Source organism: Sinohyriopsis cumingii, chromosome 12, assembly GCF_028554795.1.
Source record: "Sinohyriopsis cumingii isolate HCF-2022 chromosome 12, ASM2855479v2, whole genome shotgun sequence".
In the NCBI taxonomy this organism is placed as follows: Eukaryota; Metazoa; Mollusca; class Bivalvia; order Unionida; family Unionidae; genus Sinohyriopsis; species Sinohyriopsis cumingii.
Genome location: NC_142972.1, coordinates 50,772,443 through 50,844,531, shown reverse-complemented (window position 1 = coordinate 50,844,531; position 72,089 = coordinate 50,772,443). Strand labels below are relative to the sequence as shown.

The 72,089-nt window shown below is 36.7% G+C and overlaps 1 protein-coding gene across 3 annotated transcripts; it reads right to left on the bottom strand.

Annotated features, from left to right (window-relative positions):
• Positions 1-30,151: 30,151 nt before the first annotated feature.
• On the bottom strand, positions 30,152-56,742 carry LOC149786430 (uncharacterized). 3 transcript variants are annotated; one of them, XM_089978202.1, is made up of 10 exons: positions 56,711-56,742; positions 52,755-52,845; positions 43,886-43,913; positions 43,004-43,155; positions 41,352-41,509; positions 39,142-39,275; positions 37,596-37,674; positions 37,181-37,419; positions 36,650-36,769; positions 30,152-31,976 (listed from the first exon to the last, which is right to left on the bottom strand). In XM_089978202.1, the coding sequence occupies exons 2-10, from the start codon at positions 52,815-52,817 to the stop codon at positions 31,915-31,917; spliced, it is 1,035 nt and encodes a 344-aa protein (XP_089834328.1). In that variant the 5' UTR covers positions 52,818-52,845; positions 56,711-56,742; the 3' UTR covers positions 30,152-31,914. The 3 variants fall into 3 exon arrangements, with proteins under 3 accessions (XP_089834328.1, XP_089834326.1, XP_089834327.1); XM_089978200.1 differs by lacking the exon at positions 56,711-56,742 and adding an exon at positions 53,166-53,197; XM_089978201.1 differs by lacking the exon at positions 56,711-56,742 and adding an exon at positions 53,166-53,197 and having other exon boundaries at positions 52,755-52,842.
• Positions 56,743-72,089: the final 15,347 nt, after the last annotated feature.

The following is a 72,089-nucleotide window of genomic DNA, read 5'->3' as shown; positions in this document are numbered from 1 at the left end:
CTGCCATAACATAATACAATTACAGCTCGCACAGTGATTATTCTGCTGTTGCTTCCGTGTCATGATAAATTCAACATCGAGGTCAAATTCTCGATTATTTTTTTGTCACTCTGTTTGTAACCGGCCAATTTTTTTCTTATTATATCGACTTGACATTTATCGTTGTCATCAGCCATTGACTCGTCCAAGACATTTCTCCGCAATTGAGATATTTTGACTCTGGACACAGCCAAGTAAACTAAGTTTGACCACTCGATTCGATCATCAACGATCCAAACAACTATATCAGAGATAGTCAGTCCTTGTGATGAATCTATCGTCAATGCGTATCCTAGCGTCCACGGGGATTTATCAGCGCGCAGTGCATCTTCAACAACATTGACATCAACTGTGACAATATCATTTAATACTAAATTCTGTTTTTCGGTCTGTCCTGGTATATCAACGTCAAAATTTTGTAGTCGTGTATCAGAAGGTCTCTAACACAACGGCACTGGCAGCGTCGGGAACTTCCCCCGTTGTAATTGAAATAACTACTTTTGAAGTGTGTCTCTGACTATCTTTCTATTTGGCACTATCAAATCGTTTGGTCTCCACGTTTTCCAAAAGTCGCTCATTGAAGTCTCTGAAATTATTTTACGCATAATTTCACATTGAATTTTATTCGGCTGTAATCTGATTAATGTTTTAAATTCCTTCAACGTTGCATCAAGAGATCTATAATCATCAGACACTTCTTCAACGTAGTCAACAAAATCTTTTATCCACAAATGCGGAGATGGACCAACAAAAGGTGGTGGCTGACCGTGATTGCCGCACATTATCACAGCAGTATATTTTGTTAATAGCCAATCAAGAAATATTTTTAATATATCTAACGACACAGTGCCTATTTCATCCCAAATAATAATCAGTTGAATATATTTCTCTCCCATTCGGTCTGGAGTCCATGCACCACCGCTGTATTTGAAAAAGCTGTGATAAGTACAAGAATTAACTCCTCGTTGTTTCATCTTCCTGGCGAGTTTGTGTGTTGGTGTTAGCACAACTAAATCAGAATTTCGAAATAATTCAATCGCCCGAGTTGTCTTACCAGAACCACCCGATCCGTTCAAATAAATGGTTTTGTGTCTGGTGATTGGATCATTCACAGACTGCGCCAACGACACTTCTGATAATTCTGATTTGCAATAACTGTATTTGATAGCAACATCAGCGGATTCACAATAATAATGTAACATTTCCCTTTTTATTCTCCACGACCTCCATGATTCATCATTGCTTGTAAAACGAGCCAGTAATTCTGAATATCTTTTATCGATATAAAATGAGTCCGTACAATTCTAACTGCAGTGTCGGGAAATCTATTTATCATTGATAGCAAATTTATAGAAACATAAGCCAGCATCGAAGATCTTAAATGTGTGTACTGAGGTGATTCTCCATTAATGTAACTAACAATTGTGCCCAACCGTGTTCCGTCAGACATGTAAGCGTCCTCCCGATTACAAAATATATTTCTCGCAGCGGCATCAGCAATTATAACATCTAATTCAATATCATCCATAATCAATCGTGAGTGATGTCGTTTATGATCATACGCACCACCTTGAGTAAATTTACCGATTATTCTTCTACCGAGATATTTTGCTGTTTTTTCACTATTGCTGAGTTTAATCTTAAGAATATTAGGAGCGTTATTAATAATGGTAGCCTTGGGCGTGTTCGGACATTCTCGTGCATATTCTTCAATGACTTCATCGAGACTGATACGTTCAGGTGTTGGTAACCAAACATCAGTTTCCGATATGATATAATCGCTTCACTGACAGTCAACCACTTTAACATTTTACTGTCAAGCATATATCGTAATAATGCTATTGGTGTCCAGCGCTTCTCCAAGAAGTGTCTACCAAACCAAACATAACAGCATGGATGAAGTCCTTTAGCGAATTCAAACGATGTCACACGAGCAAATCCGGTCAGATCAAAATCGGGTAATGGGCCATTAATAGCAACTCTAGTCATTTCATAAGAAGGATGACCAAATCTTTTAAAATATCCAGCACACTCGCCCATCCCGAGAAAACTTCCCGGATAACACGCAACCATGTCTACAGAAAACATCTCGCTTATATTATACTCGGTGTTCCACAAACCACCGTGCCCGTATTCGATACAACTTAATTGAACATCTTCAAGGAACTCAGCGCGTGTTGGTCTCCATAAATTTCTCTCTGGCAGCGTGGGCAGCAACCGACGGAACTGTAAAACAATTGGTTAATAACTGCTCAGTGTTTTCTGAATATTTCTGTGCGAGTTTTTTCATTTCTTGATGCAGAGATTCTTTACGATATAATTCTCCGTTAGGTCTTACAAATTGATCATACTCACCATCTTCGGAACTTTTAAACAGCCACACTGACACAGGGTCGTTTTTTGCTTATCCGGCTGATAGCATCAAACATTCCACCCCAAATAAACTCTGACGAGTAATATTTTACAACACGATCTCGTGGAAACATTGTTAACGCGTTAGTCCAAGCGTGAGCGTTATGGTCAGTAATTTCAATTGGCGCTCCCTTTGACTTATTCGCTGATTCATATAAGATATTTCCCGTTAACGTTTTTGATATCACTGGAAACTTTAATTTACTTGATAATTCAGCGACATCGTTTATTGACGCTCCTGTATCCTTAATCGATTCAGCCCATTTGTTTATTTTTTCACGTCGCAGATCAGTTAACCCGTTTCCGCGTTTTTCGTTTTTGAAATGTTCCATTACTTGCTCGGCTACACAATTTAGCCTTGACTTTGTCAAGGATGAAAATCTCATTGGGGCAAGTTTGTTGATTTTTGGGTTTTTTTATCGGATAGATTCCATAAATGACCGCTGTCACAGGATACGCTCGAGCGTAATATTGTTTATCAATCCCAGTTAACATTCCTGGTTTGGAATCTTATCAAGGACAAGATCACGTTTGCCACGGATAATCCACGTATCGGAATCTGCTTGCACAATCAATTTTATTCTGAAAAAATATTTCTGATTATCAAAGAGGTAATCGATAATCGTTTTCGCTCGTGCATCTTTCATTACAGCATCAATGACTTCGTCAACGCTGACTTCGTCAGTGTCGCGTAAAATTTTGACTGTAGACCATACGTGAGATGCTCCATCATTACGAAATTCTTTTCTGGCATCCCTGATAATATCAAACAGATCAGTCAGGGCTCGTCTCCGCGAGTCAGAGGTTAGTCTGTCAAGATCGAATCTAGAAGCTTTCCAGGGTTTGATTGCAGATAATCTTTCAAACTCCTCCATATTATATTTAAGACAAACATTTAAATAAGAAATATATATATATATATATATATATATATATATATATATATATATATATATATATATATATATATATATATATATATATATATAATGAATCAATGCAAGTGGTTTAAACTTGGATCTGTAACCTTTTGTAACAAATCCTGCAGGAAAGAATTCTGCGGAGAACATTCCCAAAGCATTAAAAGGGGGAATTTAGGACCAATACCCTGCCTGCGATGAGGTGTTGGGGTCAGGAGTAAAACATAGTTATGTGCAAGTGGCGGGGGAAAAATATACCGTGAACGTAAAAGATATTATAACAAAAAAAAATGATGTGCTAAAACGTGAGCGCGATTATATAACTAAGTTTTCAGACAAATTATAAATTAGACAAATACATTCTTATATAAAATGAATCAAGAATTTGTCCCACACCCTATCATCAAGAATTACGAAGCAAATCGTAAAGGAATAGTCAGAAATTGCAGGTTAAAAAAAAAAAACAGTTGATGTTGTTACTAATGCTGGTTATCTTAGATTTACTGTTGGAAAGAAACATTATATCTGTCATCGTTTCGTGTTCGAGGTATTTAACGGAGTCATCCAAGACGGTCTTGTGATCGATCACATCAACAACAACAAACTCGACAATTCTTTATCCAATCTGAGAATTGTAACACAAAGTCAAAATTGTATGGTAATGCTGGCTGTAGTGATAAAAGAATCAAAGCAATTTTATCCATAAATTTAGATATGAATGAAGAAATAATATTTCAATCGATGAACTCAGCTGACAAGTATTTTGATATTTGCATACCCTCAGTATGAAGAGTCCCGGAAAATACATATAAATCTGCCCCCTCAAAAAAATATAGGCAAAGGATTGTTTTTTATTATTGCTAGGTACTTCACTAAAAGCCTGAAGTTTTTTAAATGTAAATAGCATTATTTAAGGGAGATAACTCCGTTAAGCATATCTCATTCAATTATTTCCCTCCCCTTGTCAAGGTGACTTTCAGAAGATGTCATTACCCTCCGCGGGTAATATATTATCCTGAAAAGTAGGACTAAATTCAAGTATTATTTTGCAACAACTGAAGTCAACAGTTAACTGTAACGATATACACTACAAACGGGTAAACGGTTCTCCGTGTTACCTATAAGATCACAACAGGGAAGTAAAACATCTCCAATTGCCTCCCCTTGACAAAGTCAAGGATTTTATCAAGGATTTTATCAAAGACTATCACACGGGCGGGCTTACATTAAATAATTTTTTTCACAGATAAAATCCTTGTTTTATTAAATTCGTTTGGTTTTCTGGTTCATCTGTATTTTTCTGCGATTATATTTAAGAAAAGAAGTACGAAAAACCGAGTGAGCTATTTTTTAATTTCTAAGGATCAGTCAGTTTAAATGCTACAGCGTCCGTATTATGCACGGGGTTTCGAAACCCAACAAAGTTGCACAACTTCCGCGATATCGTCTCGACGCGGTGACATTTTGCACCTCGCTGGATTGATTTTGGGGAGGGTGTGCAACTTTGTTGAGCGTAGAATATAACCCCGTATCTGTCTGTGCTGTCCTACTGTAAATACTATGAGTTGTGACGTTCTACTGTAAATACATGCAAATACTATGTGTTGTGATGTCCCTTAATTAAGGTTTACTCGCTTGTAAACTTGCTAAGATGTTGTGGCACCTTAGGAGTTTACAAATGTAAATAGTGTAAATACTATGTGTAATAGTGTAAATACTATGTGTTGTTGTCTCTGTAAACTTGTTAAGATGCGGTGGCACCTTAGGAGTTTACAGATGTAAATAGTATTATATATATATCTGTCCTTAAATGTATTCCTCTGAACCCGCTAGCATATCATTTGATAAGCTAGAGGTCCACATGGGGAATGTTTCGTCTTTCTCAAAGACGCCCTCTGGGTGTTCTAGACTGTTGTTTGACAGGTTAGGGGCTCACATGGGGGTTGTGTTTCTGCTCCTGAGTTTGGTAGCCTATCATTTGATAAGCTAGAGACTCAAAGGAGATGTGTCGTCGATGGCGTACAATTTTTTTCTTTTAAATATATAATATTTATATATATATATGTGTGAATTACGAAAATATCAATGATGTGATTGTTGCTATTAAAAATTAGAAGAGCGCGGATTTAATATATCTGATGAAGTAATTCCTGAAAAAATCATGTCTGATTTTGAATCACATCATGAAGCTAAATGTGCAGGGCGTTATATTTTGCCTGCTCAGTACAGATTTGTAAAGAGTATCCAGACGAATTTATATAAATCGCTGGTTACAGTCGAAGAAGCACAAATAAATGAATTTGTTTCGTCGTCTCGTGCAATTGAAAAATTTGGTTGGAATTAGCCCAAGAATATGAAGCAAGGAAGGTGATAAATACTCGTGCAAGACACCTAAAAAATTGCATGTCCCTTGACGAAGTCAAGGAAGTAAATACCTAGAAATGAAGTCAGGTACTTGGAAATGAAATTGAAAGTAGACAAAAGTGATACAGATAATTATATTTTTTTACTTCCTTGATTTCATCAAGGTGACTTTGTCAATCTGGTAATATTTCCCTTAGTCGATGGGATTTAATGCAGGAGTGCGCATAATTTAGAATTCGATCTCGGTCACATACATTTGAAATAATGTGCTTGCGTCTGAGACTATATAACTGTTGCTGTGTTAGTAAGAAATCTTCGTCTCCGTATTCGTCAAAAATGAATTTAACGTTAATTTCTTCTTGGTTAAATGCTTGCTCGAGCGCTTGTTTGTCATACACGAAAACATTTATGTGGTGGTACATATTTAAGATCTAAGGTCTAAATATACGTACATATTCTAAAATTTGAGGTATACTGCAATGCGCGATCACAATATGATCTTTTTTTAGTCTTTTTAGTTGCGTATCAGTTAAAATAAAATCGTCAGTGCCGTATTTATCAACAATTATTTTTTCGGGGTAACTTTTCCAGTTTTGACAGCTTCATCAAGAAATTCTTTGTTATGTGTGAAACATTTTACGCGGCGGTACATTATATATTAATTGGGAAGTCTGCGACTTCTTGGATTTAAACCGTTGTTTGTGAAAAAAAATAATATTTTGTAAAATATATAATTTTTTAATACCTAAGTCATCGTGCACGATTTTTACTAGTAAAGTACCTGATAAAAAGCAAAACAAGTCAGTGTGAAAATTATTTATATAATTTTAAGACTAAAAGTCTTAAGAAAAAATCTCTGAAAATCGAAGACTTCTAGGATAAAAGTCTTTAAGACTGAAAATCCTGAAAATTTTCGATTTTTAGGATTTCACAAATAAATTAATATGTAGTGTTTCATTCTGAAAATCAAGAAGGTGACCAGACTGGTCTGTCAGTTTGAAATTTATTCTGGTCATCCACGGATTATGACATCGTAGATAGACTGGAATGATCGGCTCTTGCACGATTAGAAATCCAGGTGGTGCATCTTTCGGGGTGAATGAATAAAGAACAAATCCTTGCTGGACTTGATTTGATACTGTCGTGTCTGTGCTGTAGCTGCCATCAATTACATCACACACAAGATTGACCGCGACCACATCGGTTATATTTACGATGCCCGGAGATACATGTCGGCCTTGCCCTTCGGGGTCATTGTTATGTCTGAGGATAGTTGCCGGTGGAAGTGATCGTCTGTGCTGTGCGAGCATGTCATCAAAGAAGTCATTGATGAGATCGCTGACTGATTTTTTTAGTTCGTCTGCGTTATACCCAGGAAGTTTAAAATTTGGCAGAGTGGCTTCTGTTAGCGAATATGCAGTTGAAAATTGTTGTTTAAAGCCACCAGTTATCGCCTGAATTAATCGCTGGTTAAAATATTCCATGTCGGATACAAACTGATTTAATATTTCTATGCGTTTGATGACTACGCTGCGTAGCGCTTTATGAAAAAGATGTTCTTGAAAGTGTTGCCGTAGCTGCTGTAGTTGTGTTTTATGTTCTTGATTAATTTCTTTAAAAATATTCTTAATATCAGATAAATCAATAATAATATCTTTAGTTCCTCAGCTAGAAGATCGATATAAACAAAAACCCAACCAATATTGTCTTTAGTGAAGAATCTAAAATCACTACCTAATGTTGCCCTTTTTAGTAGATTTAAGCGTTGTTTGCATGATGGTTCAACTTCGTGATATGACTGTTTGTCAGTGACATAGTCAGACTTTCGCGATAATATTAGCAACACCTGCAATTGTCGTGAATGTTGAAACTGTAATTGTTACCGCGATTGCAGTTGTCACTGGTGTTAGCGTTGATAATAATATTCCAGTAGATGCAACTAACGCGGACACTGAGTATACTATTGTGTCTAGGATAATTACACGTCACTTGTATTTTTTTTTACTTTTATTGTGCATTTGTCAATAGTATTTTTAACTCTGATTGCCATTCGCGTACTTGATCGTATCTATATTGCTGCGCATCTAACGCCATTTATTATTTTACGCAGTAACCAATTGAGGTGTTTCAGCTACAAATTCCAAACACCACCAGTAAGATGTTGCGGTTAATTTCTTAATTCCAGTATAAATGTTTCTTTGGTTCCCTTGTTTAATATGATAGTTACAACCCCGGAATACTTGTCGGTGGAATGTCACCAGGGATACGTTGTAAATATCTCAAATCGCGCAGCACTGAACACAGACAGTCTATACACGCCAGTGACTGTTGCGGTATATTTGATAGTATTATTTTGTTTAGACCATGTTGCAAATCCAGATGATACCGTGTATACTATGTTGGTAATATGCCCGGGAGTAATTCCAGATAGCATTTTAATCAAACTGGTTTTGTTAACGATCTCAGGAATCCCACTTACGATATCCTGCTGTGTTTGTTTAATCGTGTCAATGTTGGTCTTGATATCAGAAAGTTTTATGTCAATGGTGTGCGGAGTACCAAAGAATTCCTCTCCGGTTTCATAAATGTTTCTAAAGTTTCTGCGAAGATTTGCAAACGCGTTTACGTGAACATCATACTCGTCCCGCAACGTGGATAGTTTACCGTCAACGGCGTCAACATAATTTTTCGTCGCGGCATCTTCCGGGGATGTTGGATCTCTTAAAACCACTATTTTGTTTCCTTTCATGCTGAGTTCACCTGTCATTGTGTCGCCGGTCTTTTTTACGCGTTCCCCTGCAGCTTTCTGCATTTCATTTCGCAATTCCGCAATTGATATAAATGAATCTTTGATTTTTCCGCTCTCAGTGAACACAGGGATGTTACACGGAGTAGCTCCAATAACCCTACGAATTATTTCATGCCATTTGATATCGCTGGTTTTTAGTTTTCCGTGTCGGTCTTGAAAAATAACAACCTCATCTGGGTCTATCCCGGTCAGACTTAAATGATTGCCGATTTCATCTTTGGTCGCATATTTTGATAAATCTATATCGGTGCGCTTCACATTTCTGTTGAGAAGAGATCTTCCGTAAATATCAACCATTATTTGATAGGAAACTGTTTAAATTGACCCGCGGTATACTCATGCACGACTTTGTGAGGTGGTTTGATTGATTTTGATATCGCGTGAGAACATTTAATACTTCATGACCACATATCGGAGGATCGGTCTGTGTTTGTGTTGGTAGCGTTGAGTACCAAACTTTCGATGGGATGTCTTTGTATATTTTAGAAATTCAACTGGCGGTGAAAACCCATACGAATCAAAATAGATAATTCCACGTGGACGTATCGCGTAAGCAACCCAGTGAGTTCCTAGACCGTTACTGTTATCAAGATTAATAATTCCAGTTTCTGGATTATTCGGTTGTTGTGGTAACTGATCTCTCATAAAAACGCCTCTGAAATTTTTTATATTTAATTTTTTAACAGCATCGAGTAAATCAACATTTGACATTGTGTAAAACCTAGAACCGTTTTGGGTACCATGAGGGCGGAGTTCCTGGAAGTCTTAACCCGCGTCCTTTTTTTTATCCTTTTCCTGTGGCTTTCTTCAGTGCCATTCCAGCAGCTGTTCCAACAGCTCCTAATGCGGCGGCCTTAGCGACAGCTGGGGGTAGCAGCAGCTATCAGTGCTGGTATCGCGGCGAGAAGAGGAAATATACCACCGGTTTTAATCATGTCTTTGACGGATTTTGGAGCAAAACTAAGTTGAACCCCAGTTTTTGCTTGTTTTGCTTTATTGAAATGATTAATTTGTGTTTTAGTCAAAGATAATTTGTTTGGACCGCCAGTAATTTTTTAGTGTTATCGTTGCCCCACATGTGCTCGCGTTTTTTGATTGTAATTTTTTCGCCTGACCAGAAGTCAGAGTGACATTAACGTGACTTTATGACATTTTATTTAATACGAGATTGATCTAATTGTGTACATGTTTTCTACTGGTGCGTCAACGAATCTCATTCGGCCGCCAGCACCTTCAATTAACATTGCTTTATCGCTGAGTATGACTGCGACTGCTCTGTAGTCGGTTACAGCCGCTTTTTTCACATTAGCTCTGAAATGCACATCAACGACAGACTGTTTAGTTAAATCAAGATGCTCTAGTGAGAAGTAATAGATTGGATAATGTGCCACAAAATTCAATTGTGATATTTGCAAACCAGTATCGATATTTAGATCACGCGCTAGATATTTCGTCAATCGTTGATATGCACGTGCAACATGATTATTATCAAGATCTAACAGTATGTTCTGAGATGGTTCTTGATGCCCGTTTATTCTTAAAGAAATTTCTGAGACACCGAGTTTGTCAAATATCAATGTGACTCCGTGTTTTTGAGTTTGTTCGTGTAACATCTTGAAGAGCAATGAAAATATGTCGCGGCGCGGAAACCCCCTGTTGTGATGCTATATGCCATGTAAATAAACCATTATTATCACTTTGAATACTATCTGTAGTTGTTGTAAGCCACGATAACAACAATTTGCCACCTTGATCCATAAAAGAAAGCAGTCGCTGTTCTTCAGGAATTGCCGGAGTCATTACCGGCATCCACAGTGATAGTTTTTTTATTTTTACTTTACCAGCGTCACCTAGGGGTCGCCATAAAGCATCATTATCGCCATTTTTTTCTAAGAAGCACGACCGTATGTTTTGCTCCGAAAATTACCTTTTTGACATCTCTGCAAAATCCAAAGATATGCGACAGCGGAATGGCGCAAGAAAAATTTCTACGATCCCCGCTCAACATTAATCTACGTGTAGCGAAACCTAAATTAAATTCTGTATTAGCACCATGAACCACCGGCGCCACATCAGCGTCAGCGTTGTTGGCAAAGCTTTTTTGGTCGTCTAATATTGTACTGATCACTGTTAGGATAATCAGAAGTGTCCTTGGCAAACATAATTGATGGACCAGCTGATCTTGTATAATCATCAGAATATCTTGCTAGACCAATTATTGTTGTAGCAACATCGACATTATTTTCAATTGACTCATTTGTTTTCCTCAATCATATATATGGCGCTACTAAACAAGGCCATAATTCCGTTATTGACAAAAACGATTTCAACCTCAGGTCCGTATACTGTATCATCTGTTTTTATAATTTCACCTTCTACTTCAATAAATGCTACAGCGGGTAAAAATATATACTTGTATCCTGAACCTGTAATTCAATTCGTCCTTGTTTATTTGGTTCTCGTGGGTCATAAGAATAATACTGATAATCACGCATTGATTCATTTTTAAGAACCGGTTCTTCTATGTCGAATGCTGGGTCGGATTCCCGTTTAAATATTTTATTATAAAAGTTATCGTCTAAAACGAAGATCACTTTCCGCCACCAGACTTGTGTTTATTTGTTCAGCCCCTTGATTTATCAGCGCTGCTAGTTTTTGATTTGCGGCTTCATTTATTACTTTACTAACATTTGCAGTCATGTCTGCGGTGGCTGGTAATTTTACCGGTGGAGGCGAGCCTCTTTGAGGTTTGCTTGTTAATCATGCTAGTCTATCCTTAATTGCCAAGAATGCTTTACCGGCAGCGCTACCAACAGCGCCAGTAGCTTTATATTTAATAACGTCAATAGTTTTCATCGATAATTGTTTTGCGATTGGTATTGCTTTAGGAGCCATCCTCGCGAATAAGCCCCGAACAACATCACCGAATCCATTTCCATAAGTCATCCTGTATACGGGTACTTGTGAATTTACAACTCTGACTATGACTGGTCTACGATGAGAATTGTGTACGATAATTTTATTTAATTACTTATTTATTTAACTAATCGCTGTAGTAGCCACTGACACCGTCCGCGAGTTCATCAATAAGTTCTCGGTATATAGTAGCATCCATGATACCACCTTGAAATTATTGCTGACAGATATCACCTGCTTCATTAATTATTTCTGGTGAGTTATTCCCAGCTCGCTTTCCTCCTATGAGAACTTCTAACCGTGATACGTCATTGATGATATTGTTAGGACAAGTAAGACCACTTCCCAAACCACTGCCAAATGCTCCATCTTCTGTTATTTTCTTAAATAGTCTTAAGGGTGATCTTTCTCCTTTTGCTTTTTTAAGTAGCTCCTCAGACCTTTTAAGTTCCGACATTAACTTTTGCTGCGGTGAAGACGACTGTTGTTGTTCTATCTGTTGTAGAGGTGGAGGAGGTTGATATGGAAATTCCTGCTGGGAGAGTTGTTGTTGTTCTAGTTGTTTCAGCGTTTCTTTATAAAGTCTCTTTACTTCTTCATCAAGACTTCTGTATTCTAAATCATCATCCCTGGCTTGTTTTTTGTTTTTATATATGCGATATATCCATTTAATAAGACTATCATCAGTTACATTTTTAGAACCGGGTTTTAAGATACTAGATTTATTAAATATACTAATTAATATTTTTTCAGGCAATTTTTCTACTTTAGTATTTCTAATATCTTCGATAAAATCCTCCCTAAATTTTGCAATCAGTCCAATATTTTCCTTTACTGGTTTAGATGCAAGTTCAGTACGAATTTATCCAATACCTTCAAGTATTTCTTCGCCGACGGACGGAGGTTGAGCTGCAGCTATGTCAGTTGGAAGGTCTCGTAAAAGATTTTTTGTTGTTTTAGTTCTCACTGCTATTTTTTCAGTCTGCTCAGCGGTCTGTTTTAATATTGGAAGAATACCTTCCTTTGTTTCGTCCTTAGGATCTCCAATAAAGCTCTTTCAGTAACCGCCGCAGCTTTTTCAGTAGCTGTTGTAACGGGTTTAAATAATTGTTCTACGTCTGTTGCATATTCAACTTATGCTTGTTGCTGCGCTTGTAATTTTTGTCTTACAGAATTTCACACGGGAAGATATTTCTTTATTGCTTCTAGTCGCTGTCTGGCTAATCTAGCGGAATGTGCTTCTCCAATGTTGGCCATTATTGTTAACTTAATGTTTTAATTTATGACAGACACGCAAATGTTTTTTTTCGTACATCGATACAAACCTTGATTTTCGAAAAGGGACGCAGGAAGCAGCTGGGAGGGCGCGCCTCCAAATTGTCCCCGACAATCGCGCATTTTTCCTTCGACGCGACAAAGAAAAAAAAGCATACTGGGGATAATGGGTAAACAAAGTTGTTTTTACGCTACATGCGCACTTTTTTAACGATTTTTTGTAGGAAGGCTTAATTTGACGAAATATGAGTGAATCAATTAGAGGCTGTTCGCCCTCCCTGCTGCTACTCACATATTCATAATTAATTGCTCATGCAAGTCATCCCTTATTAAACATTGTATTTATATCATCGTCAAAGGTGTTCTGTTGTGAATCCAGAAATCCCACCCGGTTATCTTGTTGCAAATGATGTCAGAAGTGGGATCATTTCGGATTTAACAGAACACTAATATTGTTTCATTATATTTGTATGCTCTTTTGTGTTTCAGACGCTCTTGACAAGACAGTGAGGTTGAGTAGACACATAACATTACTTTATTTTTTGTATAAATTTCATGTTTTTGTTGCCTTTCGAGAAGGAAAAAACGGTTTGTTGTAATAATTGCCCATTTTGCATAATACTGCACTTTAAGTTGATCACACCAAACCTTTGAATTGTGATCAATGAAAGAACTTGTAGAACTGGGGAAACAGTTCGGCTTTTGAGAGGGAGAAGATAAAATTATAGAAGGGGAAGATATAATTAGAACAGTAGACCTTGAGGGAGAAGATATAATTAGAAACAGGCCGAAAAGAAACAGATAGAATGGGAAAGGGAAGCAGAGAGGGAGAATATAGAATTAGAGAAGGGGAAGATATAATTGCTTAAAGAAATAGAAGATCAGAAGTTAGAAAGGGAAAAACAAAGTTAGAAACTTTTGAGCTGGAAGACAGAAATAGGCAGAGGGAGTACCAAAGAAATTCTGAGCTATTGCAAACTAAGGAGGGGGAACATGATGTTAAACAGAGGTCCAAAAGTGCTCCCATTTGAAGACGATAAAGATAACATGTACAGTTATCTAAACAGGTTCGAAAAGTACGCCGCGGTACAAAAATGTAAGAAAGAAGATTGGTCGCTTCATCTTAGAGCGTTGTTGAAAGCTAAAGCTTTAGACATGTATTCGCGTTTATCTGGGGCCGATTCGCCGAATTATCTTGCGTTGAAAGATACACTTCTGAAGAAATACGAACTAACCGAGCAAGGGTTTCGCAAAAAGTTTAAGTAAGGCAAACCAGAGAGAGGCGAGACATTCACCCAGTTCGTCAGTAGGACGTGCAATTACTTGCAGCGATGCGTGGAATGTGGTAAAGTCGTTAAGACATTTGAGGGTCTTATCGATTTCTTGCTTCGACACCAACTACTGGCAATTTGTGGCAAGGAGTTATATATGTTCTTGAGGGAAAAGTCCTTCACGAATATATATGACATGGCCACAAAGGTGGATTTATTCGCTAAAGCACCGGGAGGTTCACAGAACGTCATCACGCTAGACAACAAAGGTGGGAATCAGTTCAAGGACCAGAAAACCCGGGAACCTCGCAAACCTGGTAGGGATAACCAGGGAAAGCATAAAGACATGCAATGTTTCACTTGCAGGGAGTGGGGTCATATCTCACTCAATTGTCCTAAGCGGAAGGGACCAGTCCAGAGAGTTGCTGTGGCCATTGAAGACAGAAGGTATGTAGATAGAAAACTCAATATTTCCCAGCAAGCTAAGAAGGAAGTGGTGTACGAGACAGTGGTGCGTGCAGAAATCGGTCGCGATGCGATCAAATCAATCGGCACTTGTATTTTCCCCGAGGCACATGTACCGACGGTAAATGGCACTGTCAACGGACAAGAAGTGACTGGTTTACGAGACACAGGGTGCACTACTGTAGTCGTGAAACGGAGCCTAGTCCGCGATGATCAATTGATTCGGTTCAAATCGCCTTGTTTGCTACTTGACAAGACAATTGACAACTTTCCTGTCGCAAGGATAGTTATCGAAACACCTTTCTTGACCGGAACCGTGGAACCGTTGTGCATAGCCGACCCGATCTATGAACTTACGATTGGCAATGTACCATGATCTAGACTCCCGACCGTGTCAGACTTCCGATTCCCGATCATCTAAGCAGTGCAAACTAGGGTTCCGGTAAAGGAAGATAACAAACCTTTACGTAAATTAAAAGTACCGGAAGCCATTACTGATATCTCCCGCGAAGAATTTCAGAATGAGCAAGAACGTGTCGCGTCTCAACGTGCAACCGCGGCGAAAGCATTATCGGGAACCGTGAGGAAGCATAAGAACGGGGGGTGGGTGGTCCTCTAGATTTCTACATCGCAATTGTTTCATGTATAGAGAGTGTACTACGCCTGATGGTAGGAAGTTCTTTCAGCTAGATATTCCCCAGAAATCCAGGTCACATGTACTCAAGGTGGCGCACGAGTCGAGTATGGCAGGTCATTTTAGTATGAATAAAACAACGGTTAAGGTATTACGGGAATGTTATTGGCCCAAGGTTAAACTGACTTAGAAAGATCTAGACAAATAATTGATAAAGGGGTCTCGAATGTAGTATGCGTAGATGTGATAAAGGATATGTCGTGTGACGAATCAGAATTCATCTCCAGTACAGAAATGCCCCTTGAATAGCCAATTGACGTAGGGAAAGAAAGTATTGACCATATCAATGTATCCCGGATTTATCAGTGGGTCAACGTACACAGATCTTGGAGGTTTTGTCCCAATACCATGACGTGTTTATGGACAAACCGGGCCGTACTGGATTGATTCAACACGAGATCAAGTTCAATACCTCTGAGCCGATCAGGATTAAATGATATCCGATTATCCTTTAATGTGTGGGAGACAATCAAAGAAGAAGTGGGGAAAATGTTAGACGAGGAAGTGATCGAACCTTCCATTTCCCCGTACTCGTCCCCCGTTGTGTTAGTCAGAAAGAAAGACGTGACGAACCGTTTTTGCATAGACTTTCGGCAACTGAACAAAATCACCGTGTTCGACGCAGAACCAATGCCAGACATGGAAAGTATATTTTCAATGTTGGCAGGTCATTAACGCATTTCCAAATTACACCTTACCAAGGGATATTGGCAGATACCAAATGATAAAAATATCCGCGAGTTAACGATATTCGCGACTCCCAAAGTATTATCAATTTAAAGTTATGCCTTTCGGTTTAGTCAAGCCGGTGCGTGGTGCGTTCGTCTCATGCTGCAACTTTTAAACGGTATGGTAAACGTCCAGTTTCGTAGATGATATCTTTGTTTACACACATACATGGGATGAGCATGTTAAGGTATTACAGGATATGTTCGATAGACTTCACACTGCAAATCTTACAGCTAAGCCCACCAAATGTAGTGTAGGGTATTTTAGCCTAGAGTGTTTGGGACATCTCGCAAGTTCACTTGGTTAGTTGAAACCTCACCCATATACAATAGGAGCAATCAGAGATGCACCTAGACCAGAAACTAAAAAACAAGGAAGATCGTTTGACTGGGTTTTACAGGAAATTGGTCCCCAATTTTGCGGCTATCGCCAGCCCGTTAACAGACTTGACTAGGAAAAGGGCAACTGAATAAAATTCCATGGGGTGTATGCCGAGAAAAGCATTTAATGATTTAAAACAGAAACTTGTAAGTGCACCAATCTTGAAGTTGCCAGAATTGAACAAAACTTTTATACTGATGCGATCAATACGGGTCTTGGGGTTGTTTTGCTACAGGAGTAAGAGGGGATGAAATTGCCCATTGCTTATGCAAGTAGGAAATTGCTCCCTAGGGAGCAAAACTACTCCATGATTGAGAAGGAGTGCCTAGCCTTAGTATGGGGGATAGGAAAATTCCATACGTACCTTTTCCGGAGGGAGTTTACCTTGCAAACGGACCATCCACCGCTCTTATACTTGCAGAAAGCAATGGTTGCCAATGCAAGATTGATATGTTGGGCGTTTTCATTGCACCCGTATAGTTTCCGGATCGAGGCGATTCGAGGATCGGAAAATGTGGATGCTGATTTTAAGTATGTTGTAATTAGAAGATCATTTTCGTTCAGTATTCAAAATTGGAAGTTTTAACAATTGTTTACATTCCGTGATTTTTCTAAAAGTGTTCCCGCTTTTTTAGGGGGCAGGTATTGTCACGGAATTAAATTCTTTTATTTATTGAATACATGTACTCGGGTTTCGTTTGTTGCGTACAACGATACCCGAGGGTGATTTATATTTATGTCTATCGTGTCGTATTTCGAAATAGTGAGCTCGATTCATCCCATGCCGCACGTGGGACGTACTCTCAATGAAACGAACCGTATGAATACAATGCACAGACTATGCATGTGTATAAATACCTCACCGGACGTAAATTTCTTTACAACAAGGATAAGTCTTGTCAGCCGACAGTCTGCTTCAAGGACTTGCACATCTTCAGCTGTAGAGGTATGTAAGTTTATTAATTTATAGTCTAGGTTATAACTACTGTATTAACACATTTATTTTTGTATGTTTGTTATAAGAACTGTTCAATATAGTAGGATTCTTATCGAGCAGGGTTAGGTTTATTTTTGAACCTGTCATTTTGTAATTATTGTGCTGATAATGTGATCTATATAACTTACCGTGTATAACGTCATGGTATTGGATACATTTTCAGCTGTCTAATGTCCGGTGTTTATGGAGTTTCTAATGTCCGGTGTGTCCAGAGTGTCTAATGTCCGGGGTGTATGGAGTGTCTAATGTTCGGAGCGTTCCGAGTGTTTCGAAGGCTTCCGAGTGTCCAGCGTCTGTAGCAGCTGTGAAGCTGAACTGTAGCAGCAGTGGAGCTGAAACAAAATGTGCTGATGACGGAGTGTATGTCCGTACATGTAATATGTAAGCCATGGGCTAATTTTGGGGTTTGTAAAACCCAGTGTATCTTTCTGGACTGTAAACCATAATTGCTTTATCTGAGTGAATGCATTTTACTACACGAGTAAAATTTTACATCGTTTACTACCTGAGTAAACTATATTCATCGTTTCATTGTCAAATCGTTGTGAGCCATTCACCTCTTGTCTTTGTATTTGCTAAATTAATGTATTGTATTTTTCATCATTAAGTCTGTGCGTTCTTATGCTAATTAAATCCAATATTTGGATTATATATACAGGCACATATTCATAATTAATTGCTCATTCCATTCATCCCTTATTAAACATTGTATTTAAATCATCATCAAAAGTGTTCTATTGTAAGTCCAAAAATCCCACCCGGTTATCTTGTTACAGTGTCTTAGTTTTATTGTTTGTGAAGTGACTAGTGGCCAGGTACAGATAAACTCGTCAGATCATCTCGCCGTGCGAATAACAACTGAAACCAATTTGAAGCTAAGACGGTGGAAAATATCGGTTAGCCAATGAAGTCATTTACAATGTGTAACACATTGTTTGTTTGTAAATTCAGGGCAAGGAGTACAGCGCCCAGCCGCAGAATAAAAATATTTTTTTTAAAAACACACGACCGATCTTGTCACTGCGCGAAAATCTACTGAAATCAATTCGAAGCGAACGAGGTAAGAAAATAAGCATAGCCAATGAAATCGTTTATGATGAGTGATGCATTTTTTTTTTCTTAGGCAGTGTGGCAAAATAATGCCAAACGCAAGAGCGTTGTTACCATTGCAGTGCAGACAAACTGGAGGGTAAACTTACAATCCCTTTTTTGCGCATTGTACCATTTCTTCTTGCCACATCAAACATTAAACAACCACACTATTGGTTCGCGTTTTGAAACTGACAAACTTTTTTAATCTCACTCAAACATTTTGACAAGCACACTCACATCAATAGAGACAGAAGTGTTAAAGTACCGGGTGTCAGTTTTTTCCCTTCAAACGAGTGAATTTGGGTTTGTATGAATTAAAGAAGCTAAAGTTCAGTGAAGCTCAAGGATGACGACTCAAGCTGCCTTTCCAAAGATGTTGCATACATTTAGATAAGAAGAAATATGACCTCTCAGTTGCAAAGATTTAAAGCAATCATGATTAGAACGAACACAAAGACAGCAAACTGTAATAATAAAGGTTTTTTCCTTCACATGCGCGTAACTTAGAGTTTCAATCCCTTTCAAGACAAACATGGTACCTTTTGTAGAGCTTGAAGGAAAACAAAATGAACTTAAGCACTTTGTTGCTGCAATAGAAAATATCTGGAGCAGACTAAACATAAATACCGTTACAACATTAAAAAATCTTACATCTTCTATAACAAAGAAATACATATATAAAAAATAGAATGAAAGTTAACGATGACTAACCAACAAAACCGAATTGAACAAAGGCAATGACGTGTAGAAATGCCTCTCACTTTGGGAAGGTATGCGAAAGTAATCTGCCATGCACCATCAACTTGAAAATAGAAACTATAAACAAAGAAACCTGAATTCAAAATTAAATTTTTTTCAAAATTATTTATACATACCTAAGCACTAATAAAGAGTTGAAGAGGGAAAATATACATAAAAGCTTTGGTAATTCTGAAAAAGTGAGGGGATATTCCTAAAGTTCTTAACTAGCTATACACGCTTAGACTTGTATGTGGGATATCCACAAAAAAATAAGTACAGATTTCTGGGCACGTTGCAAATGTGTGCGTGTTTCGGTAAATGGTGAAAATTGGACATACAATTTTCTCGTGACACTTATAAAGTGATGAGTTTGTGCAAGTGTCAAAAGCCAGACATATAACTTTATTACAGCTTGTAAAGATTTCCACTCTAGAAAATGTGAAGTATCACAAGTCATTATCACAAACGGAAGTGAAAAATATGGGCTGGACAGTTGTTGTTTAGATACAGCCACTAAACTTCACAACTTACTTTCTCTGTCTCATACTTTGGTCTTAGGAAAGGTCACCTTTGTGCAGCAACAGTGGTGACAGCAAGAGGGGACGCCGGCGTTGCTGTCGAAAAAGGGTTATTCTTTTAAAAATGGGTTTAGTATCTTTATTAAAATATCAGATGAAGAAAAACCTGCGTTAAAACAGGGTTGGTAGACATCGAGCTCAGCGACAAAGTAAAAGTGACTGAGAGAAGGAAACATCATTGTCGAGTAGCGTGGTTTTCTGGAGTACGAACGTGTCCTAACGGCTCAATGCCGTGTCTAGCTCTCTTGAGGACACCAAGTGTCTATTTTTTTTCTTGCAACTGTTTTCTTTCGTGGTTTGAATCGAAGGGTCGTCAACATGCATGAGGTGTTTAAGACGCACCGCTGTCGTTGAGTTCTTATGTTTGCCTTTCACTTGCCTTGTGAAATATACCAGGTCGTGATGACAACAAGAGGTAGAGAGGTTATATTTGGAGAGAACGAACTAGGTTAAATCATTTCTGAATCAGCAATCGAGATGAAATGAATGCACGATTTCAGTGAGAGAAGACGAACATAAGAGGCAGCGAGGTGACGTATTGCCCCAAACACGACAAGAAGTGTTCGCTCAAATTGAAGACATAAGCGAAACTGAACCAAACCCTTCCAGGTCTGTGACCAGACAGAGAGAGCCTACTCCAAAATAAAGTTCACCAGTATCACCCGAAAAGTATTACCACATTCGAGAAAACGAATTGCGCTCCTCTAGAAATTTTAGAACGATGGCTTACACTTACACGGTGAAGTTTAAAGATTTTAAGTCCGACGTACCGCTGGAGAAAGCAGAAAAGTTCATCACCGACGTGTGGGATTCTTGTTAATCACACTGAAACGACAATGTGAAGCCAAAGAAGACTATCGCTTGAGATCTTCCATTCATCGCGACAGTTTGAAGTCATCCGTTTGGATCCCGTTTAGCATCCCAGCAGAATTGACACCTTCCAAAGACATCGACAAGATTCAACACGTGCAACAATCCAATTACAAGTTTTACATCACCGATGGAAACTTGACACTGTTTATGACCCACATGTTTCTTCCCCAAGGGACAGGAGTCAAAAAAGTGTTATTGGTGGACGACCTTCGCAGCACCAAAAAGAGCCTCGTCCAAATAAACAACTTCAAGACCAGACGTGTTTAGCTCGTGCCATCGTCGCAGGACGAACTTATGCCGACAAGAACGACACGGTAGAATGGAAAAGAGCCTGGAAAACTAATCAACAATCGGACCGAGACAAACAACGAAGTGAAGCAGAACTCATGTTACAGCAAGCACGGCTATCCAAAGACACACCCTGTGGCATTCCTAAAATGCAAAAATTGCAAGATGTCCTAGCTCCACGCTACACCTTGAAAGTGCAACCACAAGAAGTGCGTGGACCTCTGTTGTTTCGATGCAACTATTTCAAGGACGGAAAATACATTCACGTCTATCATCACAATGAACATTTCGATACCATTACCAGTGTCACTGGATTCCTGGGATACATATATTACTGTGAGAAATGTGACTAGGGCTATAACAATGGAGAGAAACACAAGGATTGTGGATCGAAATGCAAAGGATGTTTGGCCTCTAAACCATGTCTAGACGATGGACAACAAGGAGTGCACTGACCTGCTTGTCAGCACATTTTTGTCAGCCCTACCTGTTACCAACAGCATCTAAAAACGCTAGGTCCACAGCGGAAAAGTACTTGTCAACTCCTGCTATTATGCCTTACTTGTGAACAAGGCATACGTACCAATAGCACCAAGACGCACGTATGTTGAGGAAAGAAACGATGTCACATTTGTCACCAAATCGTGGACTTGGAACATCAATGCTACATTCAAAAATACCATTCCAAACACCAAGAGGAGGAAGATGATCAGAAGAAAGGAAATTTCATCTTTTTTGATTTCGAATGCATGCAAGAGACTGGCTTTCACATTCCTAATTTCTGAGTGGCTCATCGAGAGTGCGAGAAGTTCATCCAAGTGCTTATCTTTAGTCATTGCACTCACTGCAGTAAGATTCCTGGAGGAAGGGAAAAAAAATATTTCGGGGAGCGAACACGCTAGCCGAATTCGCCCAATGGAGCTTAGACACCATCGACGAGACGTGGAGCCAAGTGGACATTGAATGTTACGGAGATTGTCATCGCCATGCCACAGTGATGGCTCACAATTTCTCGGGATATGATGGACAGTTCCTTTTGAGATACTATACGGAACAAGGCACCGAACGTCCTAAAGTGACTTTGAGCGGAGCAAAAATCATTTCCATGCAAGCGGGACAAGTACGGTTTAAGATTCGATGAGCTATTTGGCCATGCCTTTGAGTCGAATGCCTAAAACGTTTGGAATGACAGAAATGGCCAAAGGTTATTTTCCTCACTTTTTCAATATCCAAGCCAATCAGCTCGTTGTTCTACCCCATTTGCCTATGGCTCACGACTACGACCCCGACAACATGCGTACCGAACAATGAAAAGCTTTCGGACCCCTTCCAGTTTCAGGAAGAAATGTTAAAGTATTGTCGTTCCATCGTGGACATTTTACGACGTTGCTGTGGAAAATTTCGAGAACTGTTCACGGAACACGGAGGGATCGATCCTTTGAAAGAAGCCTGCACCATTGCCAAAGCGTGTTCCTTAGTGTACCGTGAATGATTCATGCCCGAAAATACCCTGGCTGTCATCAGTCCTCAAACGACCAACTTGGTCAAACTTCAATACTCGGTCAAAGTCCTACTCTGGCTATATTACCTGTGCGACAAGAAAGACAAATGGATTCTTCACGCCCCCAACGGAGGAGGCGAAAATATCATCGGAACTTATTCGGTGGATGGCAGTGACTTAGAAAACCCCAAGATCGTGTACGAGTTTAACGGTTGCTTTTTTCACAGATGTCCCCTCTGCTACCCTGAACGTGACACCAAAAATCAGTTTTTACAACGGACCATGGAAGACTTGTACGATGCCATTTGTCAGCAATGCTTGAAGTTAGAACAGCAAGGATACCAAGTGGTGGAAATGTGGGAACACGAATACGATCACCGTTTGAAAACCTATCCCGAATTTAAACGCATCGTAGAAAGTTACAAGCTGGTCGACCCACGGAACCCGCGAGACAGTTTGTACGGAGGACGGACGAATGCACCTGTTTGCTGTACCAAGCCAGCGAGGAGAAAGGAGAAGAAATCTAATACTTGGACGTGTGTACACTGTATCCTTACGTGTGCAAATATTGTCGCTTTCATACAGGGCACCTGTATTTGCTGACGGAACACACTGACTTGGACAACATTCGACAATACGAAGGATTGATCAAGTGCAAAGTCTTGCCTCCAACCGATTTTTGCCATGACTGATGTTTCCCTTGGGCCGTACTTGTGCCGAAAGGTGCAACCAAGACCAACCTTGTCAGCACACCCAGGAGGAAGGTGCCTTGACGGGAACGTGGGTCAGCGTGGAATTTTTCAAAGCTCTGGACATGGAATAGAAGTGTACGAAATTTGCGACTTTCCCAAGACACAAAAATACCACAAATGAGACGAGACTCAGAAAGGCATTTTTGCAGACTACGTGGATCTCTTTTTGAAATTGAAACAAGAATCCAGCGGCTATCCTTCCTGTAGCCATTACTCCCGAAGACCAAATGAAATTCAAAGAGAAAGACTGACAGAAGGTAGGCATCACGTTAGAAGACAATGAGAAAAACGAAGGAAGTCGATCGTTTGTCAAAGTGATGTTAAATTGCCTGTGTGGCAAAATGGCACAACGACCGTGTATTGGACAGAACCTTCCCGGTACTTCCAGATGATTCACGAGAAAACAAAATACATGAAACACGTGGACTTCTTTCGATAGGTTTTGATCTTAGTCAATTAACGAAGAAGAACTGGACTTTGTACACGCCAACGAATTTGGAAATGTCATCATTGTGGCTGACCTGACAGGCCATGCTCGCTTAAAATTGTACTAAGCTTTAGAACTGTTAAGTGATCGCATCCTGTACTTTGACACGGACAGTTGCATCTACATCGATCGCCTGTGTCAACGTCACCCTAACATCGAAGGAGACCGTTTATGAGCCTTGACGGGTGAACACCCCGACAACAGTATTCTCAGTTTTGCTAGTGGCGGTCCAAAAAATTGCGGATACGAATACTGGGACCCACAAGGAGAAGTGCACACCGCTTGTAAAGTAAAAGGATTGACTCTCAATTAACTGAACAGTCGCGTGGTGAACTTTGGCGTATTGAAAGAAGCCTTGCAATCTGGAGAGAATGAAAACGTTAAAGTTACCACTCGTGAACCGAACAAGGTTGTACGTTTACCCACTCACCAAATCGTCAGTCGACCCTTGGAAAAGCTGTACCAAATCCTGTACCAGAAGCGAGAGAGACTTCTCGATCACTTCACTTTTCCGTACGGTCACGTCGATATTGGTCATCACATAAAAAGGGATAACGTCCAAGATCGATAGTTCATTGTCACTTCCAACGTCGATCGAAAAAAAATGAATCCTTTCAAACAGCAAGTATCAAGCGTAAGTCTCAAGTCCTACGATAATCTAGGGTGTGATGCTATGCCTCACAATTACATAACCAATGTAATACCACATCTTATTTGTTTATGTACTAACGCCATGACAAACTACGCACGATCAGTGCAACTTTCAGACCACAAGACTTTACCTTATGGACATGCTGATATTCCCTGGTACAAAAAGGGACAAGCGACGAGAAAGATGAATCACTCTATGCAGATGAAAAAAGACAAAAAACAAACATCATTGACCTCTTTCACCACCATACCGTCACAGAATCGTGCGTCCAAGAAGGGAATTGATTCAGTAGACCTCAATTAGTATTTTAGAATCCTAATGACTCAGACAGCGACCTCGAGAAAATTTAGGACGACAACTTACATCTACACGGTGAAATTTAAAGACTTCGCGTCTGACGTTCCAGACGAGGATGTAGCAGGTTTCATTACAGACCTACTTGACTGACTGTTAGAGGAACTCAAATGTCATTGCCAAGTCAATGATCGAGGTCGTTTGAGCCTATCTATGTATCACGACAGTTTGAACTCGCCTGTATGTCTGGGGTTTAGCACGCCTGCAGAACTAACTGATTCCAAACTTTTGAGGGCTATAGAGGCGTGCAGACGATGAGTGAACAATTTGACATCACCGATGGAAAAGAGACCATTCATATGCCATACGTTGTACCTCCAAGAGAAGAAGACTATGACTGCACTTGATCTGCTTACCGATAAGTGTACCTAGCACGATGGACATAACAGCAGATTTACTAATGAACTGGAGTTAGTGATAGGAAACATCTACGCTGGGACACAAATGGTAGCTGACCAGATTTTTAACAACGTGTGCGTCGGATGTAGAGAGAAACATGAATTTTGTCCTATTTGATTGGTTGTTCCTTTCTTTTAGCTTTTTCTTATAAATGAACATAAAATGTAAATAAGATGCACATGAAGTGATTTTAGAAAGGAGTGAACTTTAATTTTAAACAGTAGCTTACTAGAACCAAGAACTAAACAACTTGTAAACAGGTTCGTTTCATGTCCAAATGTTTATGCATCAAATAGATAGTGCTCAGACCAAAGCACAGGCCAGAGAGCCCACGTATATACTTGAATAAATGTTTTGAACCCAAACAATAGACTTTTCTTTTTTAAGTCTCTATTATATCTGTGTGTCTTTCGTAAGAACACTTCTGTCCACTTTTTTGTGTGTTTAGCTGTATATTTGTATGTATGGGACTATCAAGCCTTAGTCCTTACAAATACATTTCACCATATAAAAGATTTTGAGCCTACAAACCTCATGACACCGTCCAATGTTCAATTCCCCTTGACGCTAAACGTGTCCCAGTGTGATCTGAAAAGTCTTGACGCTAAAGTGACCCAGGGGGGTCTTGTAATGCTAATTCCCATTGAAGCTATAAATTTTGACGCCAAAGTGGCCCAGGGGTTTTGGTAATGCTAATTCCATTGACGCTAAAGTGGCCCCATTAACTACTGACAATAGTCATGAACAATTTTATTGGTCGAGCTAAACCTCCTTCACAATTCGAGCAATGAGTGCTTGCGCAAAGGTTCGCAAATGTTATCACCCGTCATAGTCATGTCAGCTGGTGACTAGAACTGCTGTTGAATTTGGTTTCCTGTAACTTCAGTCAATCTAAGAAACACACCAACCGAATCCTTGCCACGATACATCATTGGTAGCTTATTTTGCCCGTCACACATAACTGCTGTAGAACAAAACCTTGATGGGATTTGTTCAGTAACTTGTACTGCTCGTTCGTAAGACTCGTTTGCATCTTTCACTTAAACGTTTAAGATTTTCCAATATCGCTTTGATGACATAAAGGACTTTCATCTTTCGTTGCAGTGGAGTAAATTTAAGAATGTTTTAATATATACAGTCAATATTGTCCTCTGTTCATTTGAATAATCCCACCACAGTAAAGAGGATGGTCAGTGCGCATGTGATAATGTTAAATAGATGCATGCAACAACTACATGGATATTTCAAATCCTCGTACTTGCTGGGCCGGATTCTTTATCCATACATAGTGCCATACCTATTCTGAGCCAGTCATATCTCTCAGCAACAACAAATTATTAAGGGTTCATCCATGTTGACTGTCGTGTCCATGCTGGCAATGTGGGGATAGTGGAAATGGATAAAAACGTTTATCCAAAGTAAAAGCATTAACGGCTGTTTCAGATTCGTTCAATGTGGCCATAATAACGCGCTAATAACCTCAGACATTTATTTGACAATCCTAGTTCGCAATAGCTGTAGCTTGTGATTAGCTCAGCTTCTGAAACTCAATATTTTCTTTCACTGTATCATATTCATTTTTAATTTTGTCTGCTCATAAGCTTTGCCTAGACATTCCGTTTCAGTTCTAAGATTATCCCCGAGCTCATCAATTTGATTAGTATGTTCCACATGTCTCCGAAAACATTTGTAGTATTGTATGAATTTCTTTGATAAATCTGTATGATGCACTCAAACGAAACAACAATTCAATTTTTTCTGCGACATCCTTGCATGCCACATGCTTATCGTTTTAAGAGACCTTTATAAATTCCTTAAAATTAATATTAGCGTCGATCGCCTGTGCAATTTTCGTCAAAAATATCAAGCAGCAAGTCTTCAATATAAAATATATTTTGTCCTAACAACGTATTTTATTCATATTCAACATGTACATACTGAACATTTTCTGTCATCAGTTTCCAGCATACGATATGAAGTGTTAAACTTGGTACAAAAAAAAGAATAACTGGTGTATACTATTTCCGTACTTTTGGCCCAGTGATAATGTACACAATGAGAGTAAAGTAAAATATATTTTCAGCATTACTTTTACCCGACAAGAAACCCCAATCAATTAAAATTATAATTGAAAGTGCATGACTTATTTTCACTGCAAGTCATCCTCGAGTACAGAAAAACAGATCCTTATCAGAAGGTACTAGACTATACTCTTAGAAAAAAAATCTTTCTTTTTGCACGCATTGAACATGACAAGATGGCTCGTAAAAGAGACTAATACAGACTCTTATCCTTGTAAGTCAATTCTACCTAGTTCAGTAAAATTAACTAACCCACTTTTACTTAGATCAAAGGGCAAATGCATTGAGCAAGATAAATTCTACTGAACCGAAATTCAGTTTATCTCGTACAAGACAGTCACATTTGTGATAACTATACTGTAAACAGTGACAATAATGACTTTGTGGTCATACAAAGAGCACACTGTGACATAAGCCGCATGACTAAATAAAACGGAATAATGTAAGATTTCCTAAGGACATAAATGTATGAACCAAATCATTTTTCAAATGTCACGTTAATTCGGAAGGATTAAAGTAATAAAAATCCATAAAAACAGACAGTACAAAGATAGGCCAAACCGCACACAAATTTACATCAATATGTTCGATGGGCTGCAAATTATATTATATTGGAAGCGGACGTACGTCACTAAGATTATTAGCCCGGAAGTAACTTCATATATATATGCTGATGGTGTGAAATAGATGCATGTAACAACTATATGGATATTTCTTATGTTCGTACTTGCTGGCCACGATTCATATCTTTCAGCAAAAAACAAATCATTTGGGGTTCATCCATGTTGCACTTTTAATTACTTTTTTTTTCTATATATGTACTCATACAAAACCATCTAATACATATACAGATTTAACAAAATACTCATCTGTGATGTCAAAATTCATTCATTCCTTCCGAGGCTCTTTAAAAAAAATACGCTGAACATAGCATTGTCATCCTTACTCTAGCTATATTACGAAGGAGAATTTAGCTAATAACTAATTATGATCATAATGATGAAAACGACAATGATGATGATAATGATCATCGTCATCATGGCCATTATGATAATTTCACCAAAATATTGTTGATTGTAAGAAACAATTATGTGTATACACGATTGGTAAAAACACGCTTTAGCATGCTTAAAACTTTATTATCAGTTATATTGGTTCGTTTCACGATCATTTGGATTTATTTAATGCGACTTAAGCAATTTAGTTTCAATAAATATGTTCATCATATGTCCACAATCGATATTACGTCTTATTTGTAAGATACTAGTATGATAATGTAACTGTTTTTAAGGTAAACAAATCATTCGTCTTAATTATCTAGTTCCAGTATTTAATATTTGTCTCTTTCTAATGTCTGTAAGCCCAAGAGTTATTTTTTTGTTTAAAAATAATTTAAGATTTTATTTGCTTTACATAACATTTCATAAATGTGTCGAGGTCAATGAATTCTATATATGTAGATATCTGGATGACCATTATATTTTGGTCAGTACATTCGGCCGTATGACTGAATTCAATGTCGTATTAAAGCCGTTGCGCAGAAGCAGATGCAATTTCATTTAAGTTGTTAATTACTAATGTCATATGCAGTAAAACTGTATGGCTGGAGAGAGTATTTTATAGTCACAACAGTTTTATTTGCAATCAAACTTTAATTAATATTTCTAACATCCTTGACTCGAGACATGTAGCAGCATATGAATCTACATACACGCAATTCGCTAACTCTATCATTGGTCGTCTTTTTTACAAACCTATCAATCGGCTTACGTCGGGGCAGACATTGGATACCAACAATTGTTACTTCATAGAAATGCCTCAAACAGTAGAGTTTCAATTACCCCAAGCATTCGACTTTACCTTCAATGGACAAGCAATCAAGAACCCCGCGTTATATATCTCAGAGTGCTATTGGCTATGACTATGGTATGAATACAATAGCTGTATAACTCTTGAGTCGTTGGATTGGTCATGTAGAACCCTGCAATATCTTGGCTTTTAGTCACATGTGACTTTGTGTGTTACATATCTTTGTTAGGCGTGAAGTAGCAATTATCTTCCCTCCTTATCTATATCTGATCTGAGATAGAGTAACTGTATGGATAGAGGAGTGAGTATCCAAGACAAGGAGCTTAAATTCAGTCACTACTCTTATCTACTCGTCAGACGAGAATGCATATGATACTTTTGAGATACTTTTAAACTGTATATATAACTGGGTATCTCAATACAAACCGTTTCCGATATGAATTTATGGAATTACACAATTTTTATTGATTGAATCGTTTACATATAAAGTATTGTACAAACAACCCATGATACGTTTTGATGTGCTTATTCTTACGGAGTTGTCTGACGGTTTTTGTAGATATAGAAGGGAGCGACCTGTAAATTTCGTTCATGCAAATAACATTTTTAAAAAGATATTTGCAATCGTTTGCACTGATATGTTTTGGGTTTTTGTCTATCTTGTAATACCTTTTACCACTTCGTGCAGCCTCATTTATATCAATTTTCACGTAGAGTTGATAATACAGCCTCTTAGTTTTTCAGTGGTTACCGCTCTCTGCATACTGTGCTTTTTAACTCTCTGTAATCTTCTGATGCCAAACAGCATGCCATTTTTGAGAATAATAGTTATCCATATATGTATGTTCTCTGAGGCTCATGCGAGTATGCAAGTAGCTATGTTAATTTATTTTTAAGTTGTTGTCTTAAGTATGTGTCACATTCACCATTCTCTGCTTAATGTTTGATGTGTATGTATATTGATTTATATAATACTACCGACGCTCTATATCTGGATATTTGGTTGACTGTTTATTAGAGTAAAAACATTTAAGACCTAATGTTATGTGTTGCTATATCAGACGCGAAATACAATTTAGTATGAATTATGTCTCCTGTCATTTACTCTTGATGACCAATCTTCTCTTCTGTTCCTTTCTGGATGTGTTTTATGAATTAACGACAAGAACAGACAACAAATCATCCAGTAATACAAAATCGGTGTAAACATTATGATAGGAAAAGGGTAATGGGGATATTAGTCTTGCATGTGTCATAACAAAGGCAAAGCAATACATTGCAACGTTTATTATAACGCTCTCTCAAAAAGTAGGTATGTCGGCTTATATTTCACATCACTGAGTGAACACCGCGTACGGATGAAACACGTCAAATATACTTGCATTTGTAGTCTCGTCTTTTGAAAGAGAGTCTTTTCTTTTACTTTTCCCTCTATAGAAGATACGCCAGTAGGGTATTAGAAAGACATGGTTTCTAACATCCTACTGGCGTATATTCTAAAAATTACCTATTTGCTTTATATTGTTTGCAGTGAAGCAAATCTTGGCCTCATGAAGATAATTCAAATACACACAAACATATTCATAGTGGACTTGTGATGTTTTGCCTTTGCACGTTTTAATCTTTTTTAAAAATTATCTAAATGTGAAGAATATCTCTATTAGCATTGCCTCATATTTAGCAACTGTTGCTGCATTAGGAAAAAATCACAAATTTCATATCAATTAGGACTATATGCAAAATAACATCATGCTAATACAGTTTTTAGTTACTATTGTTTCCTATGATATATTGAATGATCAGCGAATACAACGAGGACTACCAGCATTTCCTTGCTGAAGAACCATCTGTTGACAAAGGGATGTTTCCAACATTATACAACTAACTTAGCTAACAAACATAATAACTTTTAGTTTACCAGATGGAAACTATTATTAATTACGTGAAAATTCCTCCTTTTATTGGTTTTCGTTTCGACGGATTTAAAACCTACGAAGTCTAGCACAGAGATGATTCCAAGAAAATGCAAACTTTGTTCAAAGATATTTGTACACATAAATATGAATTATATATTTTATAATATCTCAAGCAAACCACAGAATTAATCGATGTACATGGGCTTTTAAAAACAAAATTAATCAGAACATGTATTAAAAAGGTCGTGGTAATGCAGACAAAAACACGATTGTAATTAAGAGATGATTATTGATTTTCAAAAGATTTAATTTCCAGAATATATAACTATCTTAATTCAAGTAATTTGACTAAATATCTCAATCGCTTTCTACGTGTCTGAGTTTGAACGCATTTCTCTCTACATCGACGTAAATAGTGTAATGTATGATGAACAAGTGGACATTGTTTTTATATAATTTCTCGTTATTGGATCGCAGCAGAAGTCAATGTTTAAGATTAAAAATATTAGCACGGAGTTCATAATGTTAAGGGCCAGGTGCCATTCAGATTCTGAAAGTATATATTACACATTATATAATCATTTTTACCAAGATATTTTATATCTTTTGTATCTCCCCTTTTCAATTTTCACTCAGTGTGACCTCCGTCGACGTTTTGTAATGCATGATTGTTTGCCATTATTTATGTGAGTTTTCTTTGCATTGTACATACAATAATGTGCTAAATGATAAAGTAGGACAAATAATAATAAAAAATATATTATAATCAAGAGAATTACTAATTTAAACTTCTTACACATTGTGCACAATAAAGTGAGAAGCAGGCACTGATTTATAACTCTCATTTGGGTAATTTACAAATCCGACCTTCTTATCACATTCCATAAAATATTCAAACAGAATTAAACGGTTATAAATTATACCCCTGGTTAAGATACTTAAAAAAAGGATTTGTAGAGTCTATACTCGTAATGAAATGTCAATATATTGTTTCTTTACAAACAAATGCTTAAAGCGTTACCATTCATACTATTGTATTAAGCAGGTCGTTATGGAACTATGCACACTAAAAAAAAACATCAACAGCAGGTCTCCGTGCATTTGCACCTCTCTCCTCCTCTACATAAGGGTTCGAACAGCCCACTTCGCAAGGAAAGCCAGAGGCAACCAGAACACTTGTCCTACAAATCAAAATTGAAAATCATGCATCGATAAAAGGGAAGTATATACCTAAACTACGAAGTAATGTGTGAATTAACTCTTAAAGTGTTTTGCAAATTATCGGTACAATACCGACAAAGTAATGTTTAAATAGCATATTGATTGAGATATCAAGGAGCGTTGGCAGCAGCTAGTGTTGCTGTACAAAACATTATTGCAATAGTAGTAGACGTTGAATCATCAACGGTGGTAATAAGTACTCTATTACCAACCACCCTTTCAAAGAATATTTTAGGGTATTCTGGACCCCATTTTTAAGTTCACTTTTGTCAGAGCTTATGTGGGTTGCCTCATGATGCGATGCACTTTGTATTTGTGTGATACATAGCTATTATGATTATGACATTTCGGCTCGGTAGTGTCCGTGTCCGATTGTGTAATACAGTCGTTGGAGTAATGGTTATGTTCAGAGGGGCATATTCCGTTTTTGTTGACGACCATTGTAGATATTTTGTGCTTTTGTGATTGGAAAGTGCTCATGGAGTAGCAATTCATGTTTCCGTGTAGTGCTTGTGTGTAATGCTGGTGTGTTCTTTTTTCGGAGTTGACAGTTGTTTTTACTCCTTTGGATTATTTTTGGGATGGTACCACCGCTGGGAGTCATGCAGTACATTATAGCTTGAGTCCTGATGAATTCCGTAATGGGTACTCCGTTACTTTCATCTTTGATCTTTCCGAGCACTTTATTATTGTCGTCGCAATTGAAGGGACTGTTTCGTGGATAATCGCAGTTCTCAATGCTGATTTAGGTCCACGTTGGCGTCGTCCGTGTGAATCTCGTACACGAGCGAGTCTGTATCGGTCATAAGCAGCGTAGCTTTGTTTCCGTATTGGACTTTGATGAAGTAATAGTGAAAAAAGGCATGAGCATTCAGGAGAGATCGACAACAGCCGCGTAGTCGTAGGTGAGTTTGGCTAGCTCGAGAATGGCTTTTCTGGATTCGATCGTGACAAGTTCTTCGTCCAATCGTTTCACGTGGAGAAATGTATTATTCGTCACGAGATTATCTCGTTGTCGAACTTAATTAACGATTTCGACTCTCTTGCGGTGTGTAATGTTTCCCATGGTTTTTCCGAACACGCTATTGCTCATGAGTTTGAAGAAGTCTTTGTCGAATACCTTGGTGGGGAGAGCGCGTTGTGTTGTGTTAAAGTCGATGTAGGGTGTCAACCATGGTGATTGATGAAACTTGAGAGCAAGGCGAACGTTTTCAAGAATGAGTACATGCTGGAGAGCTTGTTCGAGCATTCGATAGTATAATTTGTATCCGGTTTTTTTTGGCGAGATTGGTTATCAGCTTTTTCAGTTTGGCGTATTCAAGTCCGAACTGGCTCGTCGGCTTTAGTTGCTCCTGCGTCAGCATCGTTTTGGTGACAACAATGTGTTCTGCGATTAGTGGACAATCGTTGTGGACATCGCAGAGATGTTGTGGATACCCAAGATCGACTTAGAGATCGTTTGCATCGAGGTAAAGGATATATACATGTGGATTTGCTGGGTCATATTTTTCATGTATTTGTTGTTGGAGACGTCATGTATTTTGTTGAAGATGGAGATTCCGTCTCGTACCATCCGCTCGGTGAGCATGAAGATGTCTGGATTGGTGAAGAGTTCAAAGGTCACTCTGGATTCATTGAGGAAGACGCCCCAGGAGACTTGCGACGCAGAGAAATATCAGAGTGGATCGAGGTCCATGCACGTGTGTCTGAAATTGTCAAACGCGTCCTAGAGCAGGAGCAAATCTGTTTTGAGACAGACATCGTGATAATTGTAGACAGTTTAACAATCAAACGCGTTTCATATCTTGTTCCTGACAGCTGTAAGTAGGAATAAAAGGTGTCTTTGGATGGCAGCAAAGTCTCTTCGAATCGTGAAGGGGCATCGATGATTAAGGAGAAACTCCTTTTTGTTTGAGCAAATCAGATTTCGCGCCAGACCATGTTTCGAGGTGTATGACATTATAACCGTTTTTAGAGACTTCTTTCAGCGATGACGCCATGAACTGGAACGAATCGATGAATCGGAAAGTTCTAGTTGATAACGGCATGTACATTTCAAAGTTGTTGGGGACGCATTTTATTTGAGTTCCCACTTCGGCGAGAAGTTGTTTGACGGGCGGATAATTTAGTGCTACTACATATAAATGTCCATCGTACCCTCCTACATTATAAGCTATCACCGGTAGGACGTCCGGATCTTTGAAGCGTAGATTACAGTTAGCATAAGCACTCATCGATAACGTCCGATCACGTGACAATGGTCTCTAACGTTTTTATCATACGGCTTAAAGTACTCCTCATATATGTTATATAGCTGCGCTGATTTGTAATGTAGCAGTTGTTGTGACGTAAGTGAAATAATCGTGGATATATTGTTACAAAGGAATTGATACAATTCCATTCATACTATGTGTCCAAAGAACCACGGGACGCAATCCTCGCCGCGATGCTAACGATACAGTGAGGACAACCTTTGATCGACTGAACAGCAAGCTATGTTCCTCTTGGGAAAAATAATGGTCTGGATCAGGTGCAGATCCTTGCAATTTTTCAATGGTGGCTTCAGAGTCAAAGTTGATATGAATGAAACGCCTGCGAGAATTTTGTGCAGCTCATACACGTTAATGGAGAGTTCATCATTGAGCGCTTACAGTTTTGGGATTTCCTTGAAAGGTGATTCCGATGATGTGGAGGGTATTCAATTACGGCTTGTAGTTGGAGACGCAATCGACATGGTAATCAGCGGGATATTAAACGGAAACTATCCCCTACAGGAGACAGAGGTAATCGTTGTTTTTGAAGTTGTTGCATGATTTGGTAGCGATGATATGCTTGGGAAGGGTGCAAGTTTACTTCCACACAACGGCGTAAACTTGGAAGTTTGGAACGAGACAGAATTGATCCATGCCACGATCCATGCCGATACTGACTCTTGATAATCTTCGATGCGACGTTGGATAAACAACCATTAGACGTCAACGATGGGACTGAAAGCGTCACTGCAATACACCTTCAACGATTTGGATTTCTTCCACTCGTCGGCGCTCGTTTTATACGTAACTCGCACAAAATGAGCATAGAGAGATACTCCGAGTTTGATGGCCGTGTGTGTGTTCGTAGTTCTTCATCCACGGTAGGTTTTAGAATACCTTGCAGAAGTTTTTTATCGACTCCTTGCTGAAGTAAGTGCGGTGATCGTAAATAAATCCGTTGTCGGTGCCTTCGTACGCTTTCTCGGTTTGTCGTGGTGGCTGCAGTGCAGTGGTCAACTTTGTTGTGGACAACTTTGTTGTACCCCACGTTGTCATTGAATGGTTTCCTTATCGATTTTGGGTAGCTTTTTCGCAATGTCAGCTTATGACCTCATGCGGGAGTCAAAGGAATTTTGACGTTTTAGTAGTTTTTTCGGTCACCGCTTTGTACTTGTCTCGCAGTTACTTCATGTACCAGTGTTTTGTAATAAGTTATCGTCCTTACATCAATTTGTACTCGCTCATGAGCTTACGACGTGTATCACTTCATGGCTCCTCTAACTCGTTCGATCAAGTCATGCAGAGAGACATTCGATTTTGGCAAAGTTACATGTACACCATGGAGCGACCGAGCAATGTTCAAAAGACGACGAGCAATATCCTGTCGCAGGATAAAATCTTCCCCTGTTTTTGCCTTTACTTTACGTGAAAATTTATAATCCATTAATATTAAGCAAGTCTTTAGTCTCTCCTTGGACTGATATGATGTATATATATTTCTTTAATTCTTGTTATTTTTGCCTGGCAAGGGACAAATGTATTGATCTCATATATATATATATATATATATATATATATATATATATATATATATATATATATATATATATATATATCCACGTGTGCTGTTTCTTGAATCGTTTGTTATGTTTGGCTGGTAAGAGACACATTTTATATCATATATATATTCCGTGCAGTGGAAATGTTCCTTAGCCCGAAATAATTAGCCAATGACTAGGAGCTAACGTTACGGTGTGTAGTGTTAGTGAGTTGCCATAATGCCATGGTTCACTAGTAGTGAATTCAGGTCAAAACCGAATGAGTGTCCCTGGAATAATACATCGCATCTCGAGGCAACCCACAGCAGCTCCAACAAAAGTGAGCTTATAAAAGTAATCCAGAACATCCTAAAGTGATCCACAACCACCATTTTGTCCTATGAAGAAATGCAGTTGTACAAAACCCCTATATCACAGTAGTATAAATCAATATGGGCTCTCTCCAGGCCAATTTAAAAAAAAAACTGGTGATAAAGTGGTCCATAATCCTCAGTTTCTCATTCTACTAGAAGGTCCCAATATAAATTATTAATTTCGAAATAAGTCCTAGGTACAGAATGACAAAGATAATTCAGTTCACTAATACTATCTTCAAGATAATGATGGGCCCTTATAAGAACATCTAATTTTATTTAATTTTAAATAAAATGTTTGGAGACGAAGGTTACTTGTGTATTCATGATTATGTGTGCATCTTTACTTACAATCAATAATCGTTCCAGATATATAGAAACTGCTTCACTTTTCAGGCCGTTTTACCCTGTGTCAATATTTTACTTTCATTAAATATTTTATTAATTTTGTATTGAAACATGTACATACTTCTGACTGCACCAGATGTCTTCACAATATCATTGTTATCCCCAAATTGATCGACCACCCTAAAAGTAGTGCGGAACGTTTGAATTTGTGGCAAACCGAGGGTGTCTCTCCTTCGCCTCCCTGAAACAGGATCCATGGCAAACGTTAGAAAATGACAATTGTTAAACAATTGGACTTTAAATAACTGGATAATCGTTAATCGGTACTGCATATTTACAAATTTCGTACTTAATATTTACATGTAAACGGTAGGAAAAATATATATTTTATCATATTTCATCAGGTTTAGAAATTGTATAGCTTACACATTGCTATCATTGTCTAGTGTCCCCATTTGAAACTTATACATTTCAACTCGAAAGTTTGCTTATCTGAAGATCTCATAAAAGGACCCGATGTCACCTAAGGAGACAAACTAGTAACGCCTCATCAATATGTTTGCAGCATGAGTTGCAAATATGTTTCTAACATTAACTGTGCAATGAACGATATATGAAGTTTCGTCACAGTTGGGTGGTTGAATTGTCTTACCACTTGTAGACGGTGTTGTAGAAATTGGAGGCTTACTTGTTAAAGAGCACGTATTGTCGTCCTTTTGACACACGGTTATGATACACATTATCTCCACATCGTGGCTGTTGGCAAAGTGAAATGCATATAAGATTGCTTCAATGCTGTGTTTACTTTGTGACGCTGATGAAACATGTGGGCTCACAGTTGTAATCGGGACACTGCTGAAATTCGAGATTATGTACATCTCCACTGATAATCTGTATTTGAAAGAAAAATATATCGAATAAGCTTACGTTTTGTTCGGAAAGGCGGATACCTTTACACACGAAAAAAACAGTTTACATCTTTTGTATCAACCGAACGAAGTTTAATCACACAGAATTTAAAACGTTGAAATATGTTTTACAAAGCCTGATGCGATTCTTCCACTTACCCATTACGTATAAGGGTCTTGTTATGCTTGTGTGAGCCATCACTGGCAATGCAAGTTTCTGCGCGAAACTCAAATTCATCTGAAAATATTATAATGGCATAATTCATTTCATAATAACAACATAATAGTTAGAATGGGTCGTAGTGTTAAAGCATTATCAGCATTTAATGGTGCGTTTTCAGTTAACGGACTTGATAAGATATGCAGTAACAAATACATAGAGGAACGATGGATGAATAGATTGAGATGGTAATATAATTTACAATGTTCATTGTGGAATGAAATATATGCGGATGATGAGCACATTGGAATATATGTTTGTCTCCACATATATAGTATATCCCTTGCCACCCTACAATAGGTACAGGGCCACCTTTATATAAACCGTTATTAAATAAAATACGAATTATTTATGAGTGTATTAACCGAATGTAGTAATATCCAGTGCACTTAAAGAATATCATTATATGAAGACTTGGTGTAACTTCGTATGTATCAGAAACCTGGTGAGTCGGCCGTCAATCAACTCTTATATCATGGACAATTTGGCTTATCCATACTTGTATTTTCCATAAAAATCAGTATTGGTTTTAGAAAACTAGAAAATAAAAGTATCCTAATTCATGTTGGACAAAACTAAGAATATGCAAATTAAGTACAAGATAAAAATGGTTGTTATCAAGATAAACAACAATTGAAATATCTAATGTAAAGTCTAAAAAATCTTAAAAGAGAATATGCTTTTTTACGGACATATTGGCCAATCAGATTTCCCAACAATGTATGAATGTTTGCTTTATGGCATTTTGACGTTAGGGTTTGAGTCTGTCACCGGTGGAATATGGTCTCAGCAGTATACGGGTTTTAATTAACAACTTTAAAACTTTCACTTTAAGTTTTCTTTTATGTATTGATACATATTTAATATTTATTTGAGAATCTGTATGATTTTTTTTTAACCAAGGAGAAGATCTATGATTGTTCAGTAGTAGGTATTCAAGTTAGTAGGCACAGCTCTCTATCTTTCTGAGGATGTATTTGAGACACAGTGCCAATAATTAATCTCCAGTGCACGATTATGCGTTTTTCATACACCACTAGTGAATGATACATGATTGATCTGACTTTTTGTTAGAGCAGACACTGGGCTCAAACCAGTTATGTATGATTTTTATTATTTGTCAATGCTGCCATAGTACTGACATCTTTTGGTTACTATTACTTTTGAACGAATGTGGCGATCTTTAGTTTTTTCTTTTTTTGCCAGTGCATGCACAAGATAACGTATACGTAATTAAGGCATGATTCAAATATAACTTTTTGTATCATTATAATAAAATTAAATTTAAGAAAGAACAGTTTCCATTTTCAAGTCGAGCAAAATATGAAGAGCTGAACTTTATTTTATGCTAATTTGAGAAATTGGGGTTCAAAAAAATATTTATTTTCTTTCTGAACGATAATGAATTAGCGGTGGAATGTCCATAAACGACATTTGTAACATATCGAAATTCATATATTTAAATTAAAAGTTCAATATACTTACCGTTTCCAGATAGTACAAGATATAGCTTGGATCCTACAATGACATCATTTCTTAAGGGAGAGAGATTGCTGCCTATGATTTCCATGGTCAAGTACAAAGGTGATTCGGAAAACATTGTGTAAGTTTTGTCAGTGCTAAAAGAAAAGCGGTTAATACCAGATCAGATCATCGTGAGAGATTTTTTAAAATATAATTATTGACCAGGTTATTTATCTAAAAATATAGTGAATTCCCCACAAAATTAATCAAGTGATAGTGAGCGTCTCGCAAGAAGCACAGTTTATCTGCATAGGCATGTACACATGTGAATCTAAATTAAATAAATTTTTGATAATGCTTTTTATTTTCTGTGTGGGTCTATGGGGCAAATTGTGTAATCTATGCAAGGTTAACCGAAATATATCGATTTGTTAAGTCATTGATATGTACATAATATATCGCTGCATATATGTATGTATGTATGTATGTATGTATGTATGTATCTATGTATGTATGTATGCATGTATGTATGTATGTATGTGTGTATGCGTGTATGTATGTATGTATGTATGTATGTATGTATGTATGTATGTATCCATGCAATGCATGGATGCATGCATGCGTGCATGTGAATGTATGTATATGGCTATGTAAATTCATACACACGTATATTTATGCAAAGGTGAATAAATTGGTGGATGAGCGGGTGTATGATTGAATGATAGTGGGTGGATTGAGGGAAGGGAAAAGGGTCCGTTGTATGCATTCATTGATTTATATTGTTAATTTGTAGATATTGCTATATTTCTGATTCATATGTTTTCCTTTTACCTAAAAGCTGACCTAGTTCCTGAATTTGATTGAAAATCAGGTAAACAACTTTGTTTTTATTATTCACTCGTAATGTGGGATTTATAAGAGTGAAATCGAGGCGACTAGGAGGACGTGATTTTAATGTTTTGAAGCTTCGATCTGTTTCATGAAAGTGATCACGTTATCATCATCCAAGAATTTGTTTAGCGTCTCAGATTATTTTTATGACCTTTGTCTGTAGAGAATCTAGTCAGTCGAGCTTCTAAACACTTGATGTCGAGGTGTTCGTTTTGTTTGTGTCCAGTTAGAGTTACATTTTATTTTTTCTTCAAATTATTTGGATTCTAAAATATTAATTCTTTTTCCCTGGAATATTATTGTTTGTGGATCAACGCAGAACTGCTGACACATCAGTACTACACTGGCTATATCATATGTTGTCGCCTTCCATTTTGGATTTTCGTCGGGACCCGATTTCAAATTCATTAGAACATTGTATTACTAGGACTAAACATTTCTAAATCTTGGACTATTCTTTGATTTTTTGTGTGGATTTGATTCTTAAAACCGAAGTTTTGTTTATTTTTACCTTGTCTTTTTAGGGAAATGAATTATTTGTTAAATTGTATACAGTTTGTTGTCTTCACGCTTTTCTTGTCACTGTTTACTATTGCCTAAACACGTAACAGTAATTATCGTTCGTTTCATTTCCTAATATCAGTTCGTTTTTGTACAAACGCATTTTATTTTTAAAATAAACAATGCTGTTTCTTCCTGCAGTGATTATTTCATAAAATGTTTGCTTGTTGTTAGGTTAGTCGAAACATATTAATTAATTCAGTGATAGCAATTTCTGCATGATGATGAAACTGCCCAATACTCCGTTGGTCACATACTATAGACCAGTCATTAAATCAATTAAATGCGCTTAATATGCTGTAATTCTTTATATACCAAGGAATGGGTAAATTTTGGTGCATTCTTGTTTAATTGACACATTCATTAGTGTTTGATGTAGTTGAGTGACACAAGACGCACGAGGAGCAGAAGACGAAATACATACGCTGAAGATTTGTCCATGTAGGGCAGTGAGAAACTTATCATTATAGTTCACGCAGGTATATCTAACATAATTAAACAAAATTCTAGTGTATTTTGTTTCATTTCTTGTATCTCACTTACCATCAATATTTTTCAGGTAGAGAAATGTAACAAAGCAAATACCGGAAAGATTCGGTGACATCAAAAATCAATTTGGCTCGAGTCGGAAGAGAAGAGAAAATCCCAATTTACATGGTTCATACATCAAAAGGACTAACGAAGCTTATTTCGTTCAAGAAAGGTTTGTCAAAATATTTTGTAAAACTTGTATAAGTAAGTAAATTGATCGCATGTACGTAGAAAACAATACTGCTTGCCTCTCGATAAGGTTGGCTGTTCTGTTAATAATATAAGCTCCTAAAGGGACTTCATTACATTGTAGTTCAAAGAATGAAGCATTTTCTCCCCCTATTATTACATCATCTAGGGACCCAGACTGGATTACATGCATGACGATCACTCTGACCGCCTCTTTCTGAAATAATAATGATAATAATAATAATAATAATAATAATAATAATAATAATAATGATGATGCATAATAATAATGACTACACATTCCACTTGCTATGTCTCGACATCAACGTGATATTTGATGACCACTAAGACAATAGAAATACTTCCTTATTCAAATATATTCATACTACTCTAAATCATTCATTTCACACCAAACAATTCGTTATGCAAGAACAAATTCAGAATATAGCATGATATGATTCATTTGATGAGAAAAGAAATCGTGAAAATATGAATAGTTTAAGGATATTTATCTCGGCTTTGAGAATAAATGTCAATGTTCATGTACTTTTAATATTTTTTCACAGCTATACAATAAAACAAATATCTTCTTATCCACCAATATGATAATCAGGCATAGTTTATAAACGTTTGAAATTTAGCAAGATATTTGTTTTAACAATTAAATGTAGGAATCATTATTGATTTGTTAACAAAGTTTCATGTGGGAATTTCAGAACGTCAGACAATAGTTTACAAAATAAAATCACTGTTTCACCGAGGGATTTTCGGTCCTAATTACTTCACAACGTGATGTTCCATAAACCAGCAAAAAAAACCAATTTTAACTAAGTGCTAGTATGATAAAGAAAGCGGAGGTACAGGCTGTTTAATAGTTCCAGAAAAAATATGACTATTTATATATACTTGGACATAACATCCATGCATTAAATATGCAATATGTTCGATCCAATGCATTTTTTTTTCTTCTCCGTCATTAATCTAACAGCTCAAATGTTTGTAAAAATGGATCATACAAAAAGTGTACCATAGAAATATAAATGGCTTTTATTACGATATTCAAAATTACATTAAGCTAATATCTTTCTTGTAGATTTCGCAGTACTTCACTGTAACGTCAACAACGTATTTGTTTCGTTACCGTTTTGATTTAAATGTCATCAAATGACGTTATTAAATACAAACAAGTGACTTAGAAGAAGAAAGATGAAAAGCCGAATGCTGGCGATTGTTATTGAACTTATGCATATGGGATAATATATCAATGTAAAAGGCAATGGACTATGAGATCTAGAATGTGCATTTTAAACACAGATGAAACGAAAAAATACAGAGGAAAAGATACAGCATTTCCCGAAAGAAAATTCCTGCATAGATTTACGGCGCTATAAGGATGTTCATCAGTTTGTTTGCTGAAAAAGAGATATCTTAGCACTTGATGTACTTTTCTAGAGGACTCAACGTGGACATTAATTTTAACATATCCACTTATAAACCAAACTCATATATGTATAATTGATTTATGCAAAGTTTTCTTAAGTGTGATCGAACTAATGTAACAGAAACTTCTACACAAGAAAATCGGTGAAACATCACATTGTTTTACAACTAATTTGCTGGATCCGAGTTCAAACGTTTGCCTAGCTAATGGTAAAGAGTATGGTATGATTTATCTCGTGCTAAATGATGTATCAGATGTAATGCTACTCACAATATTGCAGCCTTTTATCTCAAAATCTAAGCTGTCTCGCTCATCATGTTTCTCAACAGAACAGGTGATGTTATTTGCCCCATTTGCATATACAGATCCATACATTCCAGGTTTACTCACAAAGATCATCATAGACCCATTTGCTGTGCAATCTGAAAGACAGTTTATGGTAATGCACTTTTAAATTTTCAAAATCACACACTATATTCTGTATCTAAAAATCAGTTTGCATCATATAATATATCATAAAATTATCATTTTACTGCTTATCGTGATTGTTATTCGTCAAATGTGAAAACATTCCGATCAAAATCACACTTTTATATACCAGAGCATATGGTAAAGTACTGTATTATCAAATCTGAAGTGAGTTTTACCTCACATAGTTCAGTTAATAATTCCAATAAGCATAAGTATTACTAAACCAGCGCGTAACAGTTAAATAACAAACTACACAGATAATGCAAATTCGTCTCTCAGTCATCCCACTTATAATATTTTCAGAAGGTCAAATTAATATCATGTAACAATGCCATTTCAACCTTAATAATGTTTTGTTCACTTACATACTGGTACGTTCATTTACACGTTTTTCAACAGGCTAACCATCACCTACGGTAAATCCTCTGGCCCTCTTGTACACGCCATAATAGTAAATATATCCCTTTCGTCTGTCACGAGCTTCTCTATTTGTGATATTATATATGTTGGTGTCCATTGATCAAGATAAATGGATAAATATGATTGGTTTTTAATTTTTATTTAAGCGAATGATTTTCAAACATTATTTCTCTTTCCATGTGTGACTTCCCATCTATATATCTATGCACTTATTACTGCAAAAATAAAGGCATAAACAGACGTATATGAATATTAGCTTACCGAAGCTCAAATCGTCTGATATAGCTCTCTGAAAGAAGATAAACACCAATTAAACACAAGAAACGCAGGTACGAGTACTACTCTGCTTTTGTTTAAAACTTAATCGACTGTCATATATTTCTGGCATTGTCCTTCGCAAATTGAATAATGAATTGATTGCCACCACTTTAAAACGTTGAATGAAGTAGCACAAATGTACAAATAAAATATAATGCCTTGGTAGTAACTAAATACATGATTAAAATATAGGACAAGACTACACGATTGGCTCTTGCAATTATTTAAAAGAATGGATAGTATAAACTAGCGTAAGTAGTTAAACAACCAAATACAAAATAATTCAATGTTACACGTGATTTAAAAAACCTTTACTACTTATGAAAAATGGAGAAGCATTTAATTAAGAAAAAATATTACATTTTAAGGTTAGTTACAGGTCACTGGCCACACATGTTGTACAAGCGTGTGATAGTATTATGGTCATAAAAAAACGCATTTGTTATGTATGCATACCATACAAATGTTTAAAAAAACTGAAATGAAAAACTTATTCGGCAAGCGCCGTAAATAATAGGTAGTTTCCGTGTGCTAAAAACTGATATGACGTACGTTTGTCCCTTCTATTCAACCCATCCATTCAAGTGTGTACTTCTAAATTGCTGATGCTAAATAGTCTTCCGTTATTTTATTAGATATATAACAACCCCATTATCACGCGTACTGACCGGATTTTGTTGCGTTAAATGCATATTTGATCTGATCCATGTACTTGGGACATAATGAGAAAATCATTTATATGAACAAATTTAAGTGTCACACTTAAATCCTGGGTTAAACTTAATATTTCACATGGTCTGAATGTTACTGTTAGGCTCTTAATAAACGCAACACGAAAAAATTGAAGACAACAAGCTTTGTAAAATTAAATAAATAATTTATTTCCCTACAAACACATGGTAAAAATGGAAACAAAAATAATCGAAGGAAAATTCAAGAATGAAACAGTTAGAAGTCCTAGTATTAAAATATTCAAATGAATCTGAGATCGAGTCACGACGAAAATCCAAAACAGAATGCGACGACGTATACTGTAGTCAGCATACCACTGATGTGACAACAGTTCTTTGCTGAACCACAAAAATCTGGTGTTTAAATGGAATAAAATTTCAATAAATGTCTTTGTCCAAGAATTCTATATGAGCACTTTCATATTCTCCAGGGATAATAACTAATGTCTTAGAATCAAAATAATTTCAAGAATAATTAAAATATTAAACTCCAACTGGTCACAACAGAAAAAAAAACAGCTTGATGTCTAAGTGTCTAAAATCTCAATTGTCTCGTTCATTTTACGAACACGATTATACTGTCTAAGTAAGACGCAAAATAGATACCCGTATGCTGGTCTGAGTTCGAGAGTAAACACTACATTAATTAATAATATTCAGCTTAATACATGAATCAGTCAAGAAAGTTAACAACAACATTTATTTAAAAAGCTTTCGAGTGGTGTTCCGGTTGGTGTTGTTGTAAGAAATCTGACAAGTTTATATGACCACACAGACTTTTAATCATAAGTGATATATTTTTGTTAATAGCGACATTACACAAACAGGATTAATACAAACTGGGGAGGAAGGGTTTATTATAAAACTAGTGGAAACCAGTCTTGAACCTAAGTGTGGAAAACAATTGCGTATTCATCCAATGAAAAGGTGCATAATAAATTGATGCTGGAAATATTGAATCAAAACCGTAAATATGTTTTAATGTTATTTCGTTTGGTAGATAATTTCTTAGTTTTCAAAGATGGATATAAAAGAGTAACAAATAATGAGGATTGTTTCATTACCCATGTTGATATAATTTACAAGAAAAATATTTGCGTTCAACAACTGTATAAAGTAAACATTTCAAAACGAATACATTTTGCTACCAAAAAAGAAAAAGCTTCGCCATATGATCTTTCAGAGATGAGTAATGATTTACAATAACGGTCAACTGTTACTAGAATATTCAGTATTAGGATATTTGGATACGCGCTGAACATATTAAATTAAGGAAAAGGTGTTCAACGATCTTTTTGATGATACAAACCCTCTACTTACTCAAAAATAAATGGGACTACTTAATGATAGGTTTCATACAATTATTAATTACATTTATTTGAACAATGATACATATAAGTCAGCTGCTCCCGGGACTAACATAGAGTTTGTCACAATTGGTTAAGAAAATAATATTTATAACAGAGTTAAAAGCAATGACGACTCATCCTTTCTGTATACAATCGAATCAATTCTAAACGCTTCAGAAAAAAATGAACTCCTGATAACAACAATATTAATTTTTAAACAAGTGCTCCATTTGCTTTTGTAAAGATCCGATGCAAAATAGGATATCAGCAAATTTGACAATGAATTTGAGATCACTGCATATATCTATGAACTTACCGAAATTTACCAAATGACCAAAATGGATATACACTTTGCAATGACGAATACACTTTGCAATGATGACACTTCCACCATAACGTTGCAATGACATAGATAATAAAATATTATTATGATACAAGTGCAGCATATTATCTACAAGGTTTATTTAACAACGCATTGACATGTAACTAATTGAACAACGCAAAATGCCATGAAATAAAGCGGTAACCACGGTGTGGAGATTTTTGTTACACATATTTCTATCGTTTAAATAACTTATTGATTTATTTAAAAGATACATATTAAATAGGTTTTCTGGGTTACAAGTTTTTACGCGACCTCTCCAACAATTTGGGGCGACTTCTCCAACCACCCTGGGGCGACGTCTCCAGAAACGTTGGTGTGTGTGTGTGTGTGTGTGTGTCTCAATGGGCCGAGTTCTCCGTGTACACGAAAGGGTTTATTCAATGGGACATTTATCATTTTTAAGTGTACAAGTCTGCAGAATCCAATTGTATTGTATCTTGGTTAACTATACGACGGTATGTCGCAAATAAAATCATTATTCGAAATTACATTCACTGTCAGTGCGCATGATAATCTTTTTGTTAGCATGTGTAATAAAGTATTATAAAAGCAAGGTATTGCTGTGAATACTGTTTAACCTGCATTGATCAATGCCCGTTGGTATCAATTATGATTATGTATGGCAAACAAACAGACCTGGGTGACGAATACACATAACTGGCAGCGATCAAGAATCTCATTGCTTTAACGTGCCGACAGGATATCAAATAAAAAGACTGTTTTATTACAATACAAGCCAAGCCCAGAAACTGACTTTGGATTCGTTCAAGTTTGCCGTTTTTTTTTTTTTTTTTAAGAATTCGGCCGACATAAGGAAGCCAACTTTGCGTCCTCTGGATTCGTTAAGTGCGCTGATTTCTTTTTTCTTTAGAACGTTGTCCAACATATGAGCCAACATTTATTCATTTTTACCTGAATTAACGGGAATATTGAAAATAAATTGAAACAATGGAACTGTTTTGTAAGCGACACACTCTAGTGCGTCGTGCACGCACATTGGTGTAAGGAGGAACAATAAATTAATTTTCAATAATTTAATTTAAATGTTCCCTATCCATAGTTATAGTGTTTTATTTTTCGACAACAAGAAGAGTGTAATTAGTCTTGTAGGGATTAATATAAGTCATTTCCGGTTGGCATCCTCCATAGTTCGGGAAATTGTAGTTAGGGGAAGTAACAGCGTTGCATATTTCTTTTTCGAGTAATTAAATTATTTTTTCTTCTTTACACTTGATATTTTTTTTTTGAGCGAGCATAACCACTTTTAATTATGCAACGCAGATCTGATGTAAAAGGAAAATGCTAGAACATGGCCGGTGACCTTTATAGTTTTCAGATTGTTACCAGAGGAGGATAGTATACGGCTACAACAAGAATACTATTATACAGAGTAATTATTCTTTGAAAATAAATTCATCAAGTAATTCAAAATAAAAGAAAATTCTAGTTCATATTCAGCATCGAGTACACACAATACTATACCACAAATTTCTTACATTTTCAAATCAATGTCGTGGATCGAATCAAGGTTACTTATAACTTTGAACTCATAATGGGAAACCCCTTCACAACAAAACATAATTGAAGCGAAGTACAAAACTCTTTACCTGACAGAGGTCGTCAGGTAGCCTGCCAGCAATTACGTAAGTCAAGAAAAAAGGAATTGGTTAGAAGCTCTGTATGTATGTTAAAACCCGTGGCTATAGTGCAGTATGTATATTTCATTACTAGTTCGTAATTGTTACGAGAGCCAGCTCTTTTAGGTGTCAAAAGTCACACTTGGACGTTGGAAACTTTGTTCAAGAACAAAGGACCCTTATTGACGTTGTAAATCTCACCACGTTGACAGACGGCAGGAGCACTGTCTGCTAAGTTGAATAGAACATGGTATAATCGATATCCAATCGGAATTGAGACCGGGTGTGGTCACCACTTCTATCCGAATGTAATTGAGTAATTTAGACAGGACACATCAGTAATTGTGAAACATCGTGCTGGAAAGTTAAAGCAATAACTCCGGGAAAGCCACACGTAAATTGGCGAGAAATCTTAGGAAATTCTAAGGAAAGAGAAAGCTTCCTAAAGATCAGTGAGTTATTTGCTAGATTGTTGCAAACTATTACTATTACGTAAAATTATCTTTGTAGTGTTTAATTTGCATGCGTATTTGATAAATGAGCTACGATTATGTAAAGAATTACGCTAACTCGTGGTTAGAATTAATATTGTAATTCGCTATTTGGTTACGTCGTAGAATACTAGTGCATTTATTCATGTGACATTCTAGATTTTGCAACTGTTGAATAGAATTGTAACTTTGGAAAATGGATGCTGTGTTTAAAGTTAGTTATATGGATATTTGAATATTTGTGTACACTAGTGGGAGTGTAATGTACAGAAATGCGTCTGATTGTCGAGCTATTGTTCAGTATAATGAGATTAAGAATATATATACTGATGTGACGCAATTCATTGATGTCTGTATGATAATTACTTGATACCGTGCTTTTATCACGACGTTGTTTAGCATAGACGAACGTATGGGTAGTTCGATGTGAACGAATGTGTGACCGAAAAATATAATAGCCTTTATCTGATGATTGATTGTTGGTTTGGTGTGAGACGAGATGGCTAAGGATTATGCTGACGTCCTTGTGATTTCACAGGGAGCTTTTAGGGGACAGAATTCCGGTGTGGTTTTGTCCCGAGTTTCTAGGAGAGAGACAGAATAGAGACTAGTGAAGAAGGCGATTTCGAATCGAAGGCTACTCGGAGAGCAGAGTCAAGGAGGAGGACGAAAACGAGTCTAGGAGGAGAAACTGGAGAAGGAACAGTCAAAAAGAATGAGCTATGAGTAAAGTGGGAAGGAGAGAAGAATTGGCGGGACAGGAGAGATACAAATGAGTAGAAAATAAGTACAGGTGGAAAAGCGATCTTACAAAGGATGAATAGACTATCACCTGGTCGAGAGGACGAAGAGTGATTGGAAAATTAATATCATTTGATTATTGAAATGTATTAAATTGTTATTCTTTTGAATTTCAGTTTTTGTGTTTTCAATAATTTAATTGTCGGCATTGCTTACTGGGGGCTCGGAGCCTTACCTCTCTCTATCACTAATTTCGCTCCCTACAAAATCAAGCCCGGGGTGGGACATCTATGGTAATTTAAATAATATATTGTCTTACATATATCTGATTTAATTCATATTTAATTCATTTAATTGTTTGTCAGTTTTAAATATTTTATTCTATTATATGCTATTATAATGTACATTTATTCATTGGAGATATTATTTTTCCAGAAAACTAGTTGAACTGAATCATTCTTTTGTAAACACCAGAAACACCAGTGTTGATCTAAACCTTGAGCTTCTTTCAGAATTTGTTGCAACCTTCGTGAAAGAAAGTTCTATTTTTATAAAATGATTGGTTTTCATCAGGGTCATTTTTGGTATTCGTGACATAATCACTATCACCTCACCCCCCCCCCCCAGCCCTTTCGGTTTCGAAATTCCGTTTTCCATTACCGCGCATTTATTAGTTTTAATAGAGATGCGTAGAGAGAGATTTCTCAGTTTTGGGCTTTTTACCCTGAGATCAAGTTATTATATTGTAGCCAGATTTTGAGTTATAATTTTCTTCAGATCAATTGGAATTCAAAAAGATTAATTATTTTTTCTCTGGAAAAATTTTGAGGATTGCTCACACAGAAATTTTGGAAGGACATTGCTTACAAATTAAATTTGGATTTCCAACACCGGACTGTCAATATTTGTATGTCACAAGGAACTGTAGATAACCACGGGACTGACTACAGCATACGTCATCGTCATCTATCTTGGATTTTCCATTAGGATTCGAACTTGAAATTATTAGAAAATTTATCACTCTGACTTTTGCAATTTAATTCGTGGATTACTCTAGGATTGGCCCCGTGTGGCCGAGTGGTTTAAAGCGCTGTTGGTTACGGATCACTGCCATCTCACCTCTGTTTGCGTGGGTTCGAGTCTCGGATTCAGCCAATGTGGGTATGTGAGCAAGCTTGCCAGTAGCTTCTCGTGGGTCGGTGGTTCTTTTCGGGGTTTTCCCGGGTTCTTCCTACGCCATTAATACTGTCCGCCATGTATGGCCTATCGTGTGCTGAAAAATGGCGTTAAGCCATACAACAACAACAACAACAACTACTACTCTAGGATTATATTTAGATTTTATTCTTGAAAGCGATAGTTCTTCTCGTTTTTTTTCATTTTTCCAGACTTTTTCCAGAGAAATAAATTATTTGTTAAATTTTAAAAAGCTTGTTGATTCACTATTTCTGTGTTATTGTTTATTCGAGCCTAAACACGTAACAATTGGGAGGACTCCTCCCCAACCCTATCGAATGCCACAGATAGGTCTAAATAAAATTTGCTTAGAAGACAGTGTTCACAGCCGAAGAAAACATGTTATGTGTTATCCCTTTATAACTGTATTCAATTTAATGCCTTATAAAAAATATGCGACTTTATCATATGCATTTTGTTTTCTGGGGATACGTTATTTTCTTCTGATGTATTAGTAGAAACAGTGCGCCTCGGAATGATATTGTGATTATGTTAATATTGAACATGTTGGCACATTTTATTAAGAATAAACGCCTAAAAAGGTTTCTTAATATAGGACTGAACATTGTCTTATCGGAGAAGACAAACCCTTTGTAATATGAATTAAAATTGCAAACAAAATTCTATTTATTGCCAGTACTGTTTAACAACAAATGGATCGCATTAATGCAAGCGACAAAACTCAAAAAGGTGATAATAATCTTATGTCACGTGTTTAGGCTCGGATAAACAATAACACAAGAAAGCATGAAAACAACGAGCATTGATAACAATATAATAATTTATTCTCCTGGAATAATTCGGTACAAATTAACAAACTATGAACTTACGGTTTCAAGAATCAAATCCAAACTAGTCCACTAATAATCCACGAACAAAATCTTTGAAGTCATAAAAACAAAATGTTCTAATGATTTCAAGTTCGAATCTCGACGAAGAATACAAGATGGAAGACGATGACGTATGCTGTAATCTGTGATATTGAAGTCTCCAGTTCCTTGTATAAACAAGAAGTATCACTCAGGTTTTGGATAGATGAATACATTTTTCCAAAAGCTGTCCTTATTCAACAATTTCAAATATATTTTCCAGAAAAATGAACAGATTTAATCCTTTTGAATGCAAGTAATTTCGAATACCTCCAATCCAAGTAATCTGAATTAACTCCAAACAGCACAACATTCAACTTCCAGTGTAAGAGAAAGCCCAGTTGCAACTGAGAATAACTCACCAAAACAAAGGTTTAATCGTCTTCTAATACGTAAAAAGGGGGTCACGTGATCATTTTCTGGAAGCTCCTAGAAATTAGTAACTTATTAAAGATCACGTACATCCAGTGTAGCCCTTGACAAACACCAATCATTGTATTCTAAGAAATATTTTTTAAAAGTTTACATCTTAAACACTTAGTCCCATCATGACCTTGACAATAACCAATCATTTAAAGGTGAAAATAGAACTTATTTACGCGGTTGCTACTAATTGTGAATCAAGGTCAGGATCTAGATCAACACCGGGTGTTTATAAAACGAACAGTCAAGGTCAAACTATTTTCTGAAAAAAAATATAATTTCCAGTGAATACATTTACATTACAATAGCACAGAATGAAAAATAAATCTTGAGCTGACAATTAAATTGAAATAAATATATATTAAATCAGGTATAATTAAATCAAAAATACATAACACTAACGATTAGCATTTGGCACGTTTAAGTTATATTAAATAGTGATTGGTTTTCGAAATATACTTTATAATGCAAGTCAAGCAGTCATGATCTGATTTTTATCAAGAAAGCAACAACAACAGCAACAAAAAAACATAAAGTAAACAAATTTAAAAAAGCAAATATCACCAACAAAAAGCACCCTCAATAAAAACCCAATCTTGCGCATTTAATACATTTATAAAAAATATATATATTCCATACTTGTAGACTAAAGGTATTACGTGCAGTACATTTCAAAACGGATGTTTAAACTATTCAGAAGCATATACTTGGCGTTAGAATAGAATCGACAAAATCAGCCTGAGGAGGAATAAAACTATGTGTCTAAATGCATATAAATATTATAGCAATTATGACAGAAACCACATTATCACCTGCTGGAAATGATCATTTTACACGACCTCTATACGCAATAATAAGGCTAGGAAGATGCATACAATATGCGAGCATAGCTAGCAGCGTTCAATGCTTTTCGAAATGTTGAAGATGTGTTATAAGTATGATGATTTTACCTTTCCTGATGCTTGGTATATCAAAGACAAGGCCAATGTAACCACATGAATGAAGTGTGCCATGTTGCGTCCCCACTTAGTCGCTCGTCTTCTTAAAATAGTAATTATTTAATTTAGGAATTCAACGTCGATACTTTAAATTGCTTGTTATATAGAAACAAAACTATCTATATTCCATCCATAAATAAAACTGCTGGAAAAAGAAAATATAATATATTTTCGAGAAAATACAACATTACATCCAATTGACCAAAACTGAATTATACATAGAAGTTATTTTGGTTGTTATAGAGTGCAGCTATTCAAAACGATACGTTATGTTTCATTACATTTCGCGTACGACAGAACAGGACCGAAGTATTAACACCACCATGCTCTAATCAGTTATATGTACAAATAATTTTAACTCACTGAAAGGGTCTCCAAGTCGTCAATGCAATCTTCTGAAATGAAATGCTACGTGGCTTAATAACTGATTATGTAATACCCCTCAAAAGGTTTGACTCCGCCCCGTCTCTTTGAATAGGCCAATACAGCCATAAAATCACATGATAACCACCTCTTTTCTATAAATACTACATTTGACGCTGCTTCGTTTAACAGATCTGTACATTATCGATTATTTTAGTGAGACACGGTGCGTAGAACCTCTTGTTCTATCAGATATTTCGCATGCATATCTGAACTCTTTTGAAGGCAATAAAAAGCTAGTACTCGTTAAAAATAGTGTTTAATCCACTTACCGAAATTTCGCGACCATGGTCAAGTAGTCCCCCAGGCAATGAACACTATATCATTTTTGAACTTCTTTACAAGGAAGGTGACCCGTAAAATGGTATAATTTACTTATCAGTCCCTTGTTCGCGATATAACATTTAAACTAGAGATGAAAGGCGACAAAAATCCCCTCCTCTATAGTTGCTTTGCAAGATCACAGCTAAACACTTCAAATTCATTATGAATATGATCCCTTTGTTGGAATAAAATTGACACCACATGAAATATGCCAATCCTCACTCAATCGGTGTAGATAAACATACACTACTGTCATAAACATTAATTGCATAGTCCGCATGATACAATAAACATAATGTTTATGACCCATCAGACTATCTAACTGTTTAGTTTCTTAAACAGTTGTTTAATGCTTAATGGGAAATTTTAATGTTAAGGATGTTTAGGACGTTAGTGCCAAATTACTGATCTGAGAATACCACAGGTTTTCATTGAAATGGGAGTAATATGTAACACTTACATTTTTAAACAACATGAAAAAATAACACATGCAAACCTGTTAAAGTTTATTATTAAAAGGTAAACTACAATGCAAAGTAAATAAGGACTAGCGAATTTAAATGCAAGTTTGAAGATAAAAAGACATAAAAGTTAACAAATTGGGATGATTCCTTGAGCTTGGAACTCACGAACTCTTGTTTGAAAGCGGACACACACAGACAAATGTGGCTGTTGATACAAAAACTCATAGTTAATATTTTTCGAAGTGAAAATAAGAAAGCTTAATAAAATGTCAAACTGTGTCATTACCTAACGGAATACACACTGTTTGTGAAAGAGCAACTGGGAACTGCTCTGCAAGTTTCCTGACGGTCATGATAGATGTGCTACTTAGAGTTCAGAGCTAATCTAAACTGATAGTTGGAGATTATATTCCAGGTATATTAAGTAAGTTTCATTTATCTAAAACAAGTTCAGTGCTTCGTGGCACACTGTGTACGTATTTACCTAAGCTCTGTTAAGTACTGCATTTGTCATCGACAATAGTTACTTATACAAAAATGAGCGTATTAAAAATGATACATATTTTCTGAGGTGTGGGTGGGAGTGAAAAGATCATTTCATCAGAACGAAACTTCGTCACACGATGCGGCTAGCCTTATCAACCAATACACAACGTACGTTTCTTCTTCTTATACGAAAATAATTTCGTACCCAGTGCAATACAGAAAATATAGTATCCATAACTAGTATCGCCGAATATACATACATACATACATACATACATACATACATACATACATACATGTGTAACTGGACCAACTCATTAAATACTGGTTAGAGAGAGGATTTCATGCACATGCAATATAATTGTTGGTGTCCATTTAAACATGACGAAGACATAAGCCAGCTAGATTGACGCCTTTCGTTAGTCTTGTGCTTGATCTTTATAGTTTCGTAGATTTATCATGGGGCAATAGCAATATAGTAAGTAAATATCTAAGAGTGAACAAATAGATATATTTCCGTTAGCCTTGCAAAGATTTCACAAGCGGCCGCCTTAGACCCACGTAGAAAATAAAAGGTATTGTCAAAAAAGTCCCTTAGATTCACATGTGCTTGACACAAAATATACATGGGTTCACACGATTATCTACATTTTACACCTCGATGTAATCACGAGATTCTCAAGAATACAACACCACACAGTCCGTATTTTAACATAAGAGTTTTAGTTTGCTATGCGCTTTTCTTTCTCTTCTTAGTAAAATACGCTGCATTGTATGGAATCGGAATAAAGCGCGTTAATATAAGATAAAATTAAACCATTATCAATGGAATATTTGCTGTCGCATGCAATCAGCAAACTAAAATAAGCATGACGATTACACAGTAATGATTGAAAATATTGCAAAATTGTTGAATTTGAGTACCTAACAAATACAATACTATGTAAGCCGTTGAAACCAATACAGTGGAAGAGGTTTTATCTGGATTTTTGAGGGAAAGTTCGTTGCTAACACGTGTCGCTCTCATAAATGTTGCAAGTAAAGTTTCAGCAAATAAAATTATGTGTATTTCTAGCTTTACGACATGCAGGTAGATGTTTTAACATAGAACGCAATATGAAGCTCCAAATGAATCTCCAATAACATAAAGAATACTGAATATATAATTCAAGAACGGATTGTTTGCAAACTTACTTTGTAAGGCAAGTGTAGTCGTCTTCAATAGCTTTACTTCGCCTTAAGACATCTGTTTTCTCTATTATATTCTTTAATTTGTGAAATGTGGTTGTTTGCCGGAATAATTATCTTTCATGTTTTGATACACGAAGATCCATACTATGCTTCTTCAATTCGACTAAAACCATGACAATCATTGCGGTCACTTTTCCTCAGATTCCAATTTTTATTTCACCATTTTATGTAAAACACTATTGACTTTAGTCGTCAAATGGAATAACATGGACATGATTCACGTTGTTTCTAGCCTGATACAGTACGTACATGGTAAGAAGACATTGCGTAGACAAAGTCGTCGATGAAAGGAAGCCTGCAAGGTTAGTTTGTTTAAACTTTACTGACCCTCTATATGTCAGTTTATCACCATACCAGCGTATTGTTATGTTAAACGTCTTTTTATTAATCAATGATAATGTTTTAGGACGTACATAATTATAAGTGAAAGTAAAATCCTATATCTAGCCTTTGCTATGCAGGCGAAACAAATGTGATGAAACATGGACATAATCAAATAAATGCTTTTTACTTTTGGATCTATGAAAGGAAAGAAACTAAGTCTCCCATATATCTTCATGAACCTCCTAGACCTCCCCGACGCGGCTAGGTTTTAACATATATTGGCTAATGCAGAATTCATACCTTTGCACACAGCTTAAAATATCCATTTCGAAAACTACCAAAGATGATGCGTGCAGTATGTAGGAGAACAAAGATAACTTGCATGTAAAAGAAAGTTGTAAAAAAGAGCACTCTGCTTCAAATGCATGTTAGTGAATAATTTACGTAAAATCTGTGTTGAATATCAAAATATGAAGGATATATTTAGTTTACTCAGACATTCCTCTGCGCACCACAAGAACTGAAATATTTACACATAAGGAAAGCAAGGAAGAAAACATGGAAAGAATAACCAAGAGGGACAAATCAGTGCTGATCACTGAGATGCTATCGTTGTATATTACTAAATTAACTTACCTTCGTCAGACACTTCTCTCTATGTCTAAATAAGACCTTCTCACTACTACAAATGACCAATATAATGATAATATATCACTGAATGCTTAATCTTCAAAAATTTCAGGGACTACCTGAAATAAAACAAGGTCATTATCTTATTGCATAAACTAAATTCCATTTCAGAAATGTTATCAGCAATTAACAATCTGAAACCTGGAATCTACCAGAACAGGTTGAACTTGTTAGTATATTGCACTAGAAGAACTACAACACAATTATTTCCGTTAGCCCGATTCCAAGTATACAGAAGATTCTAATTTTTTTGTTTTTTAGATTTTGAACTTGTACTGATCAGTCTCAGTTGTGGTCTGTATTATTTCCTTTAATCTATTTTTGTATTTTACAAGACGTTGTGTAGAGCTTCAAACGGTATTCCATTCTCAATAAGGTCTGAAACATATAATTAGCAAGACACACGGGACTTTAAACTACTTAATAGCACCATTACACCCTGTCTGGATGAGTTTTAGTCGGTAAGTTTTGAACACTTTATTTTCGCATTGAAAGGTATTAGTATAAGTGATATTTCTTTGGGCATCATCTCTGTCTGACCAGTACAAATCTGCGATCAGTTTCATGTCCATGTTCACAATATAGCATAAGTACACGGCCATTCGCCTTGACGACCTAAACTAATTCATCACACTATTCTTCGAAGAGATGTGGTATATCATTACACTCATGGTTCGACAAACCCATTGACTTTGGCCTAAAACAACTGAGTTTGAAAAAGATCCGAGTACAGAGATGAAACAGTAACGTGGTCTCCAAAAGAATGTCTTGGTGCGCAGTTAATAAGTTGGACAGCATTTGCACCACTGTAGTCCGTATCAATAGGCACCATTGTTTCGGACAGGGGAAGGTTGTTATCCATCATTGCAAATCCATTGCTAATTCTATTATGATCATTCATTTAAGCTGTCGTCTGGTTTCTGTTAGAGAAACGTATATTAATCGTTAAAAGGCACGGCGAAATCTGCGTGTTTGACTCAGTCAACATCAAGACGAACTTAAATGATCTTATAGGACAAATGAAAGCTTATAATTGACGAGCATAAAAATACGCCGTTCTCAGTACGTCTATCTCAAAAATCGCATACGGCCTAACGCACAAAATACGTTCACTTCTGTACTAATCAACCAAGTTAAGAGAAACAAGCTGCCAGAGGAAGACTTGAAGCTCGCAAGGACGTCATAAAACATCTCGTTGGAAATTCGTTAAAGTCTGTGTGAGGTTAGTTAAAATGACAACAACGACACAACCGTTGGAGTAAAAGCTTTCTGAATCGTGGCCTATCCACAGCGAGTGGGTTTGCAGTAATGGGTGTACAAAAATGAAGTGCTAAATAAGTCTGTTGTTTTCGCTTACTTTTTTAACACGTTTGAACATGGTACCTGACCCAGGCACCGCGTTCCTAATGGATGTGGCCTGCAATCTCTCAACAGAAAGTTGTAAACTAACACTAATATGTTCGCTTCGGCGAGCTGGCTTTCATTAGAATATACAATATGAACAATAATTATGATTGCCACTTGAACGTCTCCAAAAGGCACGAAGACATAAATAAGAAAGCATCCGGTGCAGAATTTAGCACTGTCATACTACAATCCCTCTAAAATGGCATTATAAACCAACTAAATATATAAAGATTTCACAATCTGTCCAGGGCTCAAGGTGTCTGAAAGGGTATTTCGCTTCTACTTCCAACTGAAAAGACTAATACATGTGTACGTGGATGATGTAACCATTAGAATCAAACTATTGTTGCATTGTATATCTTGCTATTTGGTCATTTAATACTCAACAGTGTCGGACATGTTAAATGAGATCACTAGATCTACATTCAAATTTGCACAAGGTTTCATATATAAAGCAATTGAAGATCATATACAACTAGCGCTATCTGTACCATTCTAGTTTATACCCAGTGGTTTTTATGCATGTATAAATCTTGAAGAAAACTATTTATAAATATAAATTGATCCCTAATATGTACATTAGGAGAATTAAGTACTTATATAAATTGACATATAGTATCTAAGTTATGTAACAAAGTGTAGCAAATGAAACTGACACGATTCTAACCATAGTGATGTACTACTTAACGTTGTCATTGTAACATGTCATTACCATGCATTTCAGTCAACAATGTGCATCACCTATACCAGTATAGTATATTTTGCGTCTGCTTATTCCGTTGTAAATACAATAATAATTATAGGTATTTTCCGTGTTATGAGAAATGCTGCAAAGTCGTCTAATAATAATAATAATAATAATACCAATACTTTGAAACCATTAAGGAAAAGGAATACTGCACAAAAGAAAAACTGGAAGAAACTAACGAGCATGTACAGTAGGTTAAGCAGAAGTCGGTAAAGTGAAAGCCCCTTTCTAATTTTGCAGGATGCAATATTGTTGCATTAATGATTTGGTGATAATTGCGTGGGGGAGGTGATAGGGGACGCATCAGTTTTACACAATTAATGGTATTTCGAGGAACACGACACAGTGTCCTGCTGAAATGAAATGATTGATGAGTTTTGTTTTCACTGGTTTCTAATATGCCTTTGAAATCTAAAGTTAGTCGTAGCAAAATATTTGAATGGTAGAAATCTTGCATATCAGGATATAAATGCTGAATCATCCCTACCTTTGATCACCATTGTAAGAAAAACCCCAACAGGTTCGTTGGTTAAAGTAGAAGTCTCGGGCATTTTTTATAGATAAGCCAGCGTCTCAGGGCAAACTATCCTACACATCCGATATGGTCAGTTGTCTTGAAAGACATAAAGATTTTGACTGTCTTTAATTTTTATCTGATCTGACTACTTCAATAGATGGGGTTATCATTTTCTTTCTTTTTTGTATTTATTTTAATCAACATAAGTTGTCACATCTAACTTGTTTCCCTACTTCACCAGCGGACCTGGTGTATGGGAAATTACCTTTAATTAGTCTGCATCCTGATCTTTGCATGCGTTTCCTTGCTTAGACACAATACACTCTCATATTCACACACATACACGTATATTCACAAATATTTTTAACACAAATAATCACACGCTTCCATTCACAAAGGTGCTTTAAATAGCCTGTTTGTTGATGTGAAAGTAAAGAAAAGGTAAGAAATCATGTGCCCAAAAGGTTGACAATAGGGTCCATTTGTATAGCCACCTCTTCCGCTAATCGCTTTCGCACATTTTTTCAAGCCTTTTATATGATAAAATATTTTTATAATATGTAACTTTTGGAGTATTTTATGGACAACGAGATCTCTATATACCATATTTACAAGCGAATTTAGTACCTTAGTATAATCGTCGAAAATTTATTTCCTAAAAAGATATCTTTCATATAACTCTAAAATTTAGATCGTAAGATTACTTCCATTCAGCAAATAATTTGAACAGTCACAGAAAACTCGCTTTATTTGTTATATTCCCCTTTTATAGAAAGTGTCTTTATCATAACCACATTAATTGATCTTTTTTCAAAACTGGTTTGTGACAAGACTTTTATGTAGAAATCTAAAGATAAAGATATCCAGGTTCGTGTCTGTTGGACAAAGTTGAGCCAAAACAGAAGAATTGGTGCATTTATTCTCACCAATTGCACACAATTTTTATGCACATTTTCAGTGTAAATATATAGCTGGCTTGATAAAGTGTCATGTTTAGAACGGGTTAGCCTTACCTACTGATGAATATATCGTTTTTTTTTCTTGCATTACATTCGTTGTGTTATGTACTGGCTTCGTGTATACCAGTCTGAGCTAATGTCTGTGTTGTCCTCCCAATGATGGAATGGCAAAATGCAAGACATAAAGACATTTATAACATAAAACCATGCAGAAGTCTCCTGACTGGATGGATGAACTTATATCAGACCTTGAATCTACCCCGTCGGCTTAAGTGCTAAAATCGTACGCACCGGATGCGGGGTCGCGGGCTCGAACCCGGGCCGAGTCATACCAAATATTATAAAAAATGGTACTGGCATCTGCCTCGTTAGGCACTCGTCATTAAAAGGTTAGTGTTTAGACTGGTGTCAGGATAATGTAATGTGACTGGATGGCATATAATGCCACATGTCTGCATGATACCCCTATAAACTGCCACTCCAGACAACGTAACGCTATGACTGAACAGTTGTTAAAAATTACGTTAAAAGTCCAAATCACGCACTCACGCACAGACCTTGACTAACTAATTTATCTTGCTCGGAATTCTAATTTGAATGCCTAAATAATTACTCGATGAAAGGTCTTCTATCTCCAGTCACGTATTGTGGTGCTTGTTATTGTTAAATTACTATTACTATTTGTTTATATATATATATATATATATATATATATATATATATATATATATATATATATATATATATATATATATATATATACATACATACATATATGTATAAATATACATATATATATAAAGAGGGTGAGATGGATATGTGATCAACAAATACATATTTGATAATAATTCGCATGTTTAATCAAAGACAATAATATAAATTTACATATCATATCTATAATAATATGTTAAAATTCCACGTATTCCTGCATTACTCTTCAGGGATGTTGTTCTGTTTAGCATAAATCAAATTCATCATTATTATAAATTCTGGCAAACGGTACTTTTTCAAAATTACATGTATTTGTATTATGTAAAATAGCCACACTTGTTCTGAGTTATTATTTCAGTGTCCATGTCAATATTTGTTGACAGATATATTATATAATGGAAATGCTATATCATTAATTGTTTCGGAATATTGACAGAATATGCATCCAATATTTGTTTGCTTCCGTGTTTTAAATTATTTATATCTCGTCTTTAAATACAACTCAAATGCCTAACTCACATTTCTCTTGAATTGCTTTACATAAAAGTAATAAAACTTTCAAGTAAACAACACTAAATTACTATATCAATCAAATCAAGCAATTCATGTTATTGGGACAGAATCATTCATCGTTACCCCTTGGAAAGTGTATTTAGATCAGCACTTTTACGACCCAAAACAGGTATTGAGAGTCACGGAATAAAGTCACGCTTTCAATATGATATTAGAAAAAATATACCTGTTGATCTATCTACACACACACACATATACACAAACACACACACGCATATACATATATATATATATACGCTGTCCATGTGTATATTTAAAAATGTAACATTTGTAAGCACATTTTCATTGTAAATATAATGCCCGAAAACAATTGGCAGAACAATTATATTTGGTTTTTGCATTTCCATATTTCTTTAGTATCTTATCGTTTACTCGTACCAAGAAATTTAATCTCTAAGTTATCCTAAATAGGGTCATTAAACTTTATTTTTCTATTGGTTGGGGTGCTCTTAATATGTTGCAATTTTACCGTTGACACTTTCGCCGGTTTCTGCACAGCTCTTGAATTAAGTCAGTACAATGTTCAACTTATAATTCATGTTGTGTAAGACCATTTTACCTGTATAACGCATAAATAAGAAGGCAGCATGTTATACTTTATGAAACTGAAAACTAAAATGTTTATTGGTAATTAAGCGATCTGCCCCCCCCCCCCATAAAAAACAGCAACATTTTCTAAATGAGGTAGGAACATATACTTCTTTTTGTAATAGTTGTATGTTGTCTTTTATGATAAGTGAAGATATGTTACAGGATCAACATCATTATTCGACATATAAACCTGCTGTTCTCTTAAACCTTTATATTGTTGTGGAAACATGATTCATGGTTATCTATTTCTGATATGGATATGTATTTGTGTCATTCAAAATTGTTTTAAAAACTTCCCCTCAAACTTATCATGTTGGCATTGCCCTATTTTAAATTTCTGATTGGAAAAACTAAAATAGAGCAAGATGCTTTCATTGCATAGACTGGCATATCACTATTGAAGTGTATGTCAACATTCAAGATGGTTTTGAACATTTGGTAATATTTCTTTCAAATCTGATCTCCAAATAAATACATTTAAGCACATGTTACAACATAATTTGGACGTTTCCTCTTCCCTTGGTTTAATTTATTAAAGTATAAACATTTGCATCATCCAATCGTTCATACTGAAAATATATTTTTCTTTTATCAAGGATATTTTGTAACCATTCGATGACACTCAGCTTTCCACATTCATAATAAATTGATTATTCTAGTACTATATCAGGTTAACAGATAATTATTATTACTAATTGATTACAAGTGTATTTGTTTCATCAACTTCATTTTTGTTGATTGATTGATTGATTTATATGTTCCGTAAATGAATGGTTTGACATGCGCTCGTATTTTACAGAATTTACAGTACTTCACACGTACTGGATAGATAGCGGATGCCAGGGCACAAACAGAGCCACAAAATGAAACCTACAGATCAACGAAGTACCCAGCCCCTATCTCGCCTTCTCGTATGTCGGTCAATGCCATTCATATACATCATGCACACATAGTTTCTAGTGCATAAGGTGGGTGAGAAACGTTTCAGAAATATGTTCAGCCCCTATCTCGCTTCTCGTATGTCGGCCAATGACATTCATATCACACATCGCCAACACATAATTTCTAGTGCATAAAGTGGGTGAGAAACTTTTCAGAAAATGTTATAGACACGAAGCCTTTCAGATGTGTTACGTGACAATTGCCTAAATCCTGTTCTTTTAGCAGACCGTCTATTAACTGTCCTTTTCCAACCTGATGAATACCATGTGAATGATCTTAAGTTTGAAGAGCAAAGTCTACAATATTCGTTATTTTCGAAATATTAATAACATTTACTAAACTGGGAAGGGAAGTTTGTTCATTAAATGTTTATATTAGGATTACAATGAATTGTGCCAATGATATCCGATCCAGGTACATTTGGTAAAGCAATACAAATTGAATGGTATATTATATTTCTAGATGAAACAATATAATTTACCTTAGCTATGTCAAATCATTCAGAAGTTTGAGATGACTGGTGATGCAAAAATTCAGAATGTCCCTATTGATGTTCAGTTTCATATATTTGCCTTTGGAATTACTTAATCGCGTTATGCACACCCACACGCGTGCAAGAGATAGTCAGTATTTTCATATCTTAGAAATACATGTAATGCTCAGATTCATGAAGCCATATGGAACTTATGTTTTCCTTTGAAAGTAATTTATTGTAGTTAGATAAATATATCCACTGGACTATATATTTTATGTCTTAATTGTTTTAGTTCAGTATTTATTTTCTTCCAAGTTTTACTTTGATAAAGGAAATTTTTCTTTCGTATCCATCTTATTATTTTCTAAAATACCATGATATTTAGTTTCCGATTGCCTTACGTGCACGGATAGCTATCCATTTCTTTTACAAGTCAATGTTTACTTATTACTGTCTACTATCATAATTAAGTTCGTTTCAATGGGTAAATACATGTGAATTCAGCTACATGTACAATATAAATTACAGTTCTCATAATTTAGCAACGTCTACAAAAATTGACAAAAACAAAGGTATGATAATGAGGCTGAATTCAATCTTAGACTAACATATGGCTTTTCTGTGCTCGCAAGAGTGACATCAGAATCAACCATATAATGGTAAAATGTAACATAAATATAAAGTTAAGTATGTATTTTTGATTCCAGTCATTGTTTAAGATAAATTTTGGGTTGTAGACTACTTTTAATTAGCTTGCTGAAAATACTGAGAACAATTTGCCATGCGTAAAGAGCTTTTAAGATGAATTTATTTCATTTATTCGAACATGCTAATAACATCTTTTAAGACACCTTGAGTACAAACCTAAAAGACCACTTCCTGAAAATATCAATCTTTGTAATACCAAATGTTAAAAGGAAAACAATAAACTTAAAATAAACTGAAAAGAGCGAATGGTAAACTGGAAAGATCCACTTGCACATCACGCAAACGAGCTGTACAAAATCCCTTCAAATTAGTTTATGCAAGATACTTGGACGACAATTCAGGCAGATATAAGTGTTACAAATCTTAGGTCGCAAACAAAGTAACAAAGTAAAGCAAAACCAACAGGTTTAGTAAATCTTAACAAACAATTTAATTATAAAAGTTATCAATGAAAATGTGGGAGGAACTTATATTATTATGAAGTTAATCAAAACTAATCCTTATAAAGGTCTATGAAAATCCTAAATAGATGAAAAGTTCTTTGCAAATTTAAAAACCGAAAAAAATACTATTCCTCCAAGAACCATTATGTTGTCAAGATCTCGTTGTCCTGTATTGGTTCGAAAAATATATAACAGTTACATAATAATATTATGGTCCTAAAATTGAGCCCCTCCTATTTCTGCTAAACAGTCCAAAACATTTTTTTCCCTCTCAAATACTCTCTAATTACAGCATAAATACGTCTGAAGACTTACAACAGGAACACCACAAATGTGAATATCTCCAAAATTGAAATGAAATTGATTGCTCAGTTCTCTCTTTATATACACTGTCTATTGTGACTGTATTTTGCAAAAGACCCAACGTGACAGAGTAAAATACTCATTTTGCGTTATTTGGCATATTCATTTGACCCAGTACAACCAATGGAAAGTTACCGAATTATTCTAGAAACATCGAACCCCATCAATCACTGATAAATTAAGCCATAAGCACTATTTCAAGTGTTACTATTCACATTAAAATTTAACCGAAGATATTCTGTAGAATTCACAGCCATGAATAAAATTTTAAAAAGTAGATAAAATCGTTACATAATATTATTGACATGCATACATATGAAGAGGACAACAAGATTATTTGACAGCGATAAACATATTTTTTCAAAATCACGAGGAGTTACCGTTTGAAAAGGAAAATATATGTACAACACAACTCTTAAGGATTCGTTGAAAAGGAAAACACCGCCCCTATTTCTGTGCTGACTTAAAGGACGACCCTACCCCCCAAACATACTTATGGGAAATATACCATCAAATTATAAAATCTAACTAATGATCATTCAAAAATAATGTTATAATATATTTATTTCACTTTGTCAAGGACTATTATATATTTTGTCTTCTTCTGTTTTTGATGAAATTTTCACTATTTTAGTACTATTAACCCCATCAATTTAATGAAAATTTTTGATAATCTGATTTAATTCAGATTTTTTTCTTCAGAATTAGACAATATTTTTTTTAAGTTGATCGAATTTAATACAGGAATGCGATTAATTCAGAATATGATCTTAATCACACGTAATCATAATAATATGTACTCGTCACAGTTCATTTAATTGTTCCTGTGTCAACCAAAAGTCTTCGCTGCCGTATTCATCAATAACTATATTAACATTAAGATGTTCTGTATTGACTGGAGACTGTGTCATTATTGTTCTGATGGCCTTCTTTGTCGTGTATGAAAACTATCACATGTTGGTACACTATATATTACCTCTTGATTAAATAATTAATTGTAAAACATTCTGTAAAAATCGTTAATATCTTACATATACATTTATATTTAAAAATTATCCACGTAAGTCAATTTAGTGTCCGGATTGGTCAGTGAGTTTAAAATGTATTCTTGATAATAAATTATTAAGACATCTTCGATAAACGTGATTAATAGGTTCTTGTACAATCAAATATCCAGGAGGTACTTGAGGTGTAAAAGTATATAAAATAAATCCTTGTTGAGCTTGATTTGATTTTTCAAGATCTATTTGATAACTGCCATCAATTGCATCACATACAATATTAACTTCAATTGTTGATGTGATATTTACAATTCATGGTGAAATATGTCTGCCACCACCGAATTGATCGTTGTTATGTTTGAGAATACCTGCCGAAGGATTTATATTTCTCCATGCATCAAGTATTTTAGGAAAAAATCTCATCGATAATATCATTGACGAATTGTTTTAGTTAGGCTGCGTTATAGATATGCTAGTGTTATTGAATGCTTATTAAAAACAATTGTTTGTGCCGAGGATGTGCCTTGATTAACGTTTGCATAATGCTTTAATTTCTGGGTCAAATACAACCTGGATTAAAAGTTCGATTTGGTTAGTGATTTCATCTTTTGTCGAAAAGATACTCGATGAATAATTGGCATGAAAGGTAATCTTGATGTCTTGCTCAGTATATGGCCTTTCGGGTATTCCGTACATCCACCATATTTCATTATAGAGGCTTGAAGTTCCACCACCGTCCGGGTTAGCTTTCATAATTTTCCACAACGGATTATCCTCATAATTTGGAGTATTTTCCCAATACGAGTGATTCGCTGAAGTAAAATCAGCTCGTGTTTGCTCTGGTATCGGTACAGACGGCGGTGGTTGTATTTCAGGGCAACCTAAACCAGATCTAATTGATGATTAATAAATATCTACAACGTACGTAATCTGGAGAATATATTTCTATCGCAGATGACAACTTCGGTTCGTAAACCGTTATACCTATTATGGATTGTTTTTCAGTTATATATTTTATTCTATTTTGGAATTCATCATTGATTTGTTCAAAAGGGATGACAGTATTATTATTATTATCACAAGTGACATTCCTGACACTATGGGGACTTCTGCTGTCTCTTCTCCCTCTTCCTCCACTGTCAAAGTCATCGACGAACACATAGATCGTGCCAGTTGGGAGGCTTTGTATCTTCGTCATCCCTTTAACATGCTCATTGCCGGACCTAGCGGTTCAGGCAAAACCGAATTCGTCAAACGTTTGATCGAACATAAACATCATCTGATCGATCGACCACCTCAGCGAGTCGTGTGGTGTTACAAAGAGTGGCAATTGGCGTACAGCCTCTTGCGAGAACGTCAAGGCGATTCCATCGTGTTTGTGGAAGGCATTCCTAAAGAAGACGATGGCATCGTCTCTGACTCCCGTCAAACCCATTTGGTCATTTTTCACGACATGTTAGGAGAAGACGAAGAAGAAATTAAACTGTGGTTCACGCGCAAAGGGCATCACCGTAATGCCAAAGTCGTTTACATCACCCAAAATTTGTTTCAACAAAGTAAAGCCTATCGCACCATCAGTCTCAATGCGCATTACGTGGTCTTGTTTAAAAGCCCTCGAGATAAATCGCAAGTGCAAGTCTTAGCCAAACAGTTAGGAACGCCTTGGCTGACTCAGGCGTAAGACGATGCCTCTTAAACTCCACACGCCTATTTACTCGTCGATTTGAAACCTACGACCCCCGAGGATTTGCGATTTCGTACCCACTTGTTTCACCACTGGTGCCAAGACGGAGGGCCTGTCCTGTACACGTCTCCGTCCTCGACTTAATTTCACTCCACAAAAAAAATCTATAAAAACCTCAGACCTTTTTCGTCTGTCTCACACACATTTTGAAAATGACGTCCCTTCAGTCGCATCTTCCCGTCAAATTGGTTCGTGCCTTGTATGGCATCAGTCAAGAATAAAACCCACAAATACGAGCTCGTGTCTTAGAAGCTAGTCTCAAAGAAGTCTTACGATGGTTCACGGTGACGACACGTCAATTACTCCAAGGAATCATTCAGATTCCTCATCAAACCAAACGCTTTTTTGATCGAAACAAAGTCGCTTTGACCAACTGGTTGATCCCCGCATCGACACTCAAACCAAAAAACAAATCATTTTGAAACCTGGAGGGAGCGGTACTCTAGGAGGGGTCATCATTCGCTCTCTCTTAAGATGGGATCCTAATGCCCCCAAACTTCTCCCCAAGAAAAAAGTCAAAGGAAGCCCCAAGAAGAAGAAAAAGACCAGGTCCCCAAGGAGAACTTCTCCAGTGGCGGTACCCTCCTCTTACCAGACACCACCCCGGAAAAAGAAAAGAAGCCCCCAGAAAAAGAAACAGAGAAAAAGTCCCCAGAAAAAGAAGAGCCCACAGAACAAAACTAGTCGCAAGAGAGGCACTTCGGTCAGGACGCAACCTTACACTCGCAAACCACGACCTGCCACAGCGGTGACCGCGTCTCCGGCAGCCTCACGTTCATCCACTTCTCCGTTGATGACACCAAGAACTGAAGAGTACTTGGAGACGTTGATCACACCAAGAACTTCTCCGTTGATGACCCCAAGAACTTCTCCAGTGGCAGGTCCCTCCAATTTAGAGGCAGTGGCTGCTGCTCACAAAGTACCTTCTCCCAAAATCAAAGTCCGAGAAAGATCGGGCATGTTACAAAGTTTACTGGATTTGTCCAAGCAAGAACTGGCTCGATTTAGTCCGTTGCGTACCCCTGCACGACGTGTCATGCCTGTCCTGAAGTTGATACGACGTAAAGACAATCAGTGGCGACGCGTTCCAGTATAAAAAAGGCCTGTGACCAAGTCGGGGTATCGGTGTTTTTTGGTGCTCCTGAAGATGTCACCCGCCAGAAAACATCCCTCTTCTAAACAACCCCAAGGAAAGAAAAGGAAAGGACTGCCTCCTCGTTTAGTCAAACATGGGGACATGTTATCTGTCCTGTCCAAAGCTTCTCCACCTCTACGGAAAAAACTCATTCAATCAGCCTCCAAAGAGGTCATCGATACCGTGTGCGAATGTTGTTTGAACGTCTTGAAAGGCACGATCCCTTTGTCCAAACACCAGAAACAATGCTTAGGCAAACATCGTCACGTTCTTCGCCAAATGGTTCAAAAGAAAATTCCCATTCGTCAAAAGAAGAAGATGTTGGTCCAACGTGGAGGTATTTTACCCCTCTTGTTAGGCCCCTTACTGAAAGGTGTCTTGGAAACCATGTTGGGAGGACTGGTGGGAGCAAGATTAAAAGGTCCTCGGAAATCCCAAGATCTCAGAATAGACCCCTGACAACCCCATGGAAGGATGAAAACTAACTTTAGTGCCTTACAAACGATGGATGGAATACCATCGTTGGCAAGAACAACGCACCCCGCATTTACCTGCCAATCCCAATTTGAGCGAGATGTCCCAGTTACAACACGAATTGCAGTCCTTGATGGATAGCCGAGATTTGTCCGAAACAGAAAAATCGCAAAAGTACGGTCAACTCTTGCAACGACTGCAACTCTTTCACCAGAAAGCTTTAGACGAAACAGCTCTACCCACTCTGAAAGATTTTAAGACCTTGATCAAAAGTCCAGCACCATCATCACTACCACCAACACCACCACCACCACAACTACTACCATCCCCAGGGGTCACCAGAGATGCTACCCCACGAAGACCTGAGGAAGAAGAGATGCGAGAAGTGTTTCAAACACCGTCAGCAGCTCCCATTTCGAGTAAGATTGCAGCATCCTTGTTGACCCCGTACCCCACACCCCAACGAGAAGAAATGAAAGCTTGGGTTAAAAAGATGATGTCCACTCCTCCTTCGACAGAAGTGAACAAGAAAGAAGGGAAACCAGAAGAGAAAAAAAAGAAGACCAAAGCCATTCCATTGCCACCTCCACCACCACTACCTTCGACATCTACTCCCGTAGCCCATCGGACACGTAAATCCGTTTCTAATCCACCCTTTCGACCCACCCAAAATAGCATCACCGAAGAGTGGGTGACTTATTAACACACAAACAAACACAAGAAATGGAAAAAGTCTTAGCCAGCATTTACTACGATCCCTCGCATCCTGCAGGTTACGCATGAGTTCAAAAATTGTATCGTGCTGCCAAAATGCGACCGAAAAGTCTCCGTTTACCTCAAGTGCAACGATGGTTACAAGAACAAGCTACCTACACTTTACACAAACCCATTCGACGCAAGTTTTCCAGAAGTCGCACCCGAGTGGAAGGCATCGATCATCAATGGCAAGCCGATTTAGCCGATGTCTGTCATTTGGCTAGCTAAAATCGTGGCTACAAATACTTGTTTTGTGTCATCGACGTCTTTTCCAAATTTGCCTGGGTCGTGCCCTTGACTTCCAAATCGAGTAGCGAGTTAGTACGAGCCCTGCAACGGATGTTGAAACAAAGCGGTCGTCACCCTCTTCGATGGCAAACGGACAAAGGTACCGAATTTCTGAACCAAGCTTTCCAAAAAGAATTAAAGAAAAGTGACATTCATTTTTTTACCACCGAGAATCCCGAAACCAAAGCCAGCATCGTGGAACGTTTTCAACGCACTTTGAAAGAACGCATGTGGAAATATTTTACGCATCATCACACTCTGAAGTACATCGACATCTTACCGCACCTGGTGCAAGCGTACAACCAATCTTACCATCGAAGCATTGGACGTGCCCCGCAAGAAGTGACTACCGAGAACGAAGTACTGGTATTTGAGCGCCTGTTTGGTACGTCCCCGACGAGGGCTGTCCCCAACAAAAGTGGAATGTTGGCCGTAGGAGATTGGGTGCGCATTGGCAAAACCAAACGCACGTTTGACAAAGGTTACTTACCTAACTGGACGACCGAATTGTTTCGTGTCACTGGACGAGTGCATGGCCGTCATCCTGCCGTCTATAAATTGGAAGACATGAACGGAGAAGTGCTCAAAGGAACGTTTTATTTGCCCGAGTTACAACGTGTCACCAAAAAAGAAGACGACGTGTACGACATCGAAAGCATTCTCGAACGCAGAACCCGTAAAGTGGGCAAACGACGTGTCAAAGAAGCCAAAGTACGTTGGAAAGGATATCCACCCAGTTTTGATTCTTGGATCGACGCTTCGCAAGTCATCGACTATAAAAAGAAGTGACCATCATGCCCTTTCACACAGACGCAGCTACGTCGACCACTCCTTCACCCAGTTCTTCTGTGCAAGATTTACAAAAACAACCCTTGTGGGTGTGGTGTGGAGAACGTGTGCCTAAAACGCAAATCGTCTTTTTCTGCCAAATCTTCGTGGTGTATTGTGTCATCGGGGCAGCCATTGCCAATTTGAGTTTGCAACAAGGAGACAAACAATTGTGGACCATTTTATTGAGTAGTTGCATCGGTTACCTGCTTCCCAATCCCTCCCTGAAATTCTCCTCGAACGGGAACCTTGTGTCCAGTGCCAGTGCCAGTCACCACTCCAATAACAACCACAACAACAACCCCATTTTGGGCGGAGACACGCCTCTGACGTCCAGTAACCCCTCGGACAGCCACAGAACTCTGGAATTATGAGTCAGCAAAACCAATTTTACTTAACCTTACCCAGTGACAGTTCCATGGAGGTGTTTCCCAACAACATGTTGTGCTGTTACACGGCCAAATTACCTCAGGCCATCCAGTTAGATCACGAAGCATATTGGGAAGTGGCTTTGGTAGAAAGGATTCACCCTACACAAATCCAAAACATCATTGAAAAGCAAAACACTTTTGAGGTCGAAATCCTGAACCAACAATTGCAAGAAACCATGAATGAAATGGGGTTTTCAGGGGACCCAAGACCATCCAACAATTCACCCTTCA

What these genes read in the sequence shown, in the direction of transcription:
- LOC149786430 (XM_089978202.1), bottom strand. Translation starts at nt 52,817, where the DNA reads ATGGCACACTTCATTCATGTGGTTACATTGGCCTTGTCTTTGATATAC. An exon ending in AAGACCCTTATACGTAATGG is followed by an intron (nt 37,420 to 37,595) that starts GTAAGTGGAAGA and finishes TTTCAAATACAG; the next exon opens with ATTATCAGTGGAGATGTACA. An exon ending in TACAACACCGTCTACAAGTG is followed by an intron (nt 36,770 to 37,180) that starts GTAAGACAATTC and finishes ATCCTGTTTCAG; the next exon opens with GGAGGCGAAGGAGAGACACC.